We start from the raw sequence: 72,089 nt of genomic DNA on the forward strand, positions 1-72,089 counted from the left end.
ATGTAAGAGGCAAAAAGAGGATATGTCCCAATGTCTCATGGGATATTGATCTCAAAAGACAACTGCCCTAAATCATTAGATGATAAGGGCCGTGTGAGCAAAGTTCCATATGCTCCGACAATTGGACCTATAATGTATGCGATGATATGTACTTGTCATGATGTTTCGTATGCCTTGAGCATGATGAGCATATACTAGTCTAATCCTAGTGAGGGTCACTGGACAGCTGTCAAGAATATTCTTAATTACTTGAAAAGGACTAAAGATTCATTCTTGGTGTATGAAGGAGATGAGAAGCTGGTTGTAAAGGGTTACACTAATGCCAACTTTCAGACAGACATAGATGATTCAGTATCTCAGTCAGGTTTTATGTTTTGCCTTAATGGAGGTGCTGTAAGCTGGAAGAGTTTAAAGCAAGAGACAGTAGCTATAAACTAATTTAAGTTCAGTCAATTGTTTTTAGGAAACTACTTCCCAAGGTTATGGAGATAGTGTAAAAGCTTTAGAGCCAGAACAAAGGCAGACGAGTATGATGAATTATGAATCTAAGTTGTAAAAGTTGTCAAGATTCATTCTGAGGACACGAATTCGGAATGACGGGATGTTAGAAATCAATGCTTATGTTGTGTTGGTTCATGAAATAATGATAAGAGAAAGGAAAATAAAAAGAAACTGAAGTGGAAAGGAATATAAAGGCAATAGAGTTTGAGGAATGATAAGGGTGTTGGGTATGAGGAAACCCTAAAGACTCGTAGCAATAGAAATAGAAAAGTATGTAATCGTCAGGATGAGGGTGATTCACCATGAGTTAAAATTGATGGTTGAAGACATAAGAGATACATATATTTTATCCCCTGTAAGTTGGGAGGATTCGAGGAAACCTTGAGATAGTTCGAAGGATAAATAATGAGACGCGGATAGACTGAGGAGACAAGAAAGTAAGAAATTAGGAAAATTGGATAAAGGAGGTGACCTTCAAGAATGTGAAGTGTAAGACCAGTGGCATGATACCCAGAATGGGGGACGCCAGGTATGAAAGATATCCCAACATTGAGATGACTGTTGAGATAAACAACAAAAGTAAATGAGGAATTATTAAGAAGAAGTTCACGTTGAACACGACCAATATCTTCCAGAACACCCCTGTTATCATTACCGAATCAGGCAAGAAAAGTGGATAACCGTTATTGTCTTTTGGAGGCCATATGGATTGACCACATTTTGGATAAGGATATTATTATGAAATTAGGCATATACTATCGAGGTGGGAATGATTGAATAAAGACACCCTTATCAGGGATATATGACTTGATTTATCCATGAAAGGATGCATGTACCTTTTTAAAGGTGGAATTAAGGATAGAACATCTGTAACCTAAAATCAATCGTAGGAAAATGCATAAAGGTTGGCATTTCACCCTTAATAAGGATAGTATGAGTTTTGACAGTATGAATTGGAAAGGATTAAGGTAACAACAACCTTTAAGGATCAGTGAAGAAATTTTTCAGAAGTATATAGACAATGATTCTGGTATTAGTAAATGGTATCTTGATATGCCCTGTGCCTAGGGTGTACCTGCTGAAGGATTTACGGATAACCTTAGAGGTTTTACAAGGAGAAAGGTAATATTCAAAGTTCTCAAGAATAGAGATTCTGATGAAGGAAATATGAAGTAATTATAATAATGCCAGGTGGTCACGTGTTGAACCATAAGAAAGTATAGATCGATTTAATGAGGGTCGAGATTGGTGAAAACAAGAAGGACCCAAGATAAGAGACATCCTAAGTATGATCGAGAGTCAGTCGTGGCAATGTTCACATCTAAAGACTAAGGCAATGACTTATGGAAAAATGGTGATTTTTTTCTCACCAGGACTTAAGAGAAGCATTTTCACATAAGCAGTAATTGAAATGAGGTAGAAAATTTAGTTGGAGGTGGTTAAAATGACATTGATTGTAAGAAAATTTTACAATCAGGAAGGCCAAAGAGGTGGCCAATACTTTAAGTGTAAGAGGACAATTATTGGCGCTCGTGCCAGAGGAATACAGTGATAATGGTTAATTCCGTGAAGGTTGTATTATGGTGTGAAAGATTGACATTCCTTCTGATGATTGTGCAATACCCAATCGTAATAGTAGTTTGGTAAAGGTTTAAGTCGTGTAATCGCCATGAGCGGGCTATCTATCTTAGAAGGTACTATCTTGAGATAAGCCAGGACCATGTTACGAAATGACTAGATGAACCTTTGAGTTAAGTCTTCTATTGAAGGCATATGATTAAGAATGGTATTAACCTGCTATCGTTGCTTTGATTGAAACTCTTCTGCAATTTTATCTGCTTCATGTCATGAAAGTACGTCAGAATCTGGAGTATTCTTCATGAATTATGAATGGTGAATATGTTAACTCCTTAGAAGAATTCTATACGACATGTATGGACTCTGTATGGTTAGATATTAAGATTTCATGGAAAGTGAATGACGACAGTAGGTCAGTGGTGGACCATAGTAATGCAGCAATGATTCTGCGAGTAATGAGCTGATTACAACCATGAGAGTTGTATTTGAATGGATGTTGAGATTGAGTACCACTAATCGGGTCGTGTTGACGTATAAGTTATCTTTGATAGAAAAACTAGGTCTATTATTTACCTATTGAATATTTATTCCTTCTTATCAATAGAGAGTCGTATTACTATACGAGGAAGGTTGCGGTGCAAGCATAGAATTCCAGTAACAATGATGTCTAGAATGAGATCCCAGATTCGATTTTCGATGTCGAGGGAGTTTCAAAGGTGATTATGTATAAGCTCGAGGAAGAGCATGGGTCCATAGAACGATGGATGGAATAGCAAAAAAATATTTAGGCATGTGAAATACGATGCTATAATACTTGATGTTGAGATATATACGTATATGTTTTGTTCTCCTATGACAAACCTCTATAGTTCAGAGGTAGATTCCAAGCCAGATATTTTGTGGCAGTATATATTTTTACATATATATAATTCTCTTCAATTCATTCTTTTCTCTTCTTTTCATTGCATGTAATCTGAGAAGAACAACCCTTCCAGAAGGGGAGGTATTGCCGAATGACTATCTGTGTGATAGAAGCCTAGTAGGATACCACATGTTGTTTAATTGCTTGTTAAGTACTAAAGGCTGGCCACCTTCTGTATTAACTATGCAATAGAACAAGTGTTCATGATCATAGTGATCTCTCAATAAATTCTTTTACTTCTACACGAAGGACCAAGCTTTCGAAGATGGAGGAAGCTAGAGATGAAGTGGTACCAAGTATGGTGGTATTCGGAATGGAAACACATTCGTGATACTAAGGTTGACGCATTTATTAAAAGGTTATAAAACTCTAGCGAGTAAAGGTATATCTAGAATAGTATTATGTACGAAAGATAGTAACGACTACGAACTGGAAAAGAATGGGTATTGAGAAGCAAAAGCTATAATGCTAGAAGTTATGATGAGAGTCTGTGCAATAGACTTGAAAGAATTTGGAATGGTCACTTAGCACGGATTGAGTTTTCTTACGACAATAGATCGTATGTCAGTATCGGGATATCGCCTTATGAGATCCGTGAGGGAAGACAATGTCGATCTCCCTTATGTTAGGATGAAGATTGTAGAGCGCAAGATGCTCGGATCCGCAGTAGTCCAAAGGACCAAGGATATAATAGATCTAATCAGAGGATGGCTGGTAGTATCCCAAGATGGACATAAGAAGTATGTTGATTTGACACGAAAGGACAAAGAATAGGAAGTAGGGGACCTAGTGTTGTTATAGGTATTCCCTTGGAAAGGATGGATGAGGTTCGGAAAGAAAAGAAAGCTAAGCCCACGAATTGTTGGACCCTTGGATATATTAAGACGTATTGGGAAGTTAGCATATGAGCTAGCCCTACCCCAGAACATGTAGCAAATTCATAACGTGTTCCACATATCAATGTTAAGGAAGTGTAATTCGGATGCTAGACAAATAGGGGCACATGAGCGCATAGACATGCAACCAGACGTAACCTGTATGGAGCAACCAGGAAGAATTATAGATTGAAAAGGAACAAGTGCTTAGGAGAAAGGTTATCGTGCTAGTCAGGGTGTTGTGGCAGAACCAAAATATGGGAAAATTTACTTGAGAGTTAGAAAGTGCAATGCTAAAAGAGCATCCCTATTCATTTTCTATCCGATTCCAGGACGGAATCCTTTTAAGGAGGGGAGACTGTAATAACCCCAATTTTTGGAATTTTTGAAATACGGATGAATAGTAACTTTTGCAGATGATGCTGATTAAGGAAAATTATCAGACCACGCTATATAGGAGTACTGTTATGGAAATTCTAAGATCGTATTAGTATTTCATAAAGTAAATAAGTGTATGTAAATATCGTCAAGATCCAAATTCGAACACTTTGATTTTTCCCGAAAATCCACCAGATACCGAAAGAATTGAGTATAAGGTAACATGATTAAAAGGATTTAAATTAAAGGATTATAAGAGAGGATCATAAAAGGAATATAATGTATTGAGAAAGGTTAAGGGAACCCAAGTAATAAGATCCCGGGTATGATCCCTCAAACGATAAACGAGAACAAAAGTTAAGCGAACCGTATAACAGATCAGCGGTCATTAGCCAAGTAATTAGGAGTTAATCAAAGAGTTAGTGGATGATGATGTCATCACACCAACAAGAAGAGGACAAGTGTGGGAAGATGACATGGGAGGATGACATAAGCATGACCAAAAGGGAAGGAAGTGTTGGTTGATTATAAACCACACAAATTTCACCATGGTTAAAAGGTAATTAATCAAAACAAAAGCAAAACAACCAAGCCAAGGCAAAACAGATCACAAAACACAAATTAGAATTTGACTTTTGCTTTCCAAGAACAAAAGCTCTCGGCCAAAACCAGAGCAGCAACTTCAAACTACCATATCTCCTTCAATACTCACTCAAATAGTATGTTCTATAGCTCTTTGGAAATGTATTGAGATGGCCTAAACTCTTGTTCAGAAGTCTCGTCCAAATAAGCATGGTAAGACCCTCGTTTTGACAGTTCTTTCAATCTGACTTTTAGAAACTTCAAAACCTAACTTTGTGTTCTTGATTTCTTTGGAAAGATCAAGCTTGTAGAAGGATCCTTAAGACTTCCTAGCTACTCTAATTACTCCAAAGAAGGTATAAAACCTCATACCCTAGCTTTACTTTTGAGTATTTAGGAGTGGTTTTGATTGTTATAGTTTATGAGAAGCATGATTCTTGGTTGTTTAAAGTTTGGTTGAGTTTGTAGAGAGTTTGATTGTTAAATCTTGATTAAATAGTTAATGAACTTAAGTAAGCTTTTAGTTCATGATTGAGAAGTAGTATAAAGTGGAAATATTGAGCTGTTGGGGCTGTTGTAGTAGTGTATGGATGAAGTTTGGTTGTAACAATGATTGTGGGTTGATTGTGGATTGATTTGGAGTTGTACAAGTTTGGGAAATCGCGTAAACATAGTCGTCGTAATGTCCGATTTACCCTAAACTGCTTTTCTTCTTAACATCAGGAACCGTGAACTCACTGTTAGGTTTTGACCATTACCATTATTAGATATTTCATGTTACGAGCTTCGTTTTGATATGTGGTTTGTTTGAATCCGATGTACGGTTTAGGAGAAACGACCGTTTTAAGTAACGGCGTTTCGCGAAGGAACCATTACCCCTCGCCTTACTTTGAAACATTGGTTAAGGACCTTAAATGACTAATTGGGGTATGAAACATTTATGTAAAGTAGATTAGGAAGTTGGTAAGGTACTCGCGAAAGAATCGCCTTAAAACTCTTAATGGTTAATTTATTAAAAATGGTGGAGCCGAGGGTACTCGAGCGACTTAAGAGAATCATTAAGCGCAAAGCGAGCGTTAGAGTCTAATTGGTTAAAGTATAGATTCATAAGCGACTTTGGTTTAATTCCAACTTATATGTGGTTTATAGGTTACCAGACTCATCCCAGGACTTTTACCACCCCCAGTCGCTCAGGCAAGTTTTCTACCCGTTATACTGTTGTTGTGATGTAAATATATGTATATGCATTATCATGTGATAAGTGCATGATTGTTATTAGCAAATCTTGCGATATATTGGAGCATGCTGATATGGTATATATGCATGTCTGTTTCATAATCTTGATATCAAATTGTTGATTCAAATGCTTATAAACTGCATAATACCTATGCTAGAGATAAGTAGTAGTTGCGTATACCCTTAGTATAGGGGACCCAAAGGTGAACATTTTTCTAAACCGGGAGTCGATGTTCCCGAGTATAATATATATATTTTTATATATATATGGTTATAGTTTTCAAAACTATTAATCGAATAAGGTTTATTCGATAACTTTATTTTTATTTTATTTAATGAATATTAGTTGAATATTCATTCGAGGACTTATGACTCCGTTTATTTTATTAAATGAATACTAATTGAATATTCATTCGAGGACTTATGACTCCGTTTATTTTATTTAATGAATATTATTTTGAATATTCATTCGAGGACTGATGACTCCGCTTATTTATTAAATAATATTCTTTATTTTATTAAAGAATAGTGTTTCGATAATCAAACTTATTTTCAATTATTCAAATAAAGATCGTACTTTCGTATAAGTATATCTTTGGTTATTTATTATTCATTTCAAGTATGAGTTTTAAAACTTCTACTTCAAATTATTTATATAGAGATTATCCTTATGGGAATATTATTTAAATAATAATATTCAGATATTTTCTAATATATCGGGACTGATTTATTTCATTAAATCAGCATTACTCCAAACATTCTTAAAAATGTTTTCGAGTCTTCAAAATGATTTTTAAAAGTTAGAGCGGATCCCAAAACTCATTTTTATATTTAAGATCTTCATTTCGAAGGGGATTTAAATACTCGCTCAAAACCTGAGGGATCCGGCTCAGTGGTGTATTTTACATTCGCAATGAGGTTGTTGTTTTGAGAAAACATCTTGATTACTTGCCCATTGTTCGGGAAGTAAGTTCATCTATTTGAGTCGGCATAAGCAACATGGGCTCAGTGGGCGTCCATGAAAGTGTAAGTGGCTCAGTGAGAGTCCATCAAATGCGTAAGTGGCTGAGTGGCAGTCCAGCATAAGGTCCTATTGCGGACAGGGTGATGACCAGTGGGGAATTCGTCCATCTACTAGTAGAAAAGGTTACTTATTGGTATCTTTGCCTGATCAGCAAGATATCAGGTTTATGCCAAGGTTTTCTCCTTTCCAAATTCATTGGATATTGCAACTCTGTTTATAATTTTCATAACAGAGGTTTTCAAGGAGTGTATGAAATGTATATATATATAGGTGTATATATATATCGGGACTTAATGAAGTATCTCGTAACTTCATTTCTTTCAAATGATATTTCAAAGATTGAATCTATTCAAGTCTTATCTTGTAGTCTCATCAGTGTGATGAACTTTTGAAACTGATTATAACTTGAACGGTGGTAGTTCAAGTAGTATTTGGAAAAGATATAAGTATATTGGAGTATCTTGTAACTTCATCTTTTAAACTTATATCTAGTAAATGATTATCTTATGCATGTCAAAGATTTTCAGAAAAATGTTGAGACAAGGTTAGATATATGAGATCACCTTGCAACGATATTTTTATACAGTTATAAACTGGAACTCTGTGTATATTATACATGTCAGAGGATTTCAAAGATTTGAGAGGTATATATGTATATATATACTGAATATTTTTGCGACTTGATCGCGTTAAGATAACAAACTTGGTTCATTTCTTTTTGACCAAGAGTTTCATGAGTACTATGAGAATGCTCATATATTCTATATTATTATACATATTATTTCGGTGGGCTTGTTGCTCACCCTTGCTTCCTTCTTTCATCACACAACAACAGATAGACAAGATGAACGGGATCAAGCTCCCAATTCGTGAGCGGTTAGGAAACGTTCTGCAGTTTCCTGTAGGCGATGATGCCGTTGTAGCTAAGGTAGGAGCTACCAGTAGGCTAGGCTTTCAACTTTTGTTGTGCCAGACTTATGTATATTTATGAATTGTAATAATGGCAAAGAATATGTAAACTATTCAGAAACCCTTTTTATGGTGAAATGGTTTATAATTATGGAATAAAATGACTTGTGTTATTTTTGGTATTCATCTCTGAGACTATAACTTGTGGTGTGTGTGTGTGTATATTGTGGGGTCACAGTACGCAGTAGTTGGTTGACTGTTAAGATTAAGTATTGATAAGGGAAATGGAACTCGTGACAACCCGAATCCCCGACCCCGGATTTGGGGGTGTTACATATTTGATCATCAACAGATTACTTGATCAACGAATGTGTTGATCAATGGATAACTTGATTATCAACGGATTACTTAATCAATGGATGTCGTATGGAAAATTTGCAGCCACAACAGCGAAGCTCCTCGAAAACAAAATGCAGCAGCGGAAAATCTCTGTTTCTTGCAGCCTAGTCGCTCAAACAATTACATACAACTTAATACAGTTGAACAAGCCTATTCTATTACATCAAAAAAATCAGAATAGGAAAAACTATCACGATCAACCCTCGTGATTTATAATAAAACCACGATAAACCACATGGGATCTTAATCATAACAAAATAACCACGATTAAACAACATGGGATCCAAACATATAATTAAAACATGGCCATAATAGTGAATATGAACCTGCATCACAGAATCAATACAAGCATACCACTATACATATGCATATATAATTATGACATGAACTTCATACCATAAAACGTAGAACCTAGAACCTGGATCTGATGCCAATTATTCGAACAATGTGACCTCGGCACTGCGTTTTATGATATATCTCTAATGAGTGTGAACATAACATTAACCTTAATCTCTACGGCGCAAGCGATTCAAATCCATGTCTTCTATTGTATTCCCGGATTCTCCTTAGACGAAGTGTGGGCTTAGATGTCCCAATGTGTACCTCTCCTTAAAGCTCCGAAATTCCAAAATCCTAGCTGGCTCCTTGAGAAAAACGTATGCCTCTCTCAAACCCTAGGATCTTATTTCATTTTTGTGTTCCCGTGTTCTTATGTTCACGCCACCCTAGCTTCAGGAGAATTAGAATATTTATAGGCTACATTAGGGATCATGGATAATTAGGTCGGGCCTCATAATGACATTTTGGGCCATGCCCAATGTCATTCAATATTAATTTAATTCACTAAAGAATTAATATTTGCACTACCTTTCCTAATTCCGTAAATTATTTATTTAATTTTGCTCCCATATTATTTGCTTATTAAATTCCCCATGTTTAAGATATCGCATGTCCATTAATTAAATTAATTTTTTAAAATTAATTTAATTAATATCTTTTTTCCTTGATCATCCACTCAACCTTATAGTTGTGTGAGAACAAATCTGCCTGCAGGACTAAAACACAATTATCTTTATGAGCTCTCAAGAGGACATCATCACCCGAATATATTTTTCAAACACGGTTTCCTTTTAGAGACAATATCCCACTCTGTATATAATGTCATTGCCCAATGCATAAATTTGCAATATAAAATAAATTACTTAATGTGTGAATTAAGGCATGTGTATTAAATACAAGTGTCAATCACTATATCTGGATTAAGAACCTAAGCGATAATAATATCATAGAATCTTAGTTCTTCTTTATTGTCAGAATAAAAGAAAGAATTATTCTACTATTTTGATCCCGTTCAATATATACAAAGCATATAAGCATTATTTAATAGTAAATATATACTATTTCTAAATAATACTTCAGCCCTTCCAGTGGTTTGTCTAACACCACTTAGACTGTGAACCTTTATTATATTATATAAGGAACTTGACAATGTAATCTTCCGCCATCACATTTGATACTAGATTGTCCACAATATATAATATACAGACAATGTGAAAACATCCATTCAAGATTCTCAAATGATTATTATAATAGTATATACTTCAAATGAATAGTTCAGTATAAACCCTTATAGAAGTGACCCAAAAATTTGGATAATTTCAAATACAAATGTAACAATTTTTCGCGCATTATACTTCCTGGATAAGAGGTTAGTCAAATAATATAACAAAAAACCATTCCATTCTCTGACACTAACATTTATATCGTACAACATTCGATATAGACTACTCAAAGAAAGGTAAGTAAACTATATAACCATATATAAACTCATGCATAATTATTTTTCTACAGTTATAAGTATTATATATAAACTAGGAACGAGAAACTATTTGCTTCCCCAAAGATATTCTTTTAATAAAAGAAAAATCATAGAAAGTGACAACTGACCTGTAAGACATAAATATTACAAATTACTCTACATTATACAGTGCTTCAAACATAAGCATGCTAAAATACAACATCCGTGAATTTACTCCAGAAATTCCACATGTAGAAAAAAAAAGATGTTTGGATCATGCAAGTATGACCAATTCAAATATTCATGTCAATATCTAACAAAGACTCCACATGTGAAATATTACTTTATCAACTATCACCGTTCATGAAGAATATCAAACCACAAACAACAATGAAGACTAAAAAAAGAGGAAGAAAGTCCAAAATGGTTGTTTCTGAAGATAAAGAAGATCATAAAATAGGCAAACCAACCAACCTGAAATTTGTAAAAAAAAGGAAAATGTATTATTTAATATATTACTTCCGTTCCAAATTTATAATATACCACTAGTACATTTTTACTAAATTTCAAATAAATTGATGTACCAAAATTCAAGCCCCTATAAAAAGTAACTACAAGTGAAGATTAGTTGCACGATATAAAAAGCATGTCACTAAACAATCCATCCATCTACCTCTGTAAATATTTCTATTATTACTATAAAGATATATTTATTTATAATAGGTCCCGTATGAGGGTAAAATAAGCTAGAAGGGGGTTTAATAGCTTACCACCTTTTTTAAAATTTAGAGCTTGGCTTTTTCAAAGTTACTCTGCTCTTTTAAAATGATATACTTACCAACAAGTAATATAAAGTGCGAAAGTGAAAGAGAAAAAAAAGAGTACGACATGGTCATTTTTATCATGATTCGCGGTGGCTAACTTAGCAAATGGAGTCCACTCACTCCTACTCCAGTCGCTAAGCTCCTTCACGTCAAGATTTTCTCTAATATAAAGAAACTCCATTATAGGGGCTAAATGGATAAATCATAAATGAACATGGTTTTAATTAACTGATCCATTGGCCCGACCCGAATAGGCTCATTCATAATATTAACTTTACCTACCTTTCCCAATCGCAACTACTCATCAAAATTAAAATATGTATCCATATGTCACTAGTACATAAGACACTTTAGGAGTCGCACCAATAGTGTCGGTTGAATAAAGAACCGACACTCTTTACTGCCTAATGCGTCGGTTAAATAGAGACCCGACGCATTTTTATTTTTTAAAGCTAAAGGCGTCGGTTATTTCAATTAACCGACGCTGCAGAGTTAGAATAACGTCGGTCAAGTAGAATACCGTCGCTAGTTTGGTCTTCTGTGTCGGTTGGTCAAATGACCAACGCTGTTGGTGTTGTTATTGTGTCAGTTTTTTTTAGCCGACGCTATTAAGAATATTATACAGTGTCGGTTTTCTTTTTGACCGACGTAAGAAGAAATAATTTTAAAAAAAGATTAAAAACAAACACGGGTTAACATACGCGGGTGACTAAAATTTTCATCTCCTGCTACTAAAATTTTTCTTCGATTTCTAGGGTTCGATTGTTGACTCTGAGAAAGGGGAATCGATTGGGTTTCGATTGTGGGGTTTTGGCTGCTGCTGTTTAAACAATCGAAGAGGGTGCTGCTTAAGCATCTTCACAAAGGTAATCCACCAACTTGCTTTCACAGTTTCTGTTTGCTATTTACATACATACATATATACACACACGTGTATATGAATCTGTAAATTTCAGAATCTTCTTTGTTTCGATTGAATTTATCCAGCATACATCATTTACTTTATGTTACTGTTCTTGAGTTTCAATTTATTATAATTTGATTGATTGATTGTATCAGTTGATTTTAGATTCAGATAAGTTGTATTTACAAAGTGACTCTGATCATTTCGTGTTTTTTCCGAAGATGTGTTCGTTGACTTCATTGTAATTGAAACATAAAGAATTGACTTGATATTATAGAAATTCAGTTTACTTGTGTAGAATGTGAAAATCGAGCTCTGTGCTCAACCGTTAATTACCTGCTTTGTTTGTTTGTTCTCAATAACGTAATGTAAATATTTGTGCTCATCCTTCAATTAATTTGTAATTGACCTGCACACTCTTTCTGAATTGTTATGTAGATTTTCTAACAGTGTTAATCATAGACAAAACCTAGTACAGTATATCGTTATTTGGAATAGAAAGTAATCTAATAGCTATCTTTACGCAAATATGAAATTAAACCTTGTTCTACTGTTCAAGGAGCTAAACTTTGTTGTTCAAGGTGTGCAACCTCAAATGCTAGCAAATGACTTGTTTTACTTTTGACTTTCCAAAACTATACTTCTACGGTGTGTATGCTTTTGACTGTTAGTTTTGTACTTTTTGATCTGGGTTTTTAATTTCGAAGCTTGCCTTTTTAGAGAGCTTTACTGTAAATTTTTATTTAGAGAGCGCTACATTGTCATTGGTTCATAAAGTTTGATATTAAACTTGTAAGAATGTGTAGCTCTTTGTGAATGACATCTTTAAAATTCTGCAAACTGGTTCTCAAACTCTGTTATGGTTTGCAAGAGCACTTTGTTAAAAGAAGACAACATCTTGTAGGTCCCAATAATTCATCTCTCAAGGCTTTGGAAATTTTAACTGGCTGGTATATCCTTGTTCAGGTATGGTTTGCAGGAGCGCTTTGTTTTCTCTTCTGAAACTAGATAGGTTTATTATATATGCTTGTAAATGGGTGATTTCTGTTAAGTTCTGCATATTAGTTTTCTTTCCAGGCTGCATCGGTCAGGTACAATCAGCATGCTAAAATGAATCTGAAACATTGCAATCAGCACGCTACTTTGGCCTATAATTGTTAGCATAACTAGTATGCTATTTTATATAGAAATATGAAGCAAATAGCTTGTTGTTCTTGCTGTTTGTGCTCATCAAAATGAAAGGAGTATCAATCTCCCCATTTTTTATGATTATAACCTATTTAGGAAATTTAACAGCTCCCCCTAAATCCCTGCATAAAATGTTAATATAAAATCTGCTACAAAATTAATTTAATATAATCTGAACTTCTTCCATTCATTTTTGATGGAAAAAGAACATGGATCGTCTCACATGGATGTATAAAATACCACGGGTCTCGCATGCCTATGTTAATGGTGTTAATGAGTTCATTGCATGTACGGTAGAAAATCTAAAGAAGAAACAGATCGAACATGGAAAAGAAGACAGGATCACATGTCCATGTCGTGATTGTTATAATCTGAAAAAGTATCCTAATATTGACACTGTTCGTGAGCATTTATTTCGCCGTGGTTTCATGGAAGATTATACTATGTGGATTTGGCATGGGGAGGGAATACACACTAGCAAGACTGAGACTTCTAGCAAAATTTATGAAAGTTATGGAGACAGTATGCCTCGTAATGAAGAAGATGATGCTGAAAATGATAGGGTTGAAGAGATAATCCAAGATGTTGAAGAAATCCTAGTGCACCAACCAGAAGTTCTGGAGAACTTGGTTGATGATTCTAAAAAACCTCTCTATCATGGGTGCAATTTTCAATTTACTAGGTTATCAACAACCTTGAAGTTGTGTAAACTCAAAGTAAAAAATGGTTGGAGTGACAAGAGTTTCACTGAAATGCTCAAACTTTTAGCAGAAATGCTTCCTGCAAAAAATGAGCTTCCCACTTCCACATACGAGGCGAAGAAGATATTGTGTCCAATGGGTATGAATGTAAAGAAGATACATGCTTGTCCAAATGATAGTGTGCTCTTTCGCAAGGAGCATGAACATTTACACTCATGTCCAAAGTGTGGAGCCTTCCGATATAAGCGGGATGGAAATAATTCTTCTATTAATGACAAGAGGCCTCCTGTCAAGGTGTTGCGCTACTTACCCATAGTAGAACGATTCAGACGTCTCTTTGCAAATTCCAATGATGCAAAGCTTGTAAGGTGGCACGTGGAAAGGAGAAAATCTGATGGAATGCTCTGACACCCGGCTGACTCTCCGCAATGGAGAACCATTGATGGTAAATTCCCAGAATTTGGAGGAGAAATTAGAAATCTACGACTAGGGCTTTGTGCAGACAGCATGAATCCGTATCGCACTCTAAGCTCTACACATAGCACTTGGCCGGTTCTTCTAACGATATATAACTTGCCTCCTTGGCTATGCATGAAGCGTAAGTACATCATGTTGACATTGTTAATCCCTGGTCCTAAAAAAGCTGGAAATAATATAGATGTTTATCTTCAGCCACTTATTGAGGATTTAAAGTTATTGTGGGATCAAGGTGAGAAGATGTATGATGCATACAGTCAGACATATTTCAATTTGCGTGCCATGATCTTCTGCACTATAAGTGACTTTCCCGGCTATGGTAACCTCTCAGGTTACACGATTAAAAGAGCTAAAGCATGTCCGATTTGTGAAGATGCTACGATTGATCTTCGTCTGAAGAACTGCAAACAAAATGTATATATGGGTCATCGCACGTTTCTTCCACTTACTCACCCTTATCGTAAGAGGAAAAACGATTTTGATGGGACTATCGAGACTCGAGTGGCTCATTTTCCTTTAACCGGGAAGGAGGTCTTTGAACGAGTTAAAGACATTGATGTTGTTCTTGGGAAGCTGTATAAAAAGCCAACTCTGAATAGTATTTGGAAGAAAAGATCTATATTTTGGGATCTACCATATTGGGAACACTTGCAAGTGAGACATTGCCTTGACTTTATGCATATTGAAAAAAATGTTTGTGAAAGCATTATTGGGACACTATTGAATATACCTGGTAAGACGAAGGATGGGATGAAAGCCAGGCTAGACTTGAAAGAGCTGGGTGTATGAGCTGAGTTAGCACCACAACAATCTGGTAAACGTGCGTATCTACCTCCCGCTTGTTACACTTTGTCCAGGAAAGAGAAAATAAGCTTTTGTCAGTGTTTATCAAGTGTCAAAGTTCCATCTAGATATTCCTCAAATCCAAAAAACCTCGTCTCAATGAAAGACTTGAAGCTTCTAGGTTTAAAGTCACATGATTGTCACGTGCTAATGTAACATCTTCTACCGGTTGCAATTCGAGGCATATTGCCCAGGCACGTGAGAGTGGTTATCATGAAATTGTGCTTCTTCTTTAATGCTATATATAGCAAGGTCATCGATCCCTTGACTTTGGATAAATTGCAAGCTGATATTATAGTCACACTTTGTGAATTTGAAATGTATTTGAAATGTATAGTCACACTTTACAAGCTGATGTGATGAAAGTATACGTATTTTACAGGGCATTTAAATTATATGTACCTCAAGGTGGATTGAAGAATAACAAAAAAGAGTTTATTTGGCATCACACCGAGGTTCAGGTATAACTTACTTTGGTTTGTTTATTTCACTTATATTATATGCTCCTCATTTTTTAGTTATTATTTATGAATCTTGTTTGTTTATGTGTAGTGTCCCCAACAAAAAGGAGGCACAGAATGCGATTTTTTCGTGATGAGGTACATGTATGACATTGTCATGCTTTCTCAAAAAAATGCCAACATAAATTGGAAAGTGGTAAGGAAACTAAAATATCGTAAATATTGGTTTACAATTTTTAAAATCAAGTACTAATATTTGAAGTATGTTAAATTTTTGGTAGGGTCTTGGTTCTAGAAGCTATGGTAGAAAGGAAATTAGCAAGATACGAGAGATTTGGGCTCAATTTTTTACTCTTGAATGTCTATAGTCAGGTAATCTTTTTCAGTACATGTCATTAATTCATGTTCACAATAAATATTTCCATTAATTCATGTTTTGTTGAATAATTTATTCCATATATGATTTTATGTACTAATATAAACTTCTTTTTTCAGGGCATGGTAATTGGAGATACAAGAAAAGAGTGCAGAACAATTACAAGGAGTCTAGATATCATCAAGAATCGAGTTAGTCTGAGGGATTTGTCATGAAAACATTAGTTTTGGATGATTTTTTGTAAATATTGGGTTGTAACTAAAATTATGAACAATTCCAAATTTATTTTAATATAATTTGTGAACCTTTTTTTAATTTTTGGGTGTACCTCTGTTTATATGTGTAGTAAACAGGTTAAAAATGATCAGGAAAAAACAATTGATCAGGCAAAAAAATGCAATTATAGACCTAAGGCGTCGGCATTTTAGGACCCGACACATTTGCTCTACAACTTTTAGCGTCGGCATTTTAGTGAGACCGGCGCAATTGATAAGCACAATAGTGTCGGCATTTTAAGAAGACCGACACAACAGGTCTAAGATTTAGCGTCGGTTGTTTAATTGACCGACACTGTTTGTAAAACTATAATGTCGGTTGTTAATTGACCGACACTGTTTGTAAAACTATAGCGTCGGTTTTCTTGCCTTCTGCGTGTGTTATCTAACCGACGCTAAACAATTTTTTGCGTCGACCATTTAACCGACGCTGTAGGCATTTACCTACAGCGTCCCCTGCATTTACTACACTAAAAAACCGACGCCTTAGGCCTTTTTTGACCGACGCCTTAGGTCTTTTCTATACTAGTGTGTTCTTAACAATCACTACAATATACAATCCATCTTTCTCCTCTTCATCTAATTATAAGCCCCAATTCCCTAATATATTTACATTTATATATTTCAAATACCTATATTATTTGAAGAATGTTTGATCGCAACATAATTGATATATATATATATGTAATGACCCAGACTTTTCAATGTTTTTTATTATTATAAAAATGATTACCTTAAAAAGAAAGGAATAAAAATTTAATATTTTATTCCATCTTGTATAGTTTTCAAAATTTTATATTTGAATTCCGGATTATCATGTTGCCGATGTGTGATTTCTTTTTTAAACTAAATGTCATAAATTATTTATAAAATCTAGATTTATTGGTTACCTGTATAATAGTTATGTGATTAAGTGGTGGGTATGGATTTGATCGTATGATTAGTGAGGATAATTTATGAATATTATGTAAGTATATGTGAAATTTTCTGTGAAATTATATGTTGAATGATTTTCTGTAATTGCGATTTATATGTGCCAGAATTGTGAATTCTGATGATTATTATTATTAGAATGAGACATATATTATTTAGATATTTTTCAAATGATTTATTAATGGTTATTTGGTTTTAAAAATATTTTATAGATTTATTTGAAAATATTTCTAATTAATTTTTAAATATTTTACTTTTTCGAAAACTATTCATCTGTAAGGGTTTGAGCATTTTTGATATCCAGAAGTTACGGGAAAAATGATTGTTAACCTAATTTGATTATTTCAAACATTTTTCATGTTTTAAATTTTTCGATCCGGAGTACGGATTTATCTGTTAAGATTCTGGGTCAGTTTTAAGGGTATTAAAAATTATTTTATTGTCTTGATATACGTGCAACCTAGATATTTTTGTTATCCAAGATATTTTGATTAAAATATTAGTTTTTATTAAAGTATGTGTATCTGGGGGCTCGGAACCACAAACCTTTATTAATTTTTTCGGTTTTAATGTTTATCTTAAAACTAGGTTCGTTTGGATCAGATTTATTTATTCTTAGCTAATAAGTATTGGATTTTTATATCTGACATGAACCAACGGTGTCCTAATTTATCGTAAATAAAAAATAGCCTTCACCGTACTTTATCTTGTACAAATAAATATTTTATACAATAAAATTTCATAATTATAGAGAGAAACTGATAAGTGTTCTTCGCGTTCTTCATAATCAAACAAAGATTCGACTGTGTTAGGAAATTCGGATTTCGACGTTCAAGTAGTCAAATCGAAGCTCTCAATGACACGGTCGTATCTATATCAAAATCTTCGAATAAGGTTGATTATTCTTCAATTTCATATCTTCATAATTTTCTTTTAAATTGGTTTTTTGAATTTGAGGAACTATTTGAATGTTTTGATTGTTGATTATGATTCCTAAGTTCATGAGGATCAATTTCATATATAAATTTCATGATTGTGGTGTTGTTTTGATTAAAAACGAGTTTTATTTCATTATCCAATTTTTAATTCGAATTTTTGAATTGTTCGTGAGTTTGTGATTGATTTTGATTATGTGAATAATTCCTGGTGTTGGCAGCTTTGATTTCATATATAAACGCAGTGTTTGGTTAAAGATTTAGTAGAATAGATATTTTGGCCAGAAAATTCAGGAACATGGCCGGTTTTTGTTTGGGAAATGAATTCTCGGTATATTTTCGAGGTTCTGAGCGTTCTTCAGGGTTGAGAAACAGTAGTAGATCGATTAGGCATAAAAAACCAATCATTTTGGTACTGATTTGACCTCGCCGGAGTCCGGCAGAAGTTGCTGGATTCTAGGTTCAACCCAGTGTCTGACCACCTTCAAACCGACTCGACTGAGATTCTTGGTCACCCGTTTAGGTCCGACTCCTGGCCCGATTTTGATCCTTCGTTGCCCAAAATCAGTTTTAAAAATCTGTTTCTATAGAATTCTATTTAAAAAATAAATCAAAAATCCTATTTTAAATTCTAAAATTCATTTTAATTCAAAATTAAATTTGGTTAATTATTTTTAATAATTAACTTAATTGTTTTAATTCCAAAAAATATTTCCTTTTATTATTTCTGAAAATCCAAATTTGATTTATTTTTTTATAATTTATTTTGATTAATTATTTATGATTTAATTATTTGATTAATTTATTGAATCAATTAATTTTATTTTTAAATAGTTAAATGAAATGTAAATATTTATAATTGAGCCAAAATATATTCTAAAAATTATTTGGAGCTTTTAAAAATATATAAAGGTATTGAATATTTATTGAATATTATTATTAATCAAATTATTCTTATATTATTTGTAATAAATAGACCGTTCATCCGTTTAATACAAAATAAACGCGTCTAGCCTCAGAAAAATATTTCGATTTCATTAAAAATACTTTCAAGACACAAATCCTTTTGTTTCGAAAGGCCATATGTTTTGCAAGTCGATTCTGAGTCGCGTATTTATCGAAAAGTCTTATTTCGACTCTATTTCAGTTTAAGCCTATCGAGTCGAATGTTTTTACGATTTGAGTTATTTGCCATGTGATGTATGCTATCTGTTTCGCGTGTTATATGTTTTTAGGAGAGTCAGAAAGCTGTTTTGACCATATCTTTTGATTTGTAATTCCGAATTGAGTGAAACGAAAAAAGGATAGAAGCTTATAAAGTCAACTTTAATATGATAATATGACTGTTATTCCTAGAAGACTAACAATGAGATTTACAGAAGGGGGGTTGAATGTAAATCTCAAAACTTTTTCAAGTTTTGAGCAGTTTATAAAGTTGTGTGTTCAAGAAGAACAAGTGTGTGAATTGCTTTAAGCTAATACAGACAGATATATATTCAAGCACAAATGTAAAGAACACAACAGACCTTAAAAACTTTTCTGGTGGATTTGTTGTTCCACCAGAGATGGTATATTAGAAAATCTGTGTTCAACAATGTTGATCACAGCTGCATCCTAGTACAAACTAGATGAATTTTCTCTCAAGATATTTCTTAACAGCTCTGGAAAAATCTCTCTAATTACTAGCTTCTTCTTGGTTCATATATATTACCAAGTGTACAAGTGAAAAACAATATAAAATTACAATAGTAAAATAAGTTCTTCACTTGCTTCTTTTCCTGTTCACTCAAGTACTTTGTTGACTATTGCAACTTTGTACAAAAGAAGAACGGCTGCTTTTTCTGTTGATCCTGAAATTCGGCTACCACATCTCAGTTTTCTCTGTCAACCCACGTGCCTCTGCTTGTAGGTACAACTACCACTTATCAACGGCTGATTAGCAGAACATCCGTTGAAGCTTTCATCCGTTGATGACTTCATCCGTTGAAGGATGTTATCCGTTGAAGCTTTCATCCGTTGATGCTCTCATCCGTTGAAGGATGTTATCCGTTGAAGCTTTCATCCGTTGATGCTCTCATCCGTTGAAGGATGTTATCCGTTGAAGCTTTAGAGACATCCGTTGAAGCTTAGCTTCTCATCCGTTGAAGGTCTTTTAAGTCATCCGTTGATACCACTTCATTTATACAAAATTACAAGGCATGAAATATTTACAATTGGCCTTCCTATCTGCATATCATCTAGTAGTCAACATGACTCATAGTTTCTCTCAACTTCTAAGAATTACAATTTTAAATACAGAGACTGAAATATGCTACAATACTAGACTTATTTCTAAGTAAAGCTACACCATCAACGGATAGCCAAAGTGGTCTTATCCGTTGAGGCTACAGACACTAAATTTCTACTTAAGTGTTTTGTTAAACATATCATCAAACTAATGCACATATATTCCTAACAATCTCCCCCTATTTATGTCTATAAGAACTGTAGGCATAAATTCAGAGTTAACTTGATGATAACAAAACACTTAACAAATATTTGAATTGAAACTAAGTAGAAATATAAAAAGTGCTGCAAAAGTGTATGTACTAGGAGGTAATTGAAGATTTACAGTATTTCCAAGGGTGCTCCTCTAGCCTGAGCAAAACATCATTTTCTTCTTTGTTCCCTGGTTTTCTTTCCTAGCCCTTTGTCATTTCCCTCAATTTGGAGTTGGAGTTTTCTGAAGAATTCAGCTTCATCTTCATCACTGATATCCAACTTAGATTGCATTTCCTTGAGAGTTTCATTGCTGGCAATCTTGAGTTGGTCTTCAAGTCTGAAAAATCTTCTGACTCCTCTGTCATCTCTAAATTCCATCAACCAATGAGGTGATTTGTGAATTTTAGTTCCCCTTTCTTGTATGAGTAAGGTTCTGGGCAAAGCATTTGGTTCCCTCCAAGTCTTCCTTATGTTGGCAATCTTGTTGAGAATTTCAGTCTTGGCTGTTCTGGTAAAGCCAGAATCCTTTTTGATGGCTGAAAAGACTCTGATCAAGGTAGAGTAGCCTTCATTTAGAATCCTGTGGAGAGGCCATGTTCTTTCCCCAGCTCCTTTATATCTGAACACTAATCTTTCTGGTAACTGTCTGTAGGCAGCTATTCCCCTTACATCCTCCAGCTCATCCAGATAGAGTTCAATGTCTGAAATTTCTTTTATGTCACAGATGTGAACATAATCATCTTTAGAAATGGGTGACTTAGGTTTAGGTTTTTGTTTTTGAGTGAATTTCTTAGAGGTTGTGGGAGGTGTAGATTTTGGTTTTCTTTTCTGTTTCTTTGGTGGTGGAAGAGTGGTTAGAAAGGTAGGCAATGTGATGTTGTCCCAATCAATAGGTTCCTCTTTTGGAATGATTGGTTCACCATGGATATTTATAGAGGGATCAGTAACAAAAGGTTCAGGTATGGAAGGTAGTGGTTTAGATGTAGATTTGGTATCTTCAGGGTTATCTTCACTCCTTCTGTGTGCCTTGGCCTTTCTTCTGTTTCCCTTCTGCCATTCCTCTCTTTCCTCCATATTTTCACCAAATATGCTCCCAAGAACCTCATCTAAGTTAGCAATCTTTTCTTCACCCCTGACTTCAATTCCTTTCATTTCTTCAACTTGGCTTGACTTTAGCTGTTTTTCAAGCTTTGCTTGTGCTCTTTTGTCAGCCTTTAATTGCTTGGCTTCTTCTTTCTTAGCTATTGAGAATTTGGGATGTCCTTGCATCACACATATGCTCTTTCCCTCTCTAATGATAATAGCTCTATTTCTCCTTACAGCCTCATCCATGGACTTTTTGAGATAGGCAATACTCCTGCCTAAGATCTTGTTCTCATCATCTTTTGAAGGAGGAAAGTCCACTTCTTTTAAAGGATTCTTTGTTGAGTCCTTATTGGATCTTTCATTGGGCTTGAGGATTATAGCTTGTAGCTCTTTGGAAGAAGCTTCTCCATCCTTAAGACTCCCTACTGGCATGAGCTCCATGTTGATTGGTTCAATCTTTGTGCTAAATTTCACAGATGTTGATTTGTTTTGTGTAGAACCAAACACCAATTGCAACCTTTCATCAATTCTCCTCCATTGTTCTTTCATTTGTATTTCAGCTGCTGCTAGCTGAATCAAATCAATTCCATCAGATTTTCCCTTGATTTGAATGATTGGAGAGGTAGTGATGGCAGGAACTAGCACTTTAGATATCTGAATCTTTGTAGAGGGCTCTCCTTCCCCTTCCCTGTTATTCTCCCCCTTTTTGTTATCATCAAGGAGAGGGGTCAAGCCTTGTGCTTTTGCCAGCTGCATTAGGAGATTGGTTTGAGATTGTTGGTTGAGAAGAAGGGTGGCCACAGAATCTTCAATTCCTTGAACTCTGTCTTCCAACTTGGCCAGCCTTTGTTCAGTAACTGATTCCTTTTTCAATCTCGAAACCAAGTCCTGCAAAGTACCATAGGGCATGACTGAATCCAATTTTTCTGAAGTGAAGGATTTCAAGTCAGCAATATCTTTCCTGAGATCATTTAGACTCATATCTTGCTTTACTTTCTGCAACTTCATGAGATGCAGCGAGTCCAGGTGAGCTTGGAGGATAGCCTTGATATTTGCATTTGAAGTGTTCTGAATGGCCTGTTGAATAGTGATGATTTGTTTGACCAGGTGGACATTGAATTCACCTGTTCTATGCTCCTTAGTCAGGGCCCATTCAGGTAGATTAGAAATGGAACTAGGGTCTTCATCTCCCCCTATGTTCATGCTTCCATCAGAAGAAATAGAGTCATCATCATCAGAATTTACTCCAAATTCCTCAGATGGCTCACCAGCTGTAGAAGGCATCCTGTTAATAGCAGCTTTATCCCTTTGAAGAGATTCTGTTGAGTGCACTAGATGTAGTGTCCTCTCTGCCTCCTCATTGCCCTGAGCAGCCAACAGTTGATAGGCTGTCACAGGATGAGTAAAAGTGTCAGCATCCAAGGAAATGTTATCAATTACAGCTTTGTAATGTTGCTGAAATTGTCTTTCCTTTTCAGCATCATCCACAATCATTGACTCATGAGCAATGGCTGGTTCCACCCTTGTATCAACTGTACCTGCTTTTCTCTCTTTTTCTCTATGTTCTTGCATCAGGGGCTCCCCCTGGCTCACACATCTCACTCCCTCACCTTCACCTTCTAAGGTGGTACTCCACTCACTGACTTTTGCCATGCTGGAAGAAATAGCATGCATTTTTGTGCTCTCAATCTCTCCTTTTGCCTGGGAGCAACCCAGCCTCTCACTCAAATTTTCACTCCCTGCCCTCAATCCTAAAAGTGATTGCACAGTATTCATGTCTTCTACACTTGGAATCATTTCAGTTGTTTGTGTAGAGACTATCAACGGATGTGGAATATCCGTTGAAGTTGAAACTGTTGTTATCAACGGATAACTGCTGTTAAGCTTATCCGTTGAAGAGCAACCACTTGTCAACGGATGAGTGATATCCATTGAAGAAGGAAAAGAAGATGAAATTGAAAGTGATATAACTGTTGAATCTGTATAGATTGATTTGATATGTGTTGATACAGATCCTTCAATTATATCTGAAAGAATTTGCGGGTGATCCAACAAATCATCTAAAAGATGATGATCACCTGTATTTGAGTGGGGCTCCTCCCTGAGTTGTAAAGAGGGAGAATCAGGAATTGATGGGAATAGCATATCCACATCCAGAGATGGTGAAGAAGCATTTGGTGATTGATGTGTAGTTATTGTGAGAGAATGGGGCTGTGACTCCACATTTATTGGAGTCACATCAAACTGAGTTTGAGAAGGCACAGAGACAGATGGATGTTTCTGTGCAGTGTGTGCACCCTGTGTAGAAGATTGGGTTCTAGCCTTCTTTCTTCTAATAAAGGCTTTTGTAGGTGAGTGTTTGGCTTTAGTGTCCCTCCCTCTTTTGTTCTGTGTTCCTGGATGGGAACTCTTTTCAATAGTAACATCCTTTTGGGAGGATGCTACTAGGGATGTGCTAGAGACCTTTTCAACCACCACAGCTTTTTGAGAAACTGGGGCTTGGCTAGCTTGGGAAGCACTCAACTCTCCTTCCTTATCCTGGGGGTTTCTTTGATGTTCACCCCTCCCCTCACCACTCACACCCTGATCACTTCCCTCAGGGTTAATGGTTGTTGTTACAACTGTTGTCTTTTGAGAAACAACAGAGGTGGTTTTCTTTGTCTTGGATTTTGAAAGTTTGGATTTGGTGACTTTGGTAGAAATCTGTTGGGGCATTGACACAGATTTCATGGCCACACTAGAAGATAAAGAAATAGAGGGGTTGGAAGAAGTAGGAGTTGTAGAAGCAATTACCTCACCTACCTGGGGTGCATTCATGATTGGTAAATATACCAATTGCACACTGCTGTTAAGATCCATTCTCTTCAAGTCTGCAAGAACTCTTTTCTCTTGTGCCCAGCACTTGAGTTTATTATTCTCATTGATTATGACTAAACCTTCAGCAACATGGTTAGCCAATAACATAAAGAATCTAGCATAATAGATGTTATTAGGTCTATTAGCTTTGTTACCTAATCTAGTACCTAATTCTAGCATCACATAGTTGCTAAAGTTAAAGTACCTATCAGAAACAAGCATATAGAACATGTTAACAAGAGATGAAGTTATGGCATCAAAATTACTAATTTTCCCAGAGAAAACCTTTATGAAGGCATCCCCAAGAAAACTCCATTCTTTCCTAAGGCCTTTTCGTCTAATACCCCCTAAATTAGCAGAGTTAAGAGAGTAACCTATGGAATCTAACATGCTGGATACATCACTATCAGTGTGTGGTGTCATGGCATTGTTCTCAGGTAATTTAAAACATGCTTGTAAGTCATCACAGTTTATACAGTGATTTTTACCTTTGAGAGTGAAGGAGATAGTCATATCCATGGAGTTGAACTCAGCAGTTGTCCAAATCTCCTCAACTACTTCACAGAAAATCGTTGGGGCTTCCAGCATTGCATAGCTAAGTTTACAGTTTTTGATGAAGTCCATCATTTTGTGATAATCTGAGTGGGCTTCATTCTTCTCTACCAGAGCTATGAAATTATTCTTCTCGTAGATGAACCCAGATTGAGACATAATCTTCACGACTGGTGCCATTGTTGTGAGTAGAAATTGCAGAGAATAATTTGAGGGTTTTGCAGAGAGAAAATGGTAAATGCTTGAAATTCTAAGAAAGCGTAAAGTAATAATGAACAATCAGAAGGGCTTATATGCTTTCAAAAAAAAATAAATAAAGGATTAATCAATAAATAGGTGTTAGTGAATTTCAGCCGTTTAAGAATAAACTGTAAGTATTCTAATAACTACCTTTAAAACCAATACATACAGATGTATGTATGGTATCAACGGTTAAGAAAATAGAATCAACGGCTGTGAAACACCTCAAACGTCTGATGTGACATTTCAACGGATAATGTAAATTGTCATCCGTTGAAAGGTACTTCAGCTTTATCCGTTGACGGATAAAAGTTCCAGAGATATACTTGTCTTTCAACGGATAATGAATATCCGTTGATAGAGCAATTTTGACTTTCAACGGATAGGGAACATCCGTTGATGGAATAAACTTTGTTAAAAGTCAAATTTGTTCTAGCAACTAATATATTTCAGGCTCCACATCAAATTGCAAAGAAGACATGAATTTTAAGAGTAATTAAGCATACCTAGCTCACTTACCAATCTTGTGAATGTTGATTCATCAAGTGGCTTGGTAAATATGTCAGCAATTTGTTGTTCACTTGGAACAAAATGTAGTTCTACTGTACCATTCATGACATGCTCCCTGATGAAGTGGTACTTAATATCAATGTGCTTGGTCCTTGAGTGCTGCACAGGATTCTCTGTTATGGCTATGGCACTTGTGTTGTCACAAAAGATAGGTACTCTATCAACATGAAGTCCATAATCAAGGAGTTGATTCCTCATCCATAACATTTGAGAACAGCAACTTCCAGCAGCAATGTATTCAGCCTCAGCTGTAGAAGTAGAGACTGAATTTTGCTTTTTGCTAAACCATGATACAAGCTTGTTTCCCAGGAATTGACAGGAGCCTGTTGTACTTTTCCTGTCTATTTTGCAACCTGCATAGTCTGCATCTGAATAACCAATTAGATCAAAGCCAGATTCTCTAGGATACCAAATTCCTAAATTTGGTGTACCCTTGAGATATCTGAAAATTCTCTTGATAGCAATTAAGTGAGACTCCCTAGGATCAGCTTGAAATCTCGCACACAGACATGTAGCAAACATTATATCTGGTCTGCTAGCAGTTAAATATAAAAGTGAACCAACCATGCCTCTATAACTTGTAATGTCCACAGACCTTTCAGTCTTATTTAATTCAAGTTTGGTGGCAGTGGCCATGGGAGTTTTTGCAGATGAACATTCCATTAAGTCAAACTTCTTTAAAAGATCATGAATATATTTAGTTTGACTAATGAAAATTCCATTACTAACTTGTTTAATTTGTAAACCAAGAAAATAGGTTAGTTCTCCCATTAGGCTCATTTCATAATTGCTTTGCATTAGCTTAGCAAACTTCTTACAAAGATTATTATCTTTAGAACCAAATATTATGTCATCTACATAAATTTGAACAAGTATACTAGAGCCATTAACATTTCTAAAGAAGAGAGTTTTATCAACAGTACCTCTAGTGAAGTGATTCTCCAAAAGAAATTTTGATAATGTTTCATACCAGGCTCTAGGTGCTTGCTTCAGTCCATAGAGTGCTTTCAACAGATAATACACATAGTCTGGAAAATTTGGATCTTCAAATCCTGGAGGTTGACTTACATAGACTTCTTCCTCTAATTTCCCATTTAGAAATGCACTCTTGACATCCATTTGATAGACTTTGAAATTGGCATGGGCTGCATAGGCTAGAAAGATTCTGATAGCTTCAAGTCTTGCAACAGGAGCATATGTCTCATCAAAATCTATTCCCTCTTGCTGAGAATAGCCTTTAGCAACCAATCTGGCTTTATTCCTTATGATAATGCCATTTTCATCCATCTTATTTCTGAATACCCATTTTGTATCAATAGGACTCTTGTTCTTTGGTTTGGGTACCAGCTTCCAAACTTGGTTTCTCTCAAATTGGTTTAGCTCTTCCTGCATAGCTAATATCCAATCTGGATCCAATAAGGCTTCTTCCACTTTCTTAGGTTCCTCCTGAGATAGAAAACTACTATACAGACATTCATCTTGAGTAGCTCTTCTTGTTTGCACTTTAGATGATGCATCACCAATGATCAGTTCAAAGGGATGATTCTTGGTCCATTTCCTTTGAGGTGGAAGATGAGCTCTAGATGAGGTGATCTCAGTATTGTCATGATGTGAGATAGAGTTTTGATTAGTTGAAACTCCCCCTGAGTTGTTGGTCCTTTGCAGGGAACTTGGAGTTCCATCAATTAATGATGTAAATTGATTATCAGTTGATGAGCTATGATCAACGGATGTTTCATTAAGTACTTCAACGGATGATGCACAATGTCTTTCAACGGATGCTGAATTTTGTGCATTATCCAGGAGCAAATTTTGTATTCCTTTTGAAGTGTCGTCTCCATCAATCTCTTCTTCACTATCATCACAATATATTTCAATATTGTCAAATTTGAGTCTCTCATAATGTTCCTCATCTGTTAGTCCATCAATCTTTTTATCATCAAACACAACATGCACAGATTCCATAACAATGTTGGTTCTTAGATTGTAGACCCTATAAGATTTTCCAGCTGAATAACCAACAAATATTCCTTCATCAGCCTTTGCATCAAACTTCCCTTTATGGTCAGATTGATTCCTTAGTATAAAACATTTACATCCAAAGACATGAAGAAAGTTTAGAGTTGGTTTTCTTTTCTTGAACAACTGATAAGGAGTCATGCCTTTAGCTTGATTGATCAGAGAAATATTTTGAGTGAAACAGGCACAATTAACAGCTTCAGCCCAAAAATATGTTGGTAACTTTGATTCTTCAAGCATTGTTCTGGCAGCCTCAATTAAAGATCTGTTCTTTCTTTCAACTACCCCATTTTGCTGAGGTGTTCTTGGAGCTGAGAACTCATGCATGATTCCATTTTCTTCACAGAACAGCCTTAATGTCAAATTCTTGAATTCAGTTCCATTGTCACTCCTGATGTTTCTTACTTTTAAGTCAGGATGATTATTGACTTGCCTGATGTGATTGATAATGATTTCACTTGCTTCATCCTTTGATCCAAGAAAATAGACCCATGTGAACTTTGAGAAATCATCTACAATCACTAAACAATATCTTTTTCTTGCTATTGACAATACATTGACTGGTCCAAACAAATCCATATGTAACAGCTGTAATGGTTCATCAATTGTTGTTTCAAGCTTCTTCTGAAATGATGCTTTCCTTTGTTTGCCTTTCTGACAAGCATCACACAGACCATCCCTTGAGAATTCAACAAGAGGAATTCCTCTTACTAAGTCCTTTTTGACTAGATCATTCATTGTCTTGAAATTCAAATGGGATAGCTTCTTGTGCCATAGCCAACTCTCAACTGAACTTGCTTTGCTGAAAAGACAAGTAATAGATTCTGCATCTGTAGAGTTGAAGTCAGCTAAGTACACATTTCCTTTTCTAACTCCAGTTAGAACCACTTTGTTGTCTTTCTTACTAGTGACAACACAGGCTTCAGAATTGAAGGAAACTGTATTCCCTCTATCACATAGTTGACTGATACTCAGTAAGTTGTGCTTGAGACCATCAACTAATGCAACTTCTTCAATGATGACATTCCTTGTTGAAATCAAGCCATATCCCATAGTAAACCCTTTGCTGTCATCTCCAAAGGTTATGCTGGGGCCAGCTCTCTCTTTAAACTCTGTGAGCAGGGAGAAATCTCCAGTCATGTGTCTTGAACAGCCACTGTCCAAGTACCATAGATTTCTTCTATTTTCCTGCACACCACAAAATCAATCAATTTGATTTTGGTACCCAAGTTTCCTTGGGTCCATTCTTGTTAGCCTTTCTCCTAGACTTCATTCCTCCTGCATCTTTAGACTTAGGTGAGTTTGAGTCAACCTTGGTCTTAGATGTGGTTGGTTGAGGTGTAGGGTTAGTCACAACATTATCCAGCACATTTATAGTATTATTAGGCATGGATTGTGCATACATGTTATTCCACATTGGCATATTGTATGGAAATTGAGGCATACTGAATGCAGCAAGATAAGAATTGTTAAAATATGGCATGTTTGCAAAATGTGCATAAGGATTTTGTTGAGACATAACAGGCAGAGCATGTAGAGGTGATACAGACATGTTAGGCATGGAAGAGGGTACAGTTATGGGAGATTTCTTAATAGATTTACAGTTAGCAGATAGATGATTAACACTACTACAATGCACACAGCTTTTTCTAGGAGCATACTTGTCAGGTGTGTAATTGTTATGTTTGTTAACTCCTACCTTCCCATTTCTGTTGGATTTCCTTTTGGATTCCTTTTTATCCTCAACCATCTTGAGCCTATTGTTTAACTGTTCTAAGGTCATGTGCCCTACATTCACCTTTCTGACATCTTTGGATGTGCTTGCTCCTTCTTTGACAAAGTTCTTTGAAGTTGAACCAAACTTTTTGTTGAGTTTCTTTAGATTTTCTCTTTTAGAAACATCTGCCTGTTTTAATTGAGGAACCTTCAACGGATGTTCCTTTTCTTCCTTCAACGGATAACTTTCATCATCCGTTGATTCCACATCCGTTGACAGTCCATCAATTAATTCCAGTTTCTTTTTATTTTTATCCCAGGCAGTTTCACAGAATGATTCAATTCCTTGGACTTTGGCAATTTGAGCACTTACATCCCTAGATGTTTTCCAGGCTTTAATCACCTCTTGCTCTTTCTCTAATTGATTGGAAAGTATTTCTACTTTCTTAATAGATTCAGCTAGTTCATTTTCAACAGATACACAATGCAGCTTAGTCTTTTCTAGGTCAATTAACTTATCTTCTAACACAGCATTTCTATTACTTAAAAACAGATTGTTCTCTTTAATCCTACTATTTTCTTTAGCAAGAGATTTAAGAGATACACGCAAATGATACAGTTCAGTAGACATGTCATTAAAAGCATCATTGCACTCTTCTTTAGTAAGCTGTGTTATATCAGTAGTAATTACCTGGTTGCTTGATGAACTAACTTCATTCTCCTCAGAATCAGCCATGAGAGCCAAGTTAACATATTCCATGTCTTCATCCTCTTCTTCTCCATCAGCTGCCCAGTCTCTTTCTTGAGTAATGAAAGCCCTTTCCTTCTGTTTGAGCAGATCAAAATATTTCTTTTTGTAATCTACTTGTTCAAATTTCTTCTTTTCAGAGGTTGGCTTTCTGCACTCACTTGCAAAGTGTCCACTCATACCACAATTAAAACACTTGAACTTGGATTTGTCCACCATGTTCTTATGGGGTTTAGTGGCTCTAGTGTTTTTCCTGAACTTCATCTTTGCAAATCTCCTGGACAGAAATGCAAGATGCTCATCAATACCATCAGAGTCATCTTGACTGGAGTTGTCTTCATTTTCAGCAACTTGCCCTTTACCCTTGTCTGATTCTGGATTTCTTACACCATCTTTGGAGCTTGATGTAGATCTCACAGTTTCTTTTCTGCATTCTTTCTCATTTTCAGCTACCAATGCAACTGAACCTCCTTTCTTTCTCCCCCTCTCCAATACCTCATCCTGTTCCAACTCTAGTTCATAAGTCTTCAAGATTCCATATAATCTTTCAAGAGTAAAGTCCTTATAATCTTGAGAGTTTCTTAAGGAAACAGTCATGGGTTTCCATTCCTTTGGTAAGGATCTCAAAAATTTAAGATTTGAATCCTTCACCTGGTACACTCTACCATACAGCTTCAGTCCATTCAACAGTTTTTGGAATCTATTGAATGTGTCATTTAAAGATTCATTTTCTTCAAAATGAAAGTGCTCATACTGTTGAATGAGAAGCTGCATTTTGTTCTCTCTTACTTGTTCTGTACCTTCACACAGCAGCTGAACTGTGTCCCAAACCTCTTTGGCAGTTGAACAATTTATCACATTATCAAACATATCCTTGTCAAGACCATTAAACAAAATGTTCATAGCCTTCTTATCCTTGTGGACTTCTTCTGTGTCTTCCATTGTCCATTCTGCTCTGGGTTTTGGAATGGATTGACCAACAGCAATTGTGGCCGTAGCAACTGTGGCTACTTTGTGGGGAATGTGAGGACCATTCTCAATGCAGTTTACATAACCTTCATCTTGGGAGAGTAGATGAAGGTGCATTTTCACCTTCCAGTGGTGATAACTGTCTTTGTCAAGAACTGGGATCTTTACTCCAATATCCTTCTTACTCATCTTTGTTAGATTCCAAGATCTTTAAACTCTTTGTGTGTCAAGAGCCTGCTCTGATACCAATTGTTATTCCTAGAAGACTAACAATGAGATTTACAGAAGGGGGGTTGAATGTAAATCTCAAAACTTTTTCAAGTTTTGAGCAGTTTATAAAGTTGTGTGTTCAAGAAGAACAAGTGTGTGAATTGCTTTAAGCTAATACAGACAGATATATATTCAAGCACAAATGTAAAGAACACAACAGACCTTAAAAACTTTTCTGGTGGATTTGTTGTTCCACCAGAGATGGTATATTAGAAAATCTGTGTTCAACAATGTTGATCACAGCTGCATCCTAGTACAAACTAGATGAATTTTCTCTCAAGATATTTCTTAACAGCTCTGGAAAAATCTCTCTAATTACTAGCTTCTTCTTGGTTCATATATATTACCAAGTGTACAAGTGAAAAACAATATAAAATTACAATAGTAAAATAAGTTCTTCACTTGCTTCTTTTCCTGTTCACTCAAGTACTTTGTTGACTATTGCAACTTTGTACAAAAGAAGAACGGCTGCTTTTTCTGTTGATCCTGAAATTCGGCTACCACATCTCAGTTTTCTCTGTCAACCCACGTGCCTCTGCTTGTAGGTACAACTACCACTTATCAACGGCTGATTAGCAGAACATCCGTTGAAGCTTTCATCCGTTGATGACTTCATCCGTTGAAGGATGTTATCCGTTGAAGCTTTCATCCGTTGATGCTCTCATCCGTTGAAGGATGTTATCCGTTGAAGCTTTCATCCGTTGATGCTCTCATCCGTTGAAGGATGTTATCCGTTGAAGCTTTAGAGACATCCGTTGAAGCTTAGCTTCTCATCCGTTGAAGGTCTTTTAAGTCATCCGTTGATACCACTTCATTTATACAAAATTACAAGGCATGAAATATTTACAATTGGCCTTCCTATCTGCATATCATCTAGTAGTCAACATGACTCATAGTTTCTCTCAACTTCTAAGAATTACAATTTTAAATACAGAGACTGAAATATGCTACAATACTAGACTTATTTCTAAGTAAAGCTACACCATCAACGGATAGCCAAAGTGGTCTTATCCGTTGAGGCTACAGACACTAAATTTCTACTTAAGTGTTTTGTTAAACATATCATCAAACTAATGCACATATATTCCTAACAATGACCGAGTCTAAAATGTGAATATATGTTAATAAGCATGAATAATATTGACATATGTGATCTATTTTCTTATAATTGGACGAATATATGAAATATATATGTATTCTTGTTTTACAAATATGATAGATGATTTGAGGAAGATGATACTGTGTTTTGTTTAGCATTGGACGATTATATGATGAGTTGCAAAGTCAGATTTAGTTGGTTTATTGTTGTTTGAAATAAAATAACATGGAGATAGTCTATTAAATAAACATGAAAATGTCAGATTTTCGATAAAATCTGTACTCGCATTGAGTTATAGAATAGTTGTAGTTAGAAGGACTTTATTATATGTTAGAGTCAAAGCACGATTACGTGAAGTGATATATGATAAGTTTAAAGGAGTTATATGTGTTGAATTTTGATTATGTGTTAAGTGTTTATCGGTATACAGGATATGTATATGTGAAGGGTTATAGATACGAAGTTTGATAGTTATATGTTAGAATTTATAGACTGTTTAGTGATTTTAGTATTATCTTATTCTCGTAAAGGATCTGGACGTGATGTGCAATATCGAAGACATACAGAAGGTCAAATGGTGTCGTAAAGCGAATAAAAAATAAGTCGAGAAAGCAACGATGTGTTGTAGACAAAGTATAGTCAGCGGTTATCTGTGAATTATAATATTCATAGATTATGGAGTATGAAGTATGAGATTGAGCTGTGAGTTTGGAATCGGATTTAAGGCAAGTTTCCTAAATCCTTTCTTATATATGTTGCATGTATTTTGATGTTTCTTTTAAGATTATGGTATCATGTTTATGCTATGAACCAAATCTGATAGACCCTTACTTCTGAGAATGAAACCCATGATTTCTTTTTACCTTCAAGTTCTGAAAAGCCAAACACCTTATCATATTCTATGAACACATACCTTACGATGCGATACCACATTAAAATCACTAGCTACCTTTCATTCAATGAATTCACATCCTTGTATACCTGATTTCTTTTAATAAATACAAAAGCTTTGTTATTACAAGGTTGAAACTCTTGTGATAAATGATTTCATTATCATATACAAATGGTATTTTTAGTTATAATTGCTAATTATGATTCTATTTATGGAAATGAATGTTTTATTTGAATTAAATTATTAGAATTAGATTGTTTTATAAAATATGTGGACCAGATTCATGGTCAAATGTAGGCCAAATTGTGTATTGGATCCAGTATAGAGAGAAGGGTTGTGTGCCATGTTCGGGGTTAGTACGTGACTGATCAGCAGCCTAACCTTTGGTTTTTAGTTAAAATGAGATAAGTCCAGTTCAATAATTCTTTTGAACGACTGAATTTATTAGTTTTCAATTGATACAAATATTGATGAATCCTTTTTGTATAATACAACGAGCTTATGACTTATTGATAAACTATTTCAAATTGTTATTGCTATATTGGTAATTGTTGAGCACTGTTGCTGTTAGTGTTTGTGCCCTAGAGACAATACTATTATGTTTATATTATGAAACATTTGGATTATTAATTATGATTATATGGATTATTCTTTAGTAATTTATTATATCTTTATTTTCTGTGATAAGATGTTAGATTAATAAATGTTCTTGGAATATGATATGTAAATCTATATATCTAAGTATGTGACTTAGAAATGAGATTATGAGAATAGTATTGATATTCCTAAAGGTCCCTAGTCAAGTATTATTGTTAAGGGATGATAATAAATACATTGAGACTAGTGTGTTTGTTAGCTGATGATCACATCTCATTGATCATAGGTATGGTGATACTAAATTCCAAATACATGCACATGTATTAAATACATGGTGCTGATTGACCCGTTGTGAGATACTGCATGTTTATAGTGTCATAAGTTAATCTCAAAGTGATAATGATGTATTGGTACTTTGACCTGAAATAATTATATTTCTATATGAGAATTAATATACTTTGATACTATTGAAAGTTATCCTTGATCGGGTAATAATAAAAGTAGACATTGGGTACATTATGAATCGTATGAGAAATATGAATGATCTAGATGGGATTTAACCCTCCTTTATTAAATGAGTGATATTATTGGCCTCTTGATATTGAGCAAGACTATAAAATGCATGGTCGTGCTCTAATACTGATTTGTTTAATAGTTTACTAATTGATCAAGGAAAGAAGGATTGAACGTTAGTAGAGGATGACATAATGCATGCCTCGATTTGATCTATAATATAAGGCTAAAGGGATTATATTACATTTTACATTATTCACGAAAGGTATAATTGATCACCGATTTAATTATTATTACTTGGGTAACAATGATGTATTACAAGATGCCGCTCTTGTTTATGAAGATTTAAAATTGTTGCCAACGTAATGATAACCTAAAGGGTCGCACAAAGAATGATTGGAGGATTATTTAATTTAAATTCGGATTTAAATTAAATATAAGTAATTCAAATTATTTGTTATTAATTAAGTGTGAATTAATTAATTAAATAAATAGAAAATTCGAATTTAATATTAAATTCAAAATTAAGTTATTGGATGATTAAGTGAGATTTAATAATACAATAATTAGAATTTCGAATTTAATAATAATAATAACTCTAAAATTCAATTTAGGGTTGGAGGCCCATTAACTCTTTCCTATATAATATCTCTTTATAATAGAATTAGGGTTACACATTTTATTTGATAAAACATAAATCCTAGCAGCTTGAAGAGAGATAGAGAGAGCAAGAAAGCGGCATCAAGAACATGGTAGTACACACCCATCCTCCAGGCGATCATTCGTGTGGATACCTTCAAGGCGTAAATCGTTCCAGCGATGGGATACATGGTGATCATTCAAGACCTCCATCTTTCCATTAACGTAAAGCTTCTTGAGGTAAAACATCTATTCTCCGTAAATATCCGTTCATTATACGTAGATCCTGCGGTAGGGATTCAAAAATTTTATTTTTCGTTGCGTTTTTATGCCCGAATCCCTAACAGTTGCTCACCCTTGCTTTTCTTTTAACCATTTCAGAAAGGCATAAAAACTGAGTTGCTCGAGTATGATAGCATTTAAGGCTAAGGCTAGGCGAAGAGCCTGAGTGGTAAAGTTATCCAGAGGTCAAAAAAGGTATCCAGGGAAATTGATGAGGATGGTTCGAGTTAGAGTTGTTTATTGAGATTCAGTTGTAAATCAGGTTTATAAATAAAGTAGTTTTGATTCTTCTTATCGAAGATGACTTGATGTTATAAAGATGTTGTTTAGTAATAATAGTGGTTGATTCTAATTTCAATACTGTGACCTGTATGCGATCCTGTTTTTAGGGGTTATATATATTTTTTAATCTTTTATTAAAGCTATGCAGTTTTAAATTCTCGATTGTTATCTTTTCAAAAATACTAATTTTCAAAAGTGTTTTCATGTAGTGACATCAAATCAGACCCCCGAATTTTTGGAGGGTGTCACAGTTGGTATCAGAGTTACAGGTTATAAGTTATTAAAATTAGAATATAGGTTGTAGTAATAGGTGTAATAAAAGAAGAATATTGTGTAACCTCACATAGAGGTATAGTAAGACTATCTGGGAATAGTCTATAGGTGGGAGAATAATAAAATTAAGTTAGATAGTTAAGTTGAGAATGTTAGATGGTTAAGGTGAGAATGTTAGACGAGAAAGTTGAGTGTCTATATTTATGGGAATCATGATTCCTAATTCTAGATATTTTAGTTTCTAGTAAGTAGATAAAATTAGATAAATAGTATTTTGAGAAGGTCAAAGTGGACCTACTTAAAGAATTTTGATAGTAAGAAGTTGAATTAAGATTTGTAAAGATTCTTGTATGGTCTAGAATGTCCTAGTATTTATTGAAATGTTGGAAAGTTGGCTATTGTTCTAGTTAAGATATAAAGAGTATGCGTAAAGATATGAGTGTGTGTTGAGTCTGACTAGGAAGCTCTGTATATGGATGAGGAGTGAATGATAGAGTGCATGTAGAGTTGAGTTCGATTATGGAGAGAGAAGTATGAGACTAAGCTGTGAGTTTGGAATCAGATTTAAGGTAAGTTTCCTAAATCCCTTCTTATTTATGTTGCATATATTGTGATGTTTCTTTGAAGATTATGATATCATGTTTATACTGTGAACCATATCTGGTAGACCCTTACTTCTGAGAATGAAACTCATGATTTCTTTCTAATTTCAAGTTTTGAGAAGCCAAACACTTTATCATATTCTATGAACACATACCCTACGATACGATACCACTTCAAAATCACCAGATACCTTTCATTTAATAAATACACACCCTTGTATACCTGATTTCTTTTCATAAATACCAAACCTTTGTTATTCCAAGGTGGAAACTCTTGTCGTACATGATTTGATTATCAAATGCAAATGTTGTTTTTAGTTAAATATTTTATAACTACTGATTTTGGAAATGAATGTTTTATTTGAATTGAATTATTAGATTTGGATTGTTTTATAAAATATGTGGACCAGATTCATGGTCAAGTGTAGGCCAAAGTGTGTCTTGGATCCAGTATAGAGAGCAGGGCTATATGCCATGTTCGGGGTTAGTGCTTTACTGATCATCAGCATAAACTTTAGGTTTTTAGTTAAAATGATTTAAGTCTAGTTGAATAATTTTTTTGAATGATTGAATTTCCTAGTTTTTAATTGATACTAAGATTGATGAATCCTTTTGTATAATACCCTGAGCATATGAATTCTCAATAAACTATTTCAGATGTTTTTGTTATATTGGTACTTGCTGAGCATTGTTGCTCACCCTTACTTTTATTTTAACCATTTCAGAAAGGCATGAAAAATTGGGTTGCTCGAGTATGATAGCACTTAAGTCTAAGGCTAGGCGAAGAGCCTGAGTGGTTAAGTTTTCCAGAGGTCAAAGAAGGTATCTAGGGAAATTGATGAGGATGGTTCGAGTTAGAGTTGTTGATACGGGAGCTGAAGTTATTTTTCTTATGGAGAAAAATACATCTTTGGACTTCTTTTCATTTAAGTCCATGCATGGGCGCTGGTTGGGAAATGTTATAAGTCCAATAGTCAGCTTAATTACCAATATTGGCTGATTATTATATATTTATTAATTAGTTTTTTGGTTTACAAGTTTTTACCTTTCACTTGAGAGGGTTTTTCTTGTTTTAAGCACCTAGGATTTTATTTTCTTGTTGGATTTGGTTTTTATGTAATTTCCTATTCAGAATAGGTTTTTATGTAATTTTATATTTGGATTAGGTTTTTATGGGATTTTAAGTTGGACTCAAATATTAGCTAACTAACTAATTTTTGAATCTAATTGGGATTCTTAATGGGTTTAGGTTATTGGCCTAGCCTATATATACCCCTATATTGTAATCTTTCGAGACCATAATTTTATGAGAATAAATGGTGAGTTTATACTTGCAAAACCTTTTGAAAGTTGGTGGGTAATTCCTTTATAGTTTCTTCTCCAGATTTCGTTTAGTTTATGGGTGATTAAATTCTTTAAGGATTATAAACAAATCGATCCTTTAGTTTTGTTTCTTTGTGATTAAATTCTTTATAGAAGCAAGCTGAAGTTATTTTTTAGGAACATATCTGATCTACATAGAAAATATATATCATCTTGGTATCAGTGTGACAACCGGCAAATTATTTAAAATATTATATGAGTGTATATATATTCTGTGTAATAATATGAATTCTCGTGAGTTATATATATTTATTCTCTTGTGTGGTAATTTGATTCTTGTGGATTGCGTATTGATAAGTGGAATTTATATCTACTTGCAACGCTTCATATCGGCTTAAATTGGATGTTTTGGACTCAAGTATGTAATTGCATTGCAGGGCACCAGTCAGGAGGAGGAATTGAGTTTTACAATGTTTTTATGCTAATAAGAGGTCATGAATGGAGTTTCGGGAGATCGCTCGAAGAAAGGAGTGCAAAATAACAAAAATCAGAAGTTTGGTCAGAAGGCAGGTGCACCCGCGCCATTAGCGGGGCGGCCACACCAAGTGAAGCAGAGTAACAGCATGCCCGCACCAGTATATAACGCGCCCACGCCAGTTCAAAAAGCCAGAATCCTAATTCTACAATGATTTGAAGATTTGAAGAGTCCAGATCCACTTGGGGCCTATATATAAAGATAAAAAGACGTTTTTAATAACAAGGAAGCCAGGGAGAATAAAAAGAAGACCTAGAGCATGCAAGACGGCTAAAGAGAGGAAGATCTAGTTTCATACTTTTGTATTCTTCGATTTAGGTGATACTTTTTGGATGCTTGTTTTGTTCTTGTTCTAAATCCTAGACTTTTATATTCTATAGTAGTATTCTGAACTTATTTAGTATCATTTTTTCATTGGAACCCATGGTGATGATGCGTTCGATCATGAACTAATCGTTGTCATGGTGTTCTAGCGGATTTATTTATGGATTTCAACAGTTGATTGTTCTAAATCTTTAGTGTGTGGTGATTTATTATATCCTAGTTTGGTTGTGCTTATTCGTCTTTGATGCGTAGCTAACATCTAAGATTGTTTGTTAATCTCTATTGAAGCGAAAATGAATATAGAGGTTTAGAACTTGCCATGCTAGCATAGGTTTATATATGAATTGACATGCATAATTTATGGGTAATTTTAACCATCTTACACACCCTATGTAATGATAATAGATAACTTGTTCTTAAACCATTATGTTTTCAAATTGTATAGACATATAGGGTCTAAGCATAATTAGTGTCTATTTGGCTTCTATCTTTATTGTGGATGCTTAGTAGTAGGGTATAGGTATATCGAAAAATAGCGTATACTAATTTCGTGTTATATGATTAGTTATCATCACCATCGCATACTATTGATAAAGATATAAACTTTGGATGAAGTATTTAATGAAGTTAGAATCCCATGTTTTATTCTCGTATAAGTAATTCACTGTTAATCTCTTAGTTAATGCATGCTAGTATAATCTCTTAGGTAGTTAATCAAATCAACTTGTTACTTGTCTTAGCTGTGAATGATAATCATACATTGTTGCATAAGTGCATAATCTAAACTTAACCTACACCAGTCTCTGTGGGACCGAACTCGACTTACATCTTATACTACTTGTGATCATGGACGCTTACGTGTATTTTCGCGTGTATTTTAGTGTGAACAAGTTTTTGGCGCCGCTGCCGGGGACACGGTATTAAATTTTAGTTTATGTGCTTGACATCAGTGGTCGTTAAAGTTCACTGACTCGAATTATTTTACTTATAAGTTTACTTTGTTGTGTTTCAGGTACTCTAGAGAGTGTGTATGAAAACAAGATCTCAATCTCGGAAGGAAATAATTGAAGATGATAAAGTAGTTGAAGAAGTGAAAGAAGAAGTTTTTGAAGAAGTTGACAAAGTTGAAGAAGAAGCGATCATTACAATGGGAGAACCAGCAACACCAATGAAAGCGTTGATAGATTTTTCTCAACCCAAGATCAATGACATTTAATCTAGCATTGTCAAGCCAGCGATCGCAACTAATACCTTTGAAATCAAGCCTGGCACGATTCAGATGGTACATAATTCAGTCCAGTTTGGGGGTTCTCCAACGGAAGATCCTAATATACATATTAGGGATTTCATCGAGATATGCGACACCATCAAGTTCAATAATGTTTCTGAAGACGCTGTGAAATTAAGACTTTTCCCATTCTTTCTGAGGAATAAAGCTAGGAGCTGGTTGCACTCTCTACCACCAGGTTCTATTGCGATATGGGAGGATCTTGCTCAAAAGTTTCTAACTAAATTCTTCTATATCGCAAAGACAGCTGTAATCAGGAATGTTCTTACACAATTCACGCAGCAATCGGGTGAATCTTTATGTGAAGCTTGGGAGAGTTATAAGGAGATGCTTAGGAAGTTTCTTCATCATGGAATGTCTGACTGGATGGTGATCAATTGCTTTAATAATGCTTTAAGAGCACATGTGACGGCCTCAACCCTAGGGTCAGGAGCTAACGTCACTATATATATAACAATCACAAATATAAACTACTAATTTAGCATTATTATATAAACACGGCCCCATACCAAGATCTGATACAGGTTCAAGTATTATTTAGGTTACAATACCAAAACAACTTATTAAATGAGACGACACTCTAACCTATTACGGCAACTCATCAGACCTCATGGTCTGATACAAACTACCTCGGAGGAGCCAGGTCCTGAAGGAGCCAAGGCTCGGTTCTGCCAGGGTCGAATGGGTCTTCTAGACATCTGCAATGTATATATATACAAAACCAGTTACAAGGGTGAGCTATCAATTGCTTAATAGTACCACTATATGAATAACAAGTAAAGCAGTTTATATAAAACAGTTATAGGAACAGAAATCATAACTCGTTTATGAAAACAAGTAAAATAGGTATAAACTGGATATTAACAACTAGCATGCTCTATAAAACGTAACATCAGTTGTGTGTTGTGTGAATACCAGAGTCCAATTTTAGCATGCTATTTTCATTTATAAATCCATTGTTCCATTATAGGAAACATAAAATCATCTATTCCGTTACGAGAACCACTAAACCAAAATCAGATATATAATTGGACGAATCCTAGGGATAGCTGATCATTCTATCCCACCACAAACCTGTTCCGGAACCCATAGACTAGCTAGGTCTCTATCACTCTGGACTAAGTAGTTCAAGTAGGGCGCACAACCGACTTAGCCTCTTACGCAAACCCGTTGGGCCGTTACGGGCCTCTTACGCAACCATCCAATATCTGATCTGTTTTATCCAGTTTTTAAAATCACTTATATCTATCTCTTTTAAAACAATTATATTACAGCACACTTATTCAAAAATCTTTCCAATTTTTAATCATAAACTAGAGATAGCCATTTTTCAGAAGTTACTTTTCTCCCAAAACATAAGTTAATAAAACTTTCTAAATATGGGAAATACGTAACTTAAAGCGTTATGTTCCAGTACGTAAATTAAATCAAGAATTATTCATATATATTGAACTGTAAAAGATTGGTTCAGAGGTACTTGCCTTGCGAAGCTTTTTAACTAACCCTAGATCGATTTTAAACTGACTTTAACTCTCGAGTCCTTCGACTTGAACCTACAGAATCGAAACATCCTAGGTTAGATGACCAGTTATGCTTGGCATATCCTCGCTAAACACTTTACCCAACGATAATGATTCCCGACTCGTACTTATTCGTATAATATTGTACACGTAATAATAATACACGTAACAATCAGGGTTTGATTCGTATTTATTTAAATATATACGCTCGACTCGTAATTTAAAATAATTTTCAGAAAATTTGAACAACGATTCCTCTATTTATAGGCCTACCCATCGAAACTTCATCGACGTCCAAATCCCAAAAAATCCAATTCACAACTTATAATTAACTATGACTCGTCACACAAATGTTTATTTATGTTTCGAAAATAATTTACACCAATCATTTTATTTATTTTAAATATTTAAAACTCGGATAATAATCATCACCGTCCACCGTCCGGTCGTATAAATTTATCGCGGACGGCGGTAAAATTTATTGGTGCCCGAAAATTATTCGGGTTTCCAAATAAATTTAGCATATTATTAAAAAATCTTTTTCCCACAAGAATAATTCATTTCATTGCACGGATATTAATCAAAAAATTCCCTGCAAAGAAAATAAATAGAATTAAAGCTAAATCAGAAATATTGCATCGACAATAAACATATTGGACACACACAGGCGCATGAAACTCTATTGGTTCATTCTCAATTACTTGATTCGAATCAAGAATGTACGACTTTAACATGGATACATGGAACACATTATGAATATGCTGCAATTGTGGCGGTAATGCTATCTCGTAAGGGAACTTTTCTATTCATTACAAAACTTCAAATGACCCTATATACCTTGGGCTGAGCTTGCCCTTCTGTCCAAATCGAACTAACCCTTTCCAAGGTGATACCTTCAACAATACCAATGATCCTACCTCAAAATTCATATTCTTTCGATATAAATCTACTTTTTTCCTCTGTCTATCCTGGGCGGCTTCCAACCTTTCCCGAATCAATGCTACTTCATCTTTAGTCTGCTGCACTAGCTCAGTTCCTAGTACTTTCTTCTCTCCTACTTCATCCCAATACAAAGGTGACCTGCACTTACGTCCATATAGGGCTTTATAGGGTGGCATTCCGATGCTAGCATGATAACTGTTATTGTAAAAAAACTCAATTAACGGTAGATGATCATCCCAGTTTCCCTTAAAATCCAAACCAAAACCCTTAACATGTCCTCTATTGTCTGAAGCGTTCTCTCACTTTGGCCATCTGTCTGAGGATGATAGGCGATGCTCATATTTAGCTTAGTTCTGAGACACTCTTGAAATTTAGTCCAAAACCTTGAATTGAATCTTGGGTCTCGGTTTGATACAATGGACACAGAAACTCCTGCTTGGTTACTATTTCGTCCAAATACAACTTAACTAACTTTTCCAAAGAATACCTTTCGTTGATAGGGAGGAAATGTTCTGAATTTGTTAATCTGTCAACGATTACCCAGATAGTATCATGGTTGGACTTCGTCTTTGGCAATCCTACTACGAAATCCATCACAATTTCTTCCCATTTCCACTGTGGAATCTCCAAAGGTTGTAGCAATCCACTTGGCCTTTGATGTTATGTTTTTACTGTCTGGCACACATGACATTTGCTAACCCTATTTATAATTTCTTTCTTCATTCCTGGCCACCAAAAATTCTTCTTCAAGTCTTGATACATCTTGGTACTTACCGGGTGGATAGAGAATCAGAATTATGAGCTTCTCACAAAATCTCATTCTTTAATTCAGTCACATAGGGAATCCATATTCTCGAAGAAAATCTAAACATGCATTTGCTATCCTTTTGAGTACAAACTTCTTCTCTAGTGAAACTATCCAATCCTTGATTCATAACTTGCTCTTGACATTTTCTTATCCTTTCCATCAATTCTGGCTGAAAATTGATTTCATATAATTGCTCTTTATTACCTTCTGGAACTCAAACTTCAATTTCCAGCTTTTCCAATTCCCTTGCTATTTCATCAGAAACTTTGATCTCATTCAATCTTTCCTTCCTACATAAGACATCTGCTACCACATTGGCTTTGCCCAGATGGTAGTTGATAGTATAATCATAATCCTTGATCAGCTCCAACCATCTTCGTTGACTCATATTTAAGTTCTTATGGGTGAATATATACTTTAAGCTTTAATGATCCATATAGATGTCACACTTCTCTCCGTACAAATAATGCATCCACAGCTTTAACGCGAACACTATTGCTGCTAATTCCAAGTCATATACTGGATATTTTTTCTCATGAGGTTTTAACTATCGGGACGCATAAGCAATAACTTTATTATATTGCATTTACACACAGCCTAGACCTTTCAACGAGGCATCACTGTAGATCACAAAATTTCCTGTCTCATCTGGTAATGCTAACACTGGCGCTGTCACTAATCTTTTTTTCAATTCGTGGAAACTTTCTTCGCATTTCTCTGTCCAAAAAAACTTCTCATTCTTCCTGGTAAGTTTGGTCAATAGAGTTGTAATCTTGGCAAAGTCTTTCACAAATCTTCGGTAGTATCCCTCTATTGCAAGAAAACTCCCAACTTTTATCGGGGTCTTTGGTTGTTCCCACCTGAATACAACTTCAATTTTTATTGGATCTACTTTAATACCATCCTTACCGACTATATGACCTAAAAACTGGACTTCATCCAACCAAAATTCACATTTTGAAAACTTAGCATACAACTGCTATTCCCTTAGCCTTTGTAGAACAATCCTTAGGTGTTCGACATGGTCGTCTTTAGCCTTTGAGTAATTGAGGATGTCATTAATAAATACAATAACAAACTTATCCAAGTACTCCTTGTTCACCCAATTTATTAAATCCATAAAAGTTGCTGGTGCATTGGTCAATCCAAATGACATTACTAAAAACTCATAATGTCCATACTTAGTTCTGAATGCGGAATGTGGTATGTCTTCAGGCTTAATCTTCAACTGATGATAACCCGATCTTAAATCAATTTTTCAGAAAAAGCATGCTCCTTTAAGCTGGTCAAACAAATTATTGATCCTGGGTAGATGATACTTATTTTTGATGGTTAGCTTATTTAGTTCCCGATAATCAATACACAATCTCATGCTTCCATTCTTCTTCTTTACATATAACACTGGCGCGCCCCACGGAGATACACTTGGTCTAATTACTCCCTTATCCAAAAGTTCATGATGTTGCTTAGCTAGTTCCTTCATTTCCATTAGGGGCATACGATAGGGAGCCTTTGAAACTGGTTCTGCTCCAAGAATTAAGTCAATAGAAAACTCAACCTCATGATCTGGTGGCAATCCTGGAAACTCATCTGGAAAAACATCCAAAAATTCTCTAACTATCGGAATTTTGTCCAGATTAGGTGTCTCTTTTTCAGTGTCTATAATATGGGGTAAATAGGCCTCACATCATTGTCTCAATAGTTTCTTTGTTTTTAGTATCGAGAGAAATTTCTTTTCCTGTTTCTGTCCTTGATAAATTATCATTTCCTCATTTTCTATATACATCACAATCTTCTTTTTCTTGCAATTAATATTTTCCTTATGTTGGGATAACCAATCCATAACTAGAATCATGTCCAATTCTCCTAACTTGAAAGGTATTAGGTCCACTGAAAAGGAATGCCCGTTGATTTCTAGTTGACACCTAGGACAAAATTGGCTTACCGAAACTTTATCCTGATTGGCCACTTCTATGGTCAAGGGCTCAGCTAAGTCTTCAGACATTAAATCCATTTTATTCCCACATTCTTTTGATATAAAGGACTTAGACACTCCCGAATCAAACAAAACTTTAACGGGTACAGAATTAAGAGAAGGCGTACCTTCCACTACATCTGAATCCTGAGCATTAGATCTTTTGGTCATCTTGAAGGTTCTGGCTCTTTCTATGCTGGTTGCCGGTCCTTGAGATGCACTACCTCCCATGCTGCCCTGAGTAGTGACCTTACAGTGTCTGGCAATATGTTCAACCTTCGCACACTAGAAGCAGGTAACTCCGGGATTTTCTGAACTGCACTCTGATGTGTAATGGCTTTTCTGATCACATTTAAAACATTGGACATCCTTTCTACATTGACCGCTATGCTTTTTACCACACGACTTACATTCTGCTATTGGCTTAGTTGATGGAGCTGGGGTAGAAGAAAATGAGGTGACACTTGGTCTCACCTGGGGAAAACCTTATCTTTTGAATCTCTTGTTCCTATTTCGACCAAATTTCCTCGGGAACTTCTGACTGGATTCTTCTCGATCCGCCTTGTGAGTAACGCTATCAAACTTCCTTTACTTGTCGCTCTTTTCCTTGAAGGCCAATTTCTGATCGCTTTCAATCACTAGGGCGGCCTGAATTATGAAAGTATACATCTTAAGCTGCAAAACCACCACTCCACTACGAACCTCAGGCTTCAACCCTTGTTGAAACCTCCTTGCTTTCTGAATCTCTGTACTCACATATCCAGGGCCTAATCGGGCCAATTCTGTAAACTTGGCCTCATATTCTGCTACACTCTTCTCACCTTGCTTCAATTCTACAAACTCAACTTCCAACTGATTCTGTAAACAATCTGGAAAATACTTTTCCAAGAATAACTCCGTAAATTTGGTCCAAGAAACATGACCTTCTCCTTCCAGCGCACGCATAGATTCCCACCAAAAATTTTCTTCACCCTTGAGAAAATAACTAGCATAATCTGTTTTGGAATCATCACTTACTTGAATAAGGGTGAAGAATTTCTCCATTTCCTTAAGCCAAACTCTAGCGGCAACCGGGTCTACCTCGCCCTTAAACTATGGGAGTTTGACTGACCGGAAGGACTTGAAACTAACAGTTTGGTTTGGCTCTCTCGACTGGTGTTACTGCTGAAGTTGCAACTGTTGTTGTTGGATTTTTTGGTGCTGTTGTTGTATGAGTTGCTGCTATTGTTTCTATTATTGCAGAAATTGTTGCTGCTGCTGGAATTGTTCTTGTTGCTGAGTCATCTGATTAGATTGTTTGCACAACAAATCTAGCAATTCACCTATGGCTGGGCCCCCAACAGAGTCTCTACTAGAGGAATTGGACGGGATATTCTTCTTGGGCGGCATTCTCCTGAAACACAACAAAAAGTTTTATATGAAAATTGTGCCCCCAGGTAGCAACATTTTTTTAATGCATCAGGAGAACGCTGCCACAATAAAATATTCTCTTCCTTATTTACTTGGGGTCCACCCATGATGCATAGCTAAATTTAATAAAACCAGCAACAAATACAACAATAACAGTAACAGTAATAACAACAGGTCAAACATAAAAACCAACAACAACTTTTATATAAAAGAACTACAATACAACAACAGTACAAAGATCCAACCAACAACTATAATGTAACACTAATAATAAAACTGAGTACACAACAAAATTGGCTGTCATAATAGCCTCCGCCTAATACATGCTACAACAACATAATATATATAAAATAACTATAGAATTCTTGAAAACCAACTCTGAGCTCTGCCTATCACTGCTGCCTCTCTACTCTAACCACATCCACTACCGGTGTCACCAATAGAGCCCAACTTAAATACCAACCAGTTAACCAGATACTGGTACTGAATGGCCCTGAACTCGGAGCAAATAAAAGGGTCAATAGACCTATCCCTCTCAACAGCTGTCTGAGTCAAAGTCCTCACTCAGGCATGAATATCAGGTGAAGGAACAGGGATGCCCTGGAAGGGTCCAACTGGGACTCGGTCAAGATGCGCGACTAGATCTGGACTCTGATCTCTAATAAAGGACCTGTTCACTGCTCGGTGAACATGATATGGGATCGAGGAAGATGCACCTGTTGGAGCAGATGGAGGAACTGGAGGTCTAGAGGAAGAAGAACTGGGTCCACAGCCTGGTGGGAAGTCCCTAACAACAGATAATGATCTCCGTACCCAACGGGGATGGGCACTAGGTCCTGACATATCTCTCGGTGCAAATGGAGGAACTGGTGCGGGAGGCAAAGAGGTCTCCTCAGCTATGATATCTAGAGTCTACTCAGAATCTGAACTGTCTGAGTCTGATTTGTTCTCCCGAGATGGAGAACTGGAAATCACAATGGGCTACTTCCAATAATATAAATATACAGGAAAGATACTATAAGGTTAAGGTAGTTCTATTAAACCATCAATAGATGCCAGGGTAACGCGTTCGGAGCCCTCGACTGACTCTTAGGGTTGCTCCTCTAAATAAGTTGCTGACTCACACCTTAGGACACACTTCCTATACCTTTTCGACTAAATTCCTAACCTAAATAAGGGACTTGAACCTGTGGCTCTCATATCAACTGTGACGACCTCAACCCCGGGGTCAGGAGCTGACGTCACTATATATATAACAATCACAAATATAAACTACTAATTTAACATTTTTATATAAATACGACCCCAAACCAAGATCTGATACATGTTCAAGTATTATTTAGGTAACAAAACTAAAACTACTTATTCAACGAGACCGACACTCTAACCTATTACAGCAACTCATCAGACCTCATGGTCTGATATAAACTACCTCGGAGGAGCCGGGTCCTGAAGGGGCTGAGACTCGGTTCCGAGAGTGTCGAATAGGTCTTCTAGACATTTGCCATATATATATATATACAAAACCAGCTACAAGGGTGAGCAATCAATTTCTCAACAGTACCACTATATGAATAACAAGTAAAGCAGTTTATATAAAAATAGTTATAGGAATAGAAATCATAACTCATTTATAGTAACAAGTAAAACGGGTATAAATTGGATATCAACAACTAACATGCTCTATAAAATATAATATCAGTTGTGTGCTTTGTGAATACCAGAGTCCAATTTTAGCATGCTACTTTTATTTATAAATCCACTGTTCCATTACAGGAAACACAAAATCATCTGTTCCATTACGTGAACCACTAAACCAAAATCAGATATATAATTGGACGAATCCTAGGGACAGTTGATCAGTCTATCCCACCACAAACCTATTCCGGAACTCAGAGACTAGCTTGGTCTTTGACACGTTGGACTAAGCAGTTCAAGTAGGGCGCACAACCGACTTAGCATCTTACGCAAACCCGCTGAGCCGTTACGGGCCTCTTACGCAACCATCCAATATCTGATCCATTTTATCCGGTTTCTAAAATTACTTTTAAAATAATTATATTACAGCACACTTATTCAAAAATCTTTCCAATTTTTAATCATAATATAGACATAGGCATTTTTCAGAAGTTAATTTTCTCCCAAAACATAATTTAATACAACATTTCTAAACACGGGAGATACGTAACTTAGAGCATTCTAGTCCAGTACGTAAATTAAATCATCAATTATTCATATACACTAAACTGTCAAAGATTAGTTCAGGGGTACTTGCCTTGCGAAGCTTTTCAACTAACCTTAGATCGATTTTAAACTGACTTTAACTCTCGAGTCCTTCGACTCGAACCTACAGAATCGAAACATCCTAGGTTAGATGACCAGTTATGCTTGACATATCCTCGCTGGACACTTTACCCAATGATATTGATTCTCGACTCGTACTTATTCGTATAATATTGTACACGTGATAATAATACATGTAACAATAAGGGTTCGATTCATATTTATTTAAATATATACGCTCGACTCGTAATTTAAAATAATTTTCAGAAAATTTGGACAGCGACTCCTCTATTTATAGGCCACCCGTCGAAACATCATCGACGTCCAGATCCCAACAAATCCAATTCACAACTTATAATTCACTACGACTCGTCACACAAATGTTTATTTATGTTTCGAAAATAATTTACACGAATCATTTAATTTATTTTAAATATTTATGACTCAGATAAAATTCATCATCATCCACCGTCCGCTCATAAAAATTCATCGGGGACGGCGGCAAAATTTATTGGTGCCCAAAAATTTTTCGGGTTTCCAAATAAATTTCGCCGATTAATAAAAAATCTTTTTCCCGCACGAATAATTCATTTCATTTCACGGATATTAATCAAATAATTCCCTGCACATTAAATAAATAAAAATCAAAGCTTAATTAGAAATATTATATCGACAATAAACATACAAGACACACACAGGCGTGTGTGCAGCACACACAGGCCGCCTCTCCGACGGTAACCGGCGGCAACCAGAAAATAAAGAAAATGATCGGAAAAACCTAGTAAAAACAACACCAACCACACACTCACGCCAACATAAGCTTAGACACACATATATATACACCCACCGGAATAAACCGAGAGTAAAATGGCCAGAATCAACGGGAAGATGGAGAAAAGAGGGGAAACAGAGAAGAAAATAAAAGAAGACAGATTGAAGATGGAGAGAGAGAGAGAGAGAGAAGACTGTACAGAGATAAATCGAGATAGAGAGAGGGCAAGGGATTGATGCTGTGACCCAGAAAGAAAAAAAGAAGGAATTAAAATAAAAACAAAATCTACAATTCTGCCACGTATCTGTTTCTTAACAAAAACGGGACATGTGTCCTGGATTTCCTATTGCAGGCATGATTTAACCCGAATTTCTAATTTAACGAACTAAGATGCGTATAAATAAAATTCAAACAATTCCCAAAATAATCTTAAAATTTGATAAATACCCCGAAACTAATAAAATACAAATTTCATAATTTTTGAACCATTTTTGGAATGCAATTTATACCCGCTTTTAACGATTAAACGAATCAACGCGAATTTTAAAATTTTCATAATATTATAAACTTCATAAAATATGAGTTTCGTAATTTTTGAAACTTTTCTGGATTTAATATCGAAGTTAACAATAAATATTCCAAATAAATCACACGGGGATAATAAATAAATTAAATAAATTTTCATAATTTCTAAAAATCTCTAAAAATATATATTGAAATTATAAAACACTCAAAATAATTTTTGAAATAATTTCTAATCTTATAAAAATAAAACTGCAATTAATTCACTAATAATTATTCAATAATTATACATTTAAATAATACGAAAATACATGAGTCATTATAGCACAGTCAAGACCTATGCTCGATGCAGCATCAGGAGGAGCTTTATGGTCTAAAAGATATGAGGAAGCTTATGAGCCGATCAAGATGATGGCTACGAATGAATATCAGAATCCAACTCAGAGGCTACCACAAGGCAAGGTAGCAGGAATTCTGGAGGTGGATACAACTACAACTATCGCTGCTCAGTTAAAGGCGTTGACTATGAAGGTCGATTCTCTGACCAACTATGGTGTTCAACCGATAATGTGTGTTTGTGAGCTTTGTGCAAGATCGCATCCGATGGAGCAATGTGCTATATCTAGTGAATCAGCTCAGTTTGTGAGCAACTTTTAGAGGTTGCAGCAACCTGTTCCTGCTACTTATCATCCTAACAACCGAAATCATCATCACTTTAGTTGGAGCAATAATCAAGGTGGTGTACAATAACCTTACCAACAGTTTGGAAACAAGCCTTTTAATCCTCCTGGTTTTCAACAACAGTTTGCACCAAGGCAGCAATTTCAGCCACACGGGATGCAACAACAATCTCATGGAGGTGCCGGTTAATCTTCTAATGAAAAATCTGAACTAGAGGAGTTGAGGCTTATGTGTAAAAGCCAAGCGGTTTCAATCAAGACTCTGAAGAATCAAATTGGGCAGATTGCCAATGCACTATTGAACCAAACTCAAGGAACTCTTCAAAGTGACACAAAGGCTAATCCAGGGAAGAGGGAAGTCAAAGAACAACTTAAGGCAATTACCCAGAGGTCTGGAATGGTCGCGAGCCCTCAGAATCAAGAAAAAGAAGACGCTGAATTTTTTTCAGAATGCAGGCGCGCCCACGCCCTCTCAAACTTTAGAAAATGATATTTTGGCTGATTCTGCTGAGAAAAAGGATGGCGAAGCTGAAACAAAGAAGAAAGCGGTTGAAAACAATACTCCTGAGCAGAATACATTAGTCAAACAAGTCTATCCTCGACCTCCATATCCTAAAAGACTTTAGAAGCAGAAGTTTGACAAGCAATTTGCTAAGTTTTTGGAGGTTTTCAAGAAGTTGCATATTAACATACCTTTTACGGAAGATCTAGAATAGATGTCGAGCTATGCTATGTTCATGAAGGGTATTCTTTCTCGGAGCTAAAACTTGAGAAGTTGGAAACTGTTGCTCTAACGGAAGAGTGCAGTGTTGTGCTGTAACAAAAACTCCCTCCTAAACTTAAAATCCAGGAAGCTTCACGGTACCTTGTACCATAGGAAATATATCTTTCGATAAGTGTTTGTGTGACTTGGGAGCTAGCATCAATCTCATGCCCTTGTTTGTCTTCAAAAAGCTTGGTCTGCCTGATCCTACACCGGTAAACATGTCTTTAAAACTGGCTGACCGTTCCATCACATATCCAAGAGGTGTAGTGGATGATGTCTTGGTTACGGTGGATAAACTCATCTTTCCTGCTAACTTTGTCATTCGGGATTTCGAGGAAGATAAGAAGATTCCCATTATCTTGGGAAGACCATTCTTAGCTACAGGCCGGACTTTGATCGATGTGCAAAAGGGTGAGCTTACCATGAGAGTGCAGGGTCAAGACGTGACTTTCAATATCTTCAATACAATGAAATTCCCTACTAATGAAGAGGAATGCTTTAATGTAGAGTTGGTCAACTATATAGTGACTTCGTTGCTTGATCAAATGCTAAAGACATATGCCTTAGAGAAAACCTTAACATGGAAATCTAATAGTGAAGATGAAGAAGGGGAATGACAACTTCAGTATTTAAATGCTTCTCCATAGAAAAGGAGATTGGATTTGCCATTTGAGTCTCTTAGACTATTAGAGCTTAAAAATTCTCATGAGCGTCTCAAACCATCTATTGAGGAAGCTCCCACACTTGAGCTCAAACCATTGTATGATCACTTTAGGTATGCTTTCTTAGGTGATGCATCTATTTTGCCTGTTATTGTTGCATCTGACCTTTCAGGTAGTGACGAAGACAAGCTCTAGAAAATTTTGAGAGAGTTTAAATCATCAATTCGATGGACTATAGTAAATATTAAGGGAATCAGCCCTTCTTATTGCATGCATAAAATTCTGCTTGAGGAAGGAAGTACGCCAATAGTTGAACAGCAGAGAAGACTCATTCCTATCATGAAGGAAGTAGTGACGAAGGAAATTCTTAAATGGATGGATACATGGATCATCTATCCTATTTCTGACATTTAATGGGTGAGCCCGATGTAGTGTGTGCCTAAGAAAGGAGGCATTACAGTTGTTGCTAATGAAAAGAACGAGCTCATTCCTACCCGGACAGTCACAGGGTGGAGAGTATGCATGGACTATGGGAAGCTGAATAAAGCCGCCAGGAAGGATCACTTCCCTCTTCCATTCATTCATCAAGTGCTTGATAGGTTGGCTGGTCATGAGTATTTGGGCTATAATCAAATTTGCATTGCCCCAGAAGATCAAGAGAAGACCACCTTTACTTGTCCTTTTGGAACTTTTACTTTTCTTCGAGTTTCTTTCGGACTTTGTGGTGCGCTTGCTACTTTTCAGAGATGCATGATGGCCATATTCTTTGATTTGATTGGAACTAATATAGAGGTTTTCATGGATGATTTCTCTTTGTTCGGGACTTCGTATGATGAGTGCTTGCATAATCTTGGATTGGTACTGAAAAGATGTGTTGAGACCAATCTGGTGCTCAACTGGGAAAAATGTCACTTCATGGTGCAACTGATAAGTGGATTTTATATCCACTTGGAATGCTTTATTAAAAGCTTAAATTGGTGTTTTGTACTCAAGTTGTTCGTATTTTGATGTGTTTTTGTATTATTGCATTTCAGGTATCAGTTAAATGAAGTAATGAGCTTTTAAAGGAAATATGATAAAAAGTGATCAGATTTGGAATCCAAGCATTTTCAAGTTGTAGAGAATCTCGTTAGCTTCGTGTGGACAGTTGAATCGCCTAATTCTGACGAGTAGAACTCAAGTTATGGGCAAAATAAGATTCATCAGAATTTTCCAGAAAGGCTGCACGCGGCCGCGTCAAAAGTGCACGCGATCGCCTGCTGACACGTGGCCGCCTCCGACCCGCACGCGACCGCATGCTGATATGCGGATGACTTCGCTGATTTCGCTGAAAAAGCCTTTTTTGAGTGGAATTTGACGATTTTAAGGGTCCAGGTCCAATATGGACTTATATATACTTAAAAAAAGTGTTTTCATCATCCGGGAAGATTGGGATACCAAGGAGAAGACCTAGAAGCACAAAAAAACTCTGAAAAAGAAGATCTTGTTTTCTACTTGTGATTCTTTGAAAATAGTTGTAATTTTGGATGCTCGTTTTCATTCTTGTTGAACCTAGATCTCGTTTATTCGTAATTTAATTATTATTCAGTTTATCAAGACCTTGTTTTATACCATGCTTTCATTGGAATCCATGGTGATGATGAGTTTGATTATGAACTAATCGTTGTTATGGGATTCTAGAGGATTTACTTATGGATTTCAATAATTAATTTGTTTCGATATCTTGGTGTGTGGTGATTGATTGATATCATAGTATTGTTTGTGCTTATTCGTCTTATGTGCGTAGCTAACATATAAGATAACGTGTTAATCTCTATTGAAGCGACAGTGAATATAAAGGTTTAGACCTTGCCATGCTAGCATAGGTTCATGTATTTGTTATGCATGATTCGTAGGTAATTTTAACCATCTTACTTGCCCTATGTAGTCACGATAAATAACTTACATATTAAACCGTTATGTTTTCAATTCTTATAGACATATAAGGACTAAGCATAATTGGTATCTATTCAACTTCTATCTCTTTTGTGGATGCTTGGTAGTAGGGTATTTGTACAACGAAAGTTGGCGTTACTAGTTTCGTGTTATCTGATTAGTGTCATCACCATTACATGCTAAGGTTAAGAACAATAAGGCTATTGAATGAAGTATTTAATGAAGTTAGAATCCCATGTTTGTCATATATAGTAATTCAACCTCAATTTTCTTAGTTAATGTTATTTAGTATAATCTCTTAGTTTAATCAAAACCCAATTTGTTATTTGTCTTAGCATTGATCGATAACCGTACATTGTTGCATAGGTGCATAAATTGAACTTAACCTAAACCAGTCTCTGTAGGAACGAATCTGATTTATATCTTATACTACTTGTAAACGCGTATACTTGCGTGAATATTAGCGCGTGTTTTCGCCCTAACAAGTTTTTGGTGCCACTGCCGGGGACTTGGTGTTAATTGTTTAGTTTATGTGCTTATCATCAGTGGTCGTTAAAGTTCATTGACTCGGACTCTTTTACTTTCACGGTATACTTGTGTTTCAGGTACTCATTACAATGGGAGACCCAGCAACACGAACGAAAGCCTTGATGGATTTTTCTCAACCCAAGATCAATGACATTCAATCTAGCATTGTCAGGCCAGCTATCACAGCTAATACCTTTGAGATCAAGCCTGGCATAATTCAATAGGTGCAGAATTCAATCCAGTTTGGGGGTTCTCCAACGAAAGATCCTAATATGCCTATTAGGGATTTCATTGAGATATGTGACACCTTCAAGTTCAATGGTGCTTTTGAAGATGCTGTGACGATGAGACTGTTCCCATTCTCTCTGAGGGACAAGGCTAAGATCTGGTTACACTTTCTACCAGCTGGTTCGATTACTACTTGGGAAGATCTTGCTCAAAAGTTTCTCACTAAATTCTTCCCTATGGCAAAGACAGCTGCAATCAGAAACGCTATTACTTAATTTGCGCAACAATCGGAAGAATCTCTATGTGAAGCTTGGGAGCGCTACAAGGAGATGCTTATGAAGTGTCCCCATCATGGAATGCCTGATTGGATGATCATCAACTATTTTTATAATGGTTTGGGAGCACAGTCCAGACCCATGCTCGATGCAGCATCAGGTGGAGCCTTATGGGCGAAGAGCTATGAGGAAGCTTATGATCTAATTGAACTGATGGCTGCTAATGAATATCAGTATCCAGCCCAGAGATTTCCACAGAGCAAGGTAGCAGGAGTTCTTGAGGTGGATACAACTATGGCTATTACTGCTCAACTAAAGTAGTTGTCTATGAAGATCGATTCTCTGGCTAACTTGGGTTTTAATCATATAACCAGTGTTTATGAGCTATTTGCAGGTTTGCATGCGACGGAGCAATGCACCATATCTAGTGAATCAGCTCAGTTTGTGAGCAACTTTCAGAGATCGCAGCAACCAGTTCCAGACACTTATTATCTTGACAACTGGAATCATCCTAACTTCAGATGGAGCAACAATCAGAATGCGATGCAACTGCCGTTCCAGCAGGTTGGAGCATAACAATTCAATCTTCCTGGTTTTCAGAAACAATTCGCACCAAGACAACAACTCCAATTTCAACAACAAACTCATGGAGGTGCAGGTCTATCTTCGAATGAAAAATCTGAATTGGAGGAGTTGCGACTTATGTGCAAAAAACCAGGCTCTTATATGCCAAAGCCAGGCTGCTTCTATCTAGAATCTAGAGAACCAAATAGGGCAAATTGCTAACGCCTTACTGAATCGACCACCAGGAACGCTTCCTAGTGCTACAAAAGCCAATCCAGGCAAGAGAGAAGTTGAAGAACAGGTGAACGCCATCACCTTGAGGTCTGGAAAGGTTGCAAGCCCCCAAATTTAGCAAGACGAAGAGCCTAAAAAATCTCAAGTTTCAGAAAATGCAGTTGTGGCTGAAGAAGAAGTGAAGAAGGAAGCAGAGGTGGAACCAAGGAAGACTACTGTGGAACACACTCCTCCTGAATGCAATACAGGGGATAAACAGATCTATCATCCACCTCATTTTCCTAAGAGACTGCAAAAGATAAAGCTGGATAAGCAGTTTGAGAAGTTTTTGGAGGTGTTCAAGAAACTTCATATAAACATACCTTTCGATGAAGCTCTTGAACAGATGCCTAGCTATGCGAGGTTTATGAAAGGTATTCTCTCTCAAAAAGTGAAGCTCGATGACTTCGAGACCGTTGCTCTCACGGAGGAATGCAGTGCTGTGCTATAACAGAAGTTGCCTCCGAAGCTTAAAGATCCTGGAAGCTTCACTATTCCTTGCACCATCAGAAACTTGTCATTTGACAAGTGTTTATGTGATTTGGGAGCTAGCATCAATCTGATGCCCTTGTCTATCTTCAAGAAACTTGGTCTACCTGATCTGAAGCCGACATATATGTCCTTGTATTTGGCCGATCGTTCTATTACATATCCATGAGGCATTGTGGAGGATGTCTTGGTGAAGGTAGATAAACTCATCTTCCCTGCCGACTTTGTAATTCTTGACTTTCAGGAGGATAAGAAGATTCCCATTATCTTGGGGAGACCATTCTTAGCTACTGGTCGAACTATGATTGATGTATAAAAAAGAGAGCTTACGATGAAGGTTCATGATCAGAAGGTCACTTTTAATGTGTTCAAGGCAATAAAGTTACCCACAGCTAAAGAGGAGTGCTTTAAAGTAGAGTGGGTAGACTCTGTCATGAATTTGGAACTTGAGCAATTTCCAAAGTCAGATACCTTAGAGAGATCCTTAATTGGGAAATTAGTTATTGATGACAAGGAAGGAGCAGAGCAACTGCAGGTTTTGAATGCACATCTGTGGAAGAGGAAGTTGGATTTTCCATTCGATTCTCTTGGGTTAGCAGAGCTAAAAATTTCTCAGGAGCGTCTCGAGCCGTCAATTGAAGATGTTTCCACACTTGAGCTTCACCCACTACCAAATCACTTGAATTATGCATTCTTAGGTGTACCACATGATAAGGGCATGGGATATATATTTGATGATGTAGAGGGTAGCCGAACGAACCCTCCAATGCTTACAGAGGGTTCTTCTCATGTGTAGCAGGTAGTTGATAGGACTGGTGTTGGTGATGAGCAGTACAGGCGAGTAATTAGGTGTATAGAGGCCATGCACGATATTCACCATCGTTTTGCTGCATATTTGATACAGGCTTTGGGCACTATTTTTTGAGCCACTGGTGTCGAGGTTGATTGACCACCTGATCCTCCACCCGACGAGGGTGACTCTTCCGCTAATTAGGTATGCCTGAAATCCTTATTATTACCTTCAATGAGGACAATGAAAAATTTAAGTTTGGGGGTGATAATGTAAGGATTAGTAGTGTGTGTGTCCATATAGATTCATATTGCATGTTTAGTTGTAGTTCATTCATAGTTTTGCATGATTGTTCATTTTGGACATATTTATTAATTTTTATGTAATTTTATATAGTTGCATTTGCATTCATATTTATCATGATCCCTTAAGATGAACTATGATATTTGATAAGTTGATGTTGATTTGAGTGTGGTAATGATGAATAGAGGGATGTTTAAGTCCTAATGAATTAATTTGTATTCCAGAAACAAATATTTTCATAAAGTCTTTTAGGGTTGCTTTTGATCTAGATCATGATCATACTTGTTTATTGTTGAGATTTAATCACTTGGTTATAGTTAGAATTTGTGATATTCTCATAATGACAAAAAGAACACTGAATTTTTAAACTGGAGAAAAACTTGGATTTCATTGCTAGTTGTTATAAAGCTAGGCGTCAAATGGCTAGTAGCCGGCTCATATTTTTATGAGTAGTCTAGGGTTGAATAAGATGGAGTGAAATGCACTCATTCTAAAATTATTGAAAAAAAAGAAAAAAAAAGTATGTGTTTATGCATAATTGATCAAGAGTGATCTCTTTAATACTCGATTTATTAAGTTCTAGGGGACTTTGTGCCTAGTGACCTAAGGCTTTTATAGTCTGGGATCCTCTAACCTAACACTTGCTATATGGGTATTATTGCATAAGTCTTTTGGGACCTCATTCACTGCACGGTCAAATAAGCATCATTGTTATGTGTTCAATAATAGTGCGAATCCTTGTATAACTCAAGTAGAAAGGAGGTGTTGTGAGTCATAATGCGTTTATTATCTATTCTGTTTATAAACTTTTGATTGTTTCGATGATAGATAAGTTGTGGTTATTGATCTAGTATCGAGAGATATCTGTTAAGCATTCCACACACACACGTTTCTAGTTTATGAGTTGGTTTGTGGGATTTATTCGAACTCTGTTTTAAGTCATTGCATTCTTTGAGGCATTGGCTTATTCATTTGGTTATGGTTATTCTGAGGGGATCGATTGCATTATCATTTGGTTGCATTCATGTAGTTGCATTCATGAATTAGGTTTATTTTATAATTTTGAGTCTGTTTATGCTTGAGGAAAAGCATCGATTCAAGTTTGGGGGTGTGATAAGTGGATTTTATATCCACTTGGAACGCTTTATTACAAGCTTAAATTGGTGTTTTGTACTCAAGTTATTGGTATTTTGATGTGTATTTATGTTATTGCATTTTAGGTATTAGTTAAATGAAGAAAGGAGCTTTTAAAGGAAATATGATGGAAAGTGATCATATTTGGAAGCCAAGGACATTGTCAAGTTGTATAGAATCTCGCTAGCTTCGCGTGGACAGTTGAATCGCCTAATTCTGACGAGTAGAACTCAAGTTATGGGCAAAATAAGATTCATCAGAATTTTCCAGAAAGGCTGCACGCGGCCGCGTCAGAAATGCACGCGACCTCCTGCTGACACGTGGCCGCCTTCGACCCGCACGCGACCGCGTGTTGATGCACGGATGACTTCGCTGAAAAAGCCTTTTTGAGTGGAATTTGACGATTTTAAGGGTCCAGGTCCAATATGGGCTTATATATACTTAAAAAAGGGTTTTCATCATCCGGGAAGATTGGGATACCAAGGAGAAGACCTAGAAGCATAAAACAACTCTGAAAAAGGAGATCTTATTTTCTACTTGTGATTCTTTGAAAATAGTTGTAATTTTGGATGCTTGTTTTCATTCTTGTTGAACCTGGATCTCGTTTATTCGTAATTTAATTATTATTCAGTTTATTAAGACCTTGTTTTATACCATGCTTTCATTGGAACCCGTGGTGACGATGAGTTCGATTATGAACTAATTGTTGTCATGGGATTTTAGCGGATTTACTTATGGATTTCAATAATTATTTTGTTTCGATATCTTGGTGTGTGGTGATTGATTAATATCCTAGTATTGGTTATGCTTATTCGTCTTATGTGCGTAGCTAACATATAAGATAACGTGTTAATCTCTATTGAAGCGACATTGAATATAGAGGTTTAGAACTTGCCATGCTAGCATAGGTTCATTTATTTGTTATGCATGATTCGTAGGTAATTTTAACCATCTTACTTGACCTATGTAATCACGATAGATAACTTGTGCATTAAGCCGTTATATTTTCAATTCTTATAGACATATAAGGACTAAGCATAATTGGTGTCTATTCAACTTCTATCTCTTTTATGGATGCTTGGTAGTAGGGTATTCGTACAATGAAAGTTGGCATTTACTAGTTTCGTGTTATCTGATTAGTGTCATTTACTAGTTTCGTGTTATCTGATTAGTGATATCGCCATTACATGCTAAGGTTAAGAACAATAAGGCTATTGAATGAAGTATTTAATGAAGTTAGAATCCCATGTTTGTCATATATAGTAATTCAACCTCAATTCTCTTAGTTAATGTTATTTAGTATAATCTCTTAGTTTAATTAAAACCCAATTTTTTATTTGTCTTAGCATTGAGCGATAACCGTACATTGTTGCATAGGTGCATAAATTGAACTTAACCTAAACCAGTCTCTGTGGGAACGAATTTGATTAATATCTTATACTACTTGCGAATGCGTATACTTGCGTGAATATTAGCGCGTGTTTTCACCCTAACAGCAACAAGGTATCATTCATGGGCACAAGATATCTAGCAAGGGTCTTGAAGTGGATAAGGCCTAGGTGGGGGTTATTGAAAATCTCCCCCACCAATATTAGTTAAGGGGATCCGCAGTTTTCTTGGTCATGCGGGTTTCCATCGGCGATTCATCAAAGACTTCTCCAAAATATCTAAACACTTGTGTGATCTGTTAGAGAAGGATGTTCCTTTCAAATTTAATGAAGAATGTCTAGTTGCTTTTGAGAGCTTAAAGAAAAGTTTAACCACATCACCTGTTATTACTGCAACTGATTGGAATGAGCCATTCGAGATGATGTGTGATGCTAGTGACTATGCAGTTGGAGCAGTCCTTGGCTAGGGAAAGCAAAACATATTTCATATGGTTTACTATGCTAGTAAAACCCATTAATGGTGCTTAACTGTATTACATTACTACAGAGAAGGAGTTGTTGGTGATTGTCTATGGTTTCGAGAAATTCTGATCTTACTTACTTGGGACAAAAGTGATACTTTTCACTGATCATGCTGCTATGTGATATCTCATCTCGAAGAAAGATTCAAAACCTCATTTTATTTGATGGATTCTATTACTTCAGGAATTTGAGCTTGAAATCAAAGACAAGAAATGTACAGAAAACCAGGTAGCGGATCAACTCTCACGACTGGAAGATCGAGGCAGTGCTTCCCAAGATAAGATGGTAATCAATGAATCTTTTCCCGATGAGCAAATTTTTGGGGTATAAGAAGAAGAACTATGGTTTGCAGACATTTTGAACTATCTCGTGAGTAATGTTATTTCCCCAGAACTCTCTTATACTCAAAGGAAGAAGTTTCTACATAAGGTGAAGTGGTATCGATGGGATGAGCCGTTCTTGTTCAGACAGGGAGTAGATCAGATTATCAGAAGATGCATTCCATATAGTGAAACAGAGAGTATTCTTCAAGCGGGATTATCATTCTAATGTGTATGGTAGTCATTATGGTGGAGAGAAGACGGCTGCCCGTATTCTTCAAGCGATATTTTGCTGGCCTACTTTGTTTAAGGATGCTTATCAATTCGTGTCAAGATGTGATCGCTGGCAAAGAGTTGGAAATATGTACAAGAGAGACGAGATGCCTCTTAATGTTCTTCTCGAAATTGAGATTTTCGATGTTTGGGGAATCGACTTTATGAGGCCATTTGTCTAAATGGGATGAGGTTAAAGCCTTGCCAAACAAAGATGAGAATGTGGTGATACATTTTCTTCGTAAGAAGGTATTCACACGTTTCGGTACTCCAAGGGTTATAAACAGTGATGAGGGATTGAATTTCTACAATTACAAGTTTACTACGTTAATGGAAAGATATCATGTGAATCACTCGTGTTGCCGCAACTTACCATCCTCAAACTAATGGTCAAGCTGAAGCGTCAAATTGAGAGATCAAGCAAATCTTGGAGAAAGTTGTGAGTCTATCAAGGAAGGATTGGTCGTTAAAGCTAGATGAAGTTGTGTAGGCCAATAGAACAACATACAAGACTCATCTAGGAATGTCACTGTTCCAGTTGGTGTATGGGAAGGCGTGTAATTTGCCTACGGAGCTAGAGCATAGAGTGTATTGGGTTTTAAAGAAGCTGAATCTGGACATGGCAGCTTCTGGTGAGAAAAGAATACTTCAACTTAATAAACTCGACGAGTTCCATCTTCGAAGATATGAAAACAACAAGGTTTACAAGGAGAAGGTTAAGAGATGGCATGATAGGAGGTTAGTGCACAAGTCATTTGTGCCTGGTCAGCAAGTTCTATTATTCAACGCTCATCTCTGACTTTTTCTAGGGAAGCTTAAGTTAAGGTGATCAGGTTCGTTCATTGTCAAAGCTGTGTTTCCGCATGGAGCTGTGGAGATTTTCGATAAGCATCCCAACCGAGCGTTCAAGGTAAATGGACAGAGGTTGAAGCATTACTATGGTAATACGGAGAACCGTAAGGTGGTGAACGCCGATCTTTCGACAATTTGATTCAAAGATTCACGTTAAGCTAGCGACGTAAACCAAGCACTTCGGGGAAGACAACCCATATTTGTTGTATAATAGGTTCGACAAAAAGAGAAAAAAAACCAAAAAAATCAAAAAAAATCTGAAATTTTCCAGAAGCACGGCGCGGGCGCACGAAAAGCGGGGCAGCCGCGTGAGTCCTCCAGAAACACGGCGCAACCATGCTGGAAGAGGGGAGACCGCGCTAACCCCCTGGAAAAAAAGAGAAAAATCTGAACAAATCACTCTCTACCCGAATTCTTAACCTATTTCTACCCTAATTCTATATCCTAAACACTTGTAAACCCTACCCATCCCTTTACCTATATTATATATATCTTCTCTAATTATACATACATCTTCTATATTCTCAAAACCCTAGCTTCTCATATACACTACTCTCACCCAAATCTTTATTCTACTATTGTTATGGCACCTACGAGAGCAAAAACTGCGGGGAGTAGTAGCACTTATCCCTCGCCTACCAAGGAATCTAGCATCGGTGGCGTGGTGAACAGATTCTCTTCTCCGGAGGCACATGCAGAGTTTAATAGGCTGATCTCTAAGTCGATTGCGAAGGAGAGGGGTTTCTTGCCCACGATGAAGGATGGGAAGCTTTTGGAGATGATTGTTGAGTTCGGCTGACAAATTTTCTGTGAGACACCCGCTGCAGTCCCGATGAGCATTGTGCAGGAATTTTATGCGAATACCAAGACAGATGAGAATGGGTTTTTTGTGGTTCGTCGGTTGACAGTTGATTATACCCTTGAGGCTATTCGTAGGGTTATCAATCAACCCCAGAGGAAGCCTACTGCTGAGGATTGGGTGCAAAAGACGAGGGAGGATTTTCATCTGGATTATATTGTGGCTGAATTGTGTGTTCCTGGGACAGAGTGGAAGTACAATGCGGGCACGAAGGAGCCGCTTACTTTTCCTTCTTCGTGTATGAACCGGTATACTAGGGCGTGGAATCTGTTTATGTGTGCAAATATCATGCCATCTTCGCACTCACACGAGGTTACTGTGGATCGTGCTATTTTGCTTTGGGGAATTCTGAATGAAGAGTATGTGGATCTCGGTTTTGTGATTCATCAGAACATGTTGCATTTCATGCAAGGAAGGACCACGGGGGCGATTCCTCATGCCTCTATTATTATGAGGTTATGCACCGTGGTTGGTGTTAGGTACCTTGAGAATGAGCAGCTACAGATATCGGGTGCTCCCATCGATAGCTCGATGATTCAGCAACTGAAGGAATGGTATGGCGGTAAGGCCGACAAGAAGGGCTTGGGCTACACATATGATCATTTTCTAGGTGGCCAGCCAGTTGATCATACTTATGTTGTGGTTCTTCTCAGGCACATTAGGCAGCCACCAGAGCTTCGCGTGGAGCCACTCGATCTTCTCGTGCTCAGCAAACACGGGAGAGTTCTCAACATGGAGAGGTGTAGTACAGGAGATTGATGAGGTGCATGGATGTGATGCACGACATGCACAATCATTTTGCAGCAGATTTGACATAGGCTTTGGGTAATGCTTTCCGAGCGACTGGTGTCGAGGTCGATTGGCCTGTTTTTGGAGCTCATTCTGTGTACCCGCCCCCTGATACTCTACCGGAGGGGGTGACCTTTTCGACGAATAGGTATGCCTTGTATCCTTATTATTACCTTCAATGGGGACATTAAATATTTTAAGTTTGGGGGTGATAGTGTACGGATTAGTAGTGTGTATTGAGTCCATATAGATTTATTTTGCATGATTAGTTGTAGTGCATTCATATTTTTTTGCATGATTGTTCATTTAGGTTTTTTTTTTTGCACATTGTTTTTTATTATTTGTATGTGAGACCATTTACTTACATTCGCATGCATAAAATATGATCCCTTAGGTTGCGTTGTTTTTGATTGATTTGTTGATGTTAATTTGAGTGTAGTGATGTCGAATAGAGGGATGTTTAAGTCCTGATGAATTGAATTGCATGCCCAGAAGCAAAATTTATTCACAAGTCTTATATATAGGTTTCTTTTGAACAAGATCATGATCATACTTGTTTGCTTGTTAAGATTTAATCACTTGGTCATATTTAGAATTTGTGTTATTCCCGTAATGAAGTAACACTAATTTTTAAACTAGGGAAAAACTTGGATATCATTGTTTATTGTGAAAAATTGCTAGGCGTCAAATGGCTTGTAGCTGGCTCATATTTTATGAGTAGTCTAGGCTTGAATGAGATGGAGCGAAACACACTCATTCAGAATCATTAAAAAAGAAAAGAAAAAAATAGAAAAGAAAAGAAAAAATATGTGTTAGTATGTGTTATGCATAATTGAACACGAGTGAGCTCTTTAATACTCGAGTTATTAAGTTCTATTATTGTATAAGTCTTTTGGGACCTCATTCATTGCACGGTCAAATAAGCATTTGTGTTTATGTGTTCACTATAAAAGCATGAATCCTTGTATAACTCTAGTTAAATTGGAGTGTTGTGAGTCATTATATGTCTAACGCTTATTCTATTTATAAACTTATGATCGTTTTGGCGAAGGATAAGATATGATTATTGATATAGTGATAAAAGTATATCTGTTAAGCATCACACACATGCATGTTTCTGGATTCTAAGTTGATTTGTAGGATTTAGTTGAGCTCTGTTTTAAATAATTGCATTCTTAGAAACATTGCTTATAGATTGGTTATAGTTATTCCAAGGGGATCGTTGCATTTTCATGTAGTTGTATTCATGCATTTGTTTTGTTTTTAGTCTTGAGTCTGTTTATGCTTGAGGGCATCGATTTAAGTTTGGAGGTGTGATAAATGGAATTTATATCCACTTGGAATGCTTCATATCAGCTTAAATTGGATGTTTTGGACTCTATTATGTGGTATTTTGATATGTTTTGTGTAATTGCATTGCAGGGCATTAGTCAGGAGGATGAATTGAGTTTTACAATGTTTTTATGCTAATAAGAGGTCAGGAATCGGGAGATCGCTCGAAGAAAGGAGCGCAAAACAACAAAAATCAGAAGTTTGGTCAGAAGGAAGGCGCGCCCGTGCCATAGCGGAGCGGGCGCGCCAGGTGAAGCAGAGCAACAGCGCACCCGCGCCAGTATATAGCACGCCCGCGCTAGTTCAAAAAGCCAGAATCCTGATTCTACTCTGATTTGAAGATTTGAAGAGTCCAGATCTACTTGGGGCCTATATAAAGATAAAAAGATGTTTTTAATAACTAGGAAGCCAGGGAGAACAAAAAGAAGACCTAGAGTACACAAGACGGCTAAGGAGAAGAAGACCTAGTTTCATACTTTTATATTCTTCGATTTAGGTGATACTTTTTGGATGCTTGTTTTGTTCTTGTTCTAAACCCTAGAATTTTATATTCTATCGTAGTATTCAGAACTTATTTAGTATCATATTTTCAGTGGAACCCATGATGATGATACGTTCGATCATGAACTAATCGTTGTCATGGGGTTCTAGCAGATTTATTTATGGATTTTAATAGTTGATTTTTCTAAATCTTTAGTGTGTGGTGATTTATGATTTCCTAGTTTGGTTGTGCTTATCCGTCTTTGATGCGTAGCTAACATCTAAGATTGTATGTTAATCTCTATTGAATCAAAAGTGAATATAGAGGTTTAGAACTTGCCATGCTAGCATATGTTTATGTATAAACCGACATTTATAATTCGTGGGTAATTTTAACCATCTTACACACTCTATGTAATCACAATAGATAACTGGTTCTTAAACCGTTATGTTTTCAAATTCTATAGACATATAGGGCTAATCATAATTGGTGTCTATTTGGCTTCTATCTTGATTATGGATACTTAGTAGTATGGTATAGGTATATCGAAAGATATTGTTGTGGATTCTTAGTAGGAGGGTATAGGTATATCGAAAGATAGTGTATACTAATTTGGTGTTATCTGATTAGTTATCATCACCATCGCATACTATTGATAAAAGCATAAACTTTGGATAAAGTATTTAATAAAGTTAGAATCCCATGTTTTATTCTCATATAAGTTATTTACTTTTAATCTCTTAGTTAATTCATGCTAGTATAATCTCTTAGGTAGTTAATCAACTCAACTTGTTACTTGTCTTAGCTGTGAACGATAATCATACATTGTTGCATAAGTGCATAATCTAAACTTAACCTAATCCAGTCTCTGTGGGAACGAACTCGACTTAAATCTTATACTACATGTGATCACGTACTCTTGCATGTATTTTCGCGTGTGTTTTAGTGTGAACAAGTTTTTGGCGCCGCTGCCGGGGACACGGTGTTAAATTTTAGTTTATGTGTTGACATCAATGGTCGCTAAAGTTCACTGACTCAGATTATTTTACTTATAAGTTTACTTTGTTATGTTTCAGGTACTCTAGAGAGCGTGTATGTGAACACGGTCTCAATCTCAGAAGGAAATAATTGAAGAAGATAAAGTAGTTGAAGAAGTGGAAGAAGAAGTTTTTGAAGAAGTTGAGAAGTTGAAGAAGAAGCGATAATTACAATACTATAGAGAAGGAGTTGTTGGCGATTGTCTATGCTTTCGAGAAATTCCGATCTTTCTTACTTGGGACAAAAGTGACAATTTTCACTGATCATGCTACTATTCCATATCTGTGTTACAACCAGCATTTCCGTGTAATATTAATTGTAAAATTTGGTGTAATTATAAAGCCGAATGCCAATATATTCAACAATTGTATGCTTGTGTGAATGAGAATATCTGCGACTTAAATTTTCGATATGTGGTATATGATTTTTCAAATCAAAAGTTTAACTATTTCTTTCATTTTTGATTTATAAGGAATATCTTAAACCTTGAATAAATAACTTTTTAAAAAGTTATTTGTTCACAAAATTCAAAAGTAGTTTTATAAAATCTCTAAAAATCCAAGTTATTTTATGGTATAAATTTTATAATTTTTGAACTTGTATTTTATTTTATAAAAATAAATCTTTATAAATTTTAGTTGTCATATTTAGCAAAGTACAAGAAAGCCCTTGCATGCAAACCACCCTTTCATTCTTTTCAAGGACAAAGAGGACAATTCCAAACCCACTAACTCATGAACTAGTAGCCAAATTACCTCCTTGACCTTGCATGCAAGTTAGCTTAGTTCTAGCTAGAAGGATACCCTTGTCATTTCTCAAACCCACTCACATTATAGTCAAATCAAGACATAAAAACAACTCAAAGAAGTGATCATCACTTCACTTCACCCCACCACTTCACTCTCATCTCCTTCTTCCCCTCCCTCTCGGCTTTTCCCCCTCCCCTCTCGGCAATTCCCAAAAACCGAGCCCCCATCCCCTTCTTTCTTCATTTCTCACTCAAACAGTCATCCTATTATCAAGTAATCCTACTCCCTATATGTTGTCCTTGTATATCTTAAGAGTTTAAAGTAGAAAAACTTATGTGTTGACCTTGCATGGTGGTGTGTTAAAACTCCAAGTGAATATCCTTGATTCTTGTGAATTCAAGGCTTTCACCATGAGTTATAGTAGCAAAGGGTTGAGAATGGCTAGACATGAGTATGTTACACTCATGCAATTGTTGTTTTCACCCTAATCCATTCGGCCATGACTTGATAGGAGCCGAATGGATGGGGTTTTGGTTGTCATGTTCCACTTTGTGTGTTTTTGTGATGATAACATGAAAATCTTAGTGAAGTCTTGATAAAACCCTTTGCATGCTAAGTTATCATCTAGATATAACTTATTATAGGCTTGCATGTCAATTTCATGGTAATATATATTTAGAAAACATGTTGCTTTGATTGGTAAAACTCGAAGACATGCATGCATGTAAATTTCTCTTGGAATGTTGGAAGATTTTGATCGTTTGGAAAGATTTTGTTAGTAAGCTTTAATTTCAGTAGGAATAAGGTGTTAATATTGATTAATGCTCCTTGATGCATGGTAATAATTCATGGTTATCTTTTATAAAAATGTATATCTTGTTGTTTCAAAAACTTGATGATTTGTGAGTTGTGAAGTGTAGTTTCTTTTGTTTTGCCATAATTGCACCTTAGGTAAGGATGATCTCCACCAAAGTTATTTTGAGAATAAGGGAGTTAGTTCAGTAGATCACCATGATTAAGTCTTGGTTTGGGTACTGGGTTGTTGGTAGTTGAGTTTGTCAAGTCAAAACCTTGGAGAAATGAGAGTTATAATTTCTGCAGAAAATCAGTTTAGTACCCTGAGGTTTAGAGTGAGTTTTGACCATGTCATTGATGTGCACTTTGAGGCCCAAGCCACCAGAAGTTAGTATTGGGAGTATATAAAATTTTTAGGTGTTGGTTAGAGGTTTGCATGTCATTTGGTTAGGTGCACAAGTAGAATAACAAAATCTGTCCAGCAGGGACAGTTTTGTTGCAACTTAGAAATAGGGAGATTTGACCATGTCATGGGTAGGCCCTCATTAGGATCTGTTGGGCCTTAGTTAGAGAGAGTGTCAGAGAAGTTTTTCCAACCATATTTCATAGGATGTGAGTTAGAACCATGTGTCACAAGTTAATTCAAGTCAGGGCGTTTTCTGCCCAGAAAAACAGGGGAACCTTGGACTTTTAGCTTAGGCCCGAGAAGGCCCAAGTCAGGCCCTTGAGCCACATCAGGTTTGGGAGATGCCCTTAGGTCAGGAGAGTCTTGGGTAAAAGTTTTGAAGGAAAACTTGTAGTTTAAGAGTGTCTAATGCACTCAAGAAACCATAGTAGTCTTTCTGAAATTTGCACCAGTAAGCACTTTCACTTGTCACATAGTTTTAGAACACTTAGGAGTGAGATTTAGGTTGACCACCATAGTTGTAAGATAGTATAAGGTCATTAGAGCAAAAGGCACAGGTGAGGGTCAATAGGTTTTGGATAGTTTAGTAAAGGCACGTCGAGTTAGGAAGCCAAAATTAGAAGACTTTGTCTAGTTTAGCGACCAAGTGACTTAAGTTGTGAGTCGAGATCATCCAAGCCTAGTGTAGCATTATGGTGTATATGGTGTTATTTGGTATTAATATATGATATGTGATTATGTGGCTATGTGTGTACAATTGTAATTTAAAAGTGAATATAAAATTAAGTGCATATAGGCCTAAGTGTCATCCGTGTTTAATTTCGGGTTATAAATAGGTTAAGCTGGTGAGAATATATTATAATGAGGATTATTATTATTTATGTAGGATCTCGAGACGAGGGAAAACTTGCCATAAAAGTCGAGTGAAGCTCTAGTTGCTCCTACCAGTCAGACCAGACCAGCCTTTCTCAAGGCAAGTGATTCAACTTGACCTTCGTATTTACTGCTAATAGTTCATACATTGCTACAACTATCCTGTGTCATTTAATATATTAAATCAAGCGTATCTTATGTTTATCTTTGAATTATGTAGAGATGCCATGAACCCTCGAGTACGTATTGCAAGTAGTTCAAAAGTCTTTTCATGATAGTTGAATGCCATGATAAAATAAAGAGTTGTTATATTACTTGATTGATCCTCTTGATTAACATGTTAATGATTCCTAAGTATTAATATCTCATCCTGATACTTGAACCCCTATAGAAACTTACCTTGAACTCTGATAGTCAGATACTTACCAACGTGATTCCTCATTGATTGATATTCTCTTTCTTATCCTAAAGCTTGACAATTCTGATATATATATCCTGAGCTAAAGATCATTTCTGCATACCTTAACACCCTTAGTATTCATGAAGCTTACATTCTTGATGATCCAGCACTTGAACCTTGATGAGAAACCATTACTTAAAGCCCAATTTGGCATTACCCTTTTATAATATCCAATAGCCTCACTAAATCCCCTTGTATAAATCTTTGATATATGAAAACCATTCAGTTACTTTAATAGAGTATAGTTTTGTGAATCATGGCCCTGAGATTTAGTACCATATTTCCCGTGTTTTGAGTTGATCTATAATACCTTGATAAAAATGTTTACTGTAAAAAGAGATTTTGTTATAATTTGGCATCAGTTTTTGAAATAAATAAAATGTGGGTTTTCAGTCCCAAAGGGGGATAAATGTTTTCTTTGAATGGTGGATCTGGACTGAGATGCAAGTCCATTCCACACTTATATTAGGCTTAAAAGTTGCCTAGGGATTCCTATTAATATTTTAGAACCCATCGAGGTTCGGGATTACTTCGCGGCTGATCACCGGCTGTAATCCGTAGCGTCATAAAATGATTTTGATTAAGACATGATTTTGAAATTGTTTTGATACAAGCAAAAATGATGCCATCACCTATAGTTTTATCCCTCGTTATCATTGGTTATGTCTTTCCATTGTCATTCTTTAATGTATATCTCGATTTATGTTTTGTATCTTACTGTTAGCACTTGTTGAGCATTTGGCTCACTCCTTGCTTTACCCTGATATTACAGCTAGCAGCTATGGTTAGATTCAAGCAGACTGCCCGTAAGACCTGTGATGCTGATACTTATGTTCGAGCTCGGGTAGAATAAGAGATAGTAGTTTTGTGTGAGGACTCGCTATTTAAAATCAGTTGTAATAGATGGTCGTGTTGGGTTGTTCCAAACCCTAAACTGTAAGATCTTGGAGTTGGTTATGTTTATTTCTCTTTAAAATGTTGTAATAGTTATATTTAATTTACTGTTTAAGTTGGGGGCGTGACAGGTTTTGGTACCAGAGCTACGGTTTAGAGTCCCTCGACAGCCCAAATAGGTTATAGGATATGTGTGTAGGTTATAGATAATATGCGAAAGAGTAGGTTAAGTAAATTTATTATTAATACTCCTCTTATTGGTTGTCAGCAAAGGGCGCATTCCTCGTCATCCTCTGGGTCGAACGACACTATTGCTTTCACTGTGTATGCTGAGTTGAGGCGCGAGTTCGACATGCTTCAGGGCAAGTACGACCGACTGATAGACCGACTGAAGAACGTGTACCCGGACAACCGAAACTACGAAGGGAAGCCCAAGGAACAGATGACTGCGAGACTTGAGACCTTGGTTCAGTACGTCAACACTAAGCTTGAGGAGATGCCAGCGCACCGGGACCGCACCAGCCAGTATGTCATTCAGATGGTGGCGGATGAGCTCCAGAGCATTGTGAAGATGCTTCGAAAGGAAAAGAGTACCAAGCCCCGTTCAGATGGAGTGGAGCCTTAGTTCTTTCCATTTACCTTTCATGTTGTTGTACTATCAGACTATGTGGAATCCCCAGTTCTTTTCGTTGTTTCCTTTAAATAAGCCTGTTATTCCTAGAATCAGACTTTGTCCAAACCCTATGTATTGTGAGCTTTAAAAATTTCAATAATTATGTTCTATTGTTCCATTTGCTCTCAACTGTTATTTTACATTTTTATATGCATCACCATATCTGCTTAATTTGGAAACTTGACCCCATATGTAAATAAGAATGCCATGCGATACCCTCGAATCATTTTATCATTCATATTTGTTTTGAC

General features: G+C 36.1%; 1 protein-coding gene and 2 non-coding genes across 3 annotated transcripts; 1 reads left to right on the forward strand and 2 right to left on the reverse strand.

Annotated features, from left to right (window-relative positions):
• Positions 1–13,327: 13,327 nt before the first annotated feature.
• Positions 13,328–14,227, forward strand: LOC141696216 (uncharacterized). Its single transcript, XM_074500393.1, has one exon. It carries the CDS (start codon positions 13,328–13,330, stop codon positions 14,225–14,227), a length of 900 nt encoding a protein of 299 aa, XP_074356494.1.
• A 26,297-nt stretch (positions 14,228–40,524) lies between these two features.
• Positions 40,525–40,631, reverse strand: LOC141710354 (small nucleolar RNA R71). Its single transcript, XR_012570880.1, has one exon. It is a non-coding gene; the product is annotated as a small nucleolar RNA R71 (small nucleolar RNA).
• Positions 40,632–55,557: 14,926 nt separating this feature from the next.
• LOC141710061 (small nucleolar RNA R71) lies at positions 55,558–55,664 on the reverse strand. The gene has a single exon (XR_012570602.1). It is a non-coding gene; the product is annotated as a small nucleolar RNA R71 (small nucleolar RNA).
• Between the last annotated feature and the right edge of the window lie 16,425 nt (positions 55,665–72,089).

Source organism: Apium graveolens, chromosome 2 (assembly GCF_009905375.1).
Source record: "Apium graveolens cultivar Ventura chromosome 2, ASM990537v1, whole genome shotgun sequence".
In the NCBI taxonomy this organism is placed as follows: domain Eukaryota; kingdom Viridiplantae; phylum Streptophyta; class Magnoliopsida; order Apiales; family Apiaceae; genus Apium; species Apium graveolens.

What these genes read in the sequence shown, in the direction of transcription:
- LOC141696216 (XM_074500393.1), top strand. Translation starts at nt 13,328, where the DNA reads ATGGATCGTCTCACATGGATGTATAAAATACCACGGGTCTCGCATGCC.